This window comes from Pezoporus wallicus, unplaced genomic scaffold, assembly GCF_028554395.1.
Source record: "Pezoporus wallicus isolate ANWC-B61680 ecotype Strahan unplaced genomic scaffold, APGP_CSIRO_Pwel_v1 contig_3710, whole genome shotgun sequence".
Taxonomy (NCBI): domain Eukaryota; kingdom Metazoa; phylum Chordata; class Aves; order Psittaciformes; family Psittacidae; genus Pezoporus; species Pezoporus wallicus.
In genome coordinates this window covers 1391266-1463354 of record NW_026640315.1, presented here as the reverse complement: position 1 = coordinate 1463354, position 72089 = coordinate 1391266, and positions in this window count along the sequence as shown.

Genomic DNA, 72089 nt, shown 5'->3' with positions numbered 1-72089 from the left:
TGCAATAAAAATTCTCAATCATTAAACATCTGAAAACATGCTCATGCACTTAAGTAATGTAGAATCTTCTGTTCACTGACAACTCCTGAATGAAAGCTGAATGAAAATAATAAGTTAATATATGGACAAAAAGCATTTAAACTTGAAATATCCTCATTTTATATTATTGGAAACCTGTGCTGATCATTGGATAGATTTCTGCTCACAGGAAGGAGGCAGACTTGTTGGAATTTCTGACATGATTTATCTTCCCAGTGATAAGTGTTTTGCTCTGGTATTTTAGTCTCACTTGCAATGCTGAATTTCCTGTTTTGTAACATTTATAACCATGCCACAGCAGCTCAATAACATGATATTTTAAAGGCACAAACATCAATGCATTGCTCCAGCAATATGGAAGTTCCAGGTCCAAAGAAACAACTCAAAACCTGATAGTACACCCACACACTTTTGCTCATCACATTCTTGATGTTTGCAATGATGCTAATAATTACCCTATCTCTGTATATGATACTGATGTGGACACTGCCTTCTGCATGCAGAGCTAGTAGAGAAGGAAAAAGAAAAAATAAACTAAAGGCAGTTCTTAGTGTAACCATGTTGATATTTGCTAGCACGAGCCCACTGAACACAGCTTGCAAGCATCCACATACCTACAAAGAAAGCTCCAGTCCCACAAATGTTTGGTAGTGAGGCAGGCAGCCTGCCAGTGCTGGTGTACCAAGTCTGTGATGCTTCACACACTCATGCAAATATGGAAGCCCCCAAGGAATCTACAGACATATAGGATAGCCACCACACAGAAATAAAAATGAGTAAATTGAGAAGTTTTTGATTCTTGAAACTTCCATTTAACTTTTAAAGAGTAGATTTACTCTGATAACGTTTTGCATGAATGAACTACACAAAACCTAGCAGCTTTTCTGCTTATATTTTGCTTAAGAGAATAATGGCATTCTTAAAGAGCTATCTCTACCGAGTGCATGTGAGGTTTTCTAACAGGTGCAGCTGCTTATATGCTCTGACACGATTTGCTATTTCACACAGCTCAAAAGATTTTCCTCTGGAAATGACTTCAGCAACTGAGGAGTACCAAACAATAGAATTGAAACCTACTGTGCTGTCTTCCATTAGCAGTCCTGTGCCTTGAGCCATTAAATCTGGCAAAATAAACAGTGGTGCTAGCAAACCATTGGAAAAATAAGACAGAATGGCACAGATATGAAACCTTTTTTTCCTAAGATATTCACTGACTACTTATATACATAAGCATATACGTATCAAATCCAGCACATATTGTGAGAGGAGCTGAACTGGCTCCCCCAACGGAGGCTTAAGTTGCTTCTTACCACGTGCACCTACTGCACACTGGGGGTCCAGAATTCCTTCTAAATAAGCATCAGTGAATGAGACCAATTCTGGGAATATACAATTTTTCACCAATTACTCCTTTGTTCTGAAACCTCTTTGGAGAGCTTATTCAACGAGAAACTCCTTGTGAGCAGAGAATAAATTACATGGAATTTAAATACCAATCTGTTTTGTCATTTTGAAAGAATTCATATTAAAATAGTAACCGGATCCTCCTGGCATCCTGTAAAGCTTCCAAAAAGCTTTGAGGGTCCCAGTGTACCCAATACCTTATGAATCTATTTCTAAAGGAATAATTCATATTTCAACCAGCTTTCATGGTTGTTTCAGCCCTTGGACAAAAATCTCAGTATGCTAGGACAAGGTTATCGGCTTGCCTAACCAGCCACAGCCAACTGCACTTACATCTCACACCCTGGAAAACAAAGTGATATTAACTCCCTATCAAAGCATTACCAATGCATTATTATGGCAGACAATAGGGATTAATTTTAAAAAGAAGGAAAAGCAAAATGAGTGAAAGCTGCCTCAACTGCTCATCCTGCTGACAGTGGGATGAATTTAGAGGTAATGGCAATTCTGTCTTTCCTTCAGTAAAGCCAGGACTCCCCTCTTACTATTTTAACGGGGGAATTCAGCAGCTGCACAGCAGCAATGTCCACCTACAGACACCCACACAGACACATAACCACTGCCTGTAAGTGCCAGAACGTCAAAGAACAAGGAATATATTTATATTTCAATGTTTGTTCAGTATTAGGAAGAAAGCTCATAATAATGACTCAAGCAGGCGGTAGAGGTGGGAATGTGCTTCAGCTAACTGGCATTTTGAAGTAAAAAGAAAGCTACATCTATAAACTGATCATTTATTATGCAATAATCTATTTTTATGGATTCGTCATCATATGGAAATAACCCCACCATCTTTTTTACATGGCCATTCATTTTTAATTGCACGGACCACAAATACATTTATTCACGCACATCACAGATGCAGGTATGTACCAGTATGTGCAAGAGGTACTGCAAATATATTGTGCAGCTGCAGTGAACATTAGAAAAGCTATCCAACAAATATGTCTGAAATCCACATTTGCAGTTTGGCAGGGAATAAAAATCAGCCTGTCTTAGCAAGAGGAGCCTTGATGCTGGCTTCTTACTCTTATTGCCAGAGCAACTGTTTCTATTCTGGAAAACTGAAAGTATTTTCTTTTATAAAATACATGTGAAAAATAGAAAATGAGTTAAATATATGCAAATGGAAGGCTGATACAAATCAGTGAAGAACATGAGAAGGAACCACAGGGAGCTCAAGCACTGTCTGCAGACATGTAATGCAAACCCTGTAGGCAGCCTGCATTTCAGAGCACTCCCCAGACAGGGCTGAGGCTTAGGACAACACCTGAACTTGGAATCCACGCTGACGCTTTCTGACTTGGCTATTTATAACCAAGTGCTCTTCAGGCACTTACCTGGAGCCAACTGCCCATGAGGATGGGGAGGAGAGATGAACTGAACCTCTGGTGCTGAGTGGAGGCTTTGTGCCTCTAATGAGAATAGAGGGGGCGGCACAGGGCTGAAATGCTACCCCAAAGAGAAAGATTTATCTTCCTGACAGAGAGCAAAAAAAAGTAATGGGTTTTTCTCCCCAGCAGCCTTCTCCTTTACTGTCTTGTTTTGAGTCAGCACTAACTCCATTCTTCCGATTTGTTCTTTGTTCTCTTGGTTCCATTTAGCCTACCCTTGCCTCCTAGAGATTCAGGGTTTCTTTAGGTTCTGGAATGTTTGTACATAAATTTGAGCTCTCAGTAACATTGGTTTTGGTTATAATCAGATGTTAAGAAAGCAAAATAACCTCCAATTCAATGGTCAGACTTCTGCTGGTTTAAAGAGCCTGAGCACCAGTGAAAGTAATGATTTATTCTGCATAAGAATCTAAACCTTCCAGTTACTTTAAATTTGCCAATATCATAAATGTCACAAATTCCTCTTGTCCTTCCATTTGCCTTGGCAGCATTTTGAAATGGTATTTCTGTGGAACATTTGAACTTTGATAGCTATCTCTTCAGCTTATAAATATGCACAGTACCACAGCTAGCCCAATGCGTGCATACTATGGCTTTTCTTTTTCCAGAGGCTTAACAGTACAAGATATGCAAATGAATTTTCAAGCTCCAAACCTTCTCTATCATAAATTCCTGGTAGCCTTCCTTCCCAGAAAAATGTGTGAACTGTCATCATTTTCAAGTGTCTTGAAAATGTTTTGTGCCTCAGTCATATTTCAGCCGATGACATCCAGTGTCTCATCCAATCTCACCAGAGCCGTATCCGACAGTTTCTTGTCAGCAGTCATTGCAAAAGTCCGTCACACAAAACAAAAGGGTTAGCTCTCCAAAGGACAAATCAAATTGGCACAGCACTGCCAAGCTTTTAGCATGCTCACCTCTGTTTCCATGCAATATTTACTTACAGAGATATTTGAAAACACTACTTTCAGGCCTCAGAATGTACTTGAACTGAGTCATTTACTGACAGAGAGCAATGATGACATGCAAACACTGGACTCTCATTTTAGTTTGTTTTAAGGATGCTATCGTCTTTGGAATCAACAAAACAGGCTGAAAACACATGAGTTAGGGCTTTCTAGCTGTGCACTGCAGATAAGCACTAGAGAGACATTTGATATTCTGACACCTCAGGCAGCAATTTGGCCACACACACAGTACACTAAACCCAACCATTACAGAAAAGACAGTATGCAAAGAACAATCCTTTGCTTGCACTTAACAACATGGGACCTTCTGCAGCAAATAATCTGTCACCGCTTGCTTGGAGTACTGGGGTTCCTCTCTTTGTGGCATGCAGAAACATTGCTGGAAGTGCCAGGATTCTGCAGGATATTCATTAAAAAGACTAAGGAAAGCCATAAATTAGCAATGTATAAACCAGTATAAATCAACAGCCAGACTGAGGAAGCAAATAAGCAAATGTCACAAAGTCACATTCAAATACCTGTCTCTAGCAGCTGGGGTACATGATGGGATTTTAGTGCCATTGTGATGCCATGACATTTTGGCACCTTAAAGAGTTAGGTGAGATTATTCTTATTTGTAGGTCACGTGTAAACATGGCAGGGTGTCCTTTTTGTCTTACTTAATATCACAGAAACAAGGCACAGGGAGGTTTTCTGAAGAAATCTCTGATGATTTTGCATTTAATGGTCAAAAGAGCAAAACAAGAAAACTTTGGCAGATTTTGGCAAGATACTTGTTGAGTTTGGATAAAATTACTATTAAGAACTTGCAATGTATTTTTCTCCCACATCCTTTTGTCCACTTCATCATAACCATCTTTTACAAGACAGGAAAAAAAAGACATCCTGTAAAGGTGAGTGGCTACAATACAGCCTCTCATCCCCTGCAGCAAAAAAAAACCCAGGTCTAAAATTCTCAGTTTAAGCAATACGGCGTAGAATTCTGTATGGTTTAGTAATTTTCTGTGAAAGTGGCCACTGAGAACTATTTCTGGGCCTTACACATCTTACACATTCAACAGAATACATCGGCGTATCAGTTTATTCCAGAAAAATAAGTAGTATGACTTCTAAAGAACTTTTTAACCTTTTAGTTATAAGAACACGGGTTTTTGAAGCAAGCTAGCTCTCAGTTCACTAAGTCCCTCCCTGCTCTCCACTGATGTGTATACTTATGATTCTGCTATATTCCATAAAAGATAAAATGCAGAGAAATCCAATACGCTGCTTCTCCTTTAGGAATTCATTTGCTGATAAACAGTTATACTGTCAAGAATTATAACAGAGTAGGGAGACATCAAAAGAATGTGTCTAACTTCTTTCTTTTGCACAGTACACATCTGCAGTGGCTGTGTTATCCAAGCTGTTTAAGAAAATATATATCCTCACATTCAGGGCAAGCATTGCATGGGGTGCAGACTGTCAGACCCAGCTGTAAGGTGAATTCACTCTATCTTTAAAAGCCTAGAAAATGGTTTTAAATGTCCTACACTTCCAACAACAACAACAACAACAACAAAGTGTTATTCAAAATATATAATTCAAATTGTACAACATATTGGGATGCAAATGAGCAGTGCCTATATACATCAGCCCTGCTAACAACTTTAAACAATGGTCATCTGTATAAATCTGTAACATTCCATATTGGGTTTGGAAACAAATAATTCTGAGTTTCATGAATATTCTTTCATGTTCTTGAAAAGCACCTGCTTTCCTGACTCTTCTTATTCCCCTACATTTCTATTACAAGTGAAAAACATGGTAGAACAAGGAAGAGAGAAAGAGAACATTTCAGACAGCTGTCAAACAAAGCTTTTCTACAAAGAGCTCATTCATAAGATGTTCTTTCATAAGTTCCTTTTTCAGTGCAATAAGACACGCAAGGATGTCATATCGCATTCATGAGAAAACACACCAGAATACGGTTACTCCTAATTTTACTCTTTGTTTAACCTGTGAACAACATGTTTATTTACCTTCTTTAAATAACACAAGGCTTTTTTGCTCTGAAACACCTCACTCATTGGTAGACGTAAACCCTTATGATATAAATAATCTGTTAATGTATTCCCTATTGAAGCCAAGCTCTAATTTCTTCGTCATTTATGGCACATGCCAACTAATACTGAAATGCATTATAGAATCCAGACCTTAAACATTGCCAAGTAATCATGAGTATGAGAAAATACATTAACATATTGTTGGTTTGAAATTTAAAGATTATCCAAGTGTTTGATGTCAAATTGGTAACAGTGCAATAACACATATTTCCTTTTGAAGCTTTTATTCCACAACTGATAATGTATTGATAATATACTGTAGACTACACTCATGTGTTTCTAAAAACATAGTGATTGTAACATATAACATAGATTACAATTACTGAAATACAGCATGATCTCATGTGGAAAATACACAAAACAAATCTCAGGCAGATACAAAGACAATTCTTTGAAATGGTTTCTGTTATGGAAAATAGAATCACCAATTACTGCAGTAAAAATGAAGCAGATCTGTCCTTTCCCTGTATAGCCAGAATACAGAATGCACACTGGTATGTAGATGCCCCTCTGTTCAAAGCCAAACATCCAGGGATGCGGCTGTGCAAGACACTGCCGTGGTCACAGTGTCGGGATGCTCCATGATGGTATTTGTTTCCACCTGCCATCTGTCTTGCCTTGTGTTTGGGGAGCAATGAAACCTTGTATATTAGCCAGAAAGAGAGATCAAACTGGCTGTGAGGGGACATTTAGCTCATTTCTGACTGCAAGATGAATTACCTTTTATTCCTCATGTCAGTTCATATGTTCCAAACTCCTAAGATTATATGTATTAAAACTATGATGGAAGTCTTCAGGCTAAAAGCCAAAGATATGATAATTGAACCAAAACTGCGAGAAGTCTTGCAGCAATGGTACTACTTTGTGAGACTGCCAAAACAGAGGGAACACAGTATAACTGCTTTGCAGAGCAATAGTATATTTTCACTGTGTGCTGTGGTTTTGAGGCAGTTGTGACAGATTGGAGGAAGCACCAAAGCAGTCACTATAACGACACCTGGGTCTGCTTCCAGCCCACCTATTTCACTAAAGTTCAGTATAAGTCAAGCACAGGAAAGTGGTAGGGAGGATTCTCTCATTGTTGAACACCTCATTTGTAATATAAACCACTGCATGCGCTTACAAGAGTAATTTATCCATGACTGCTAAAAGCCAATCTGCCAGCACACAGGGACTTGTTAACACATCACTCAACAATGCAGCCAGAAGCTGTAGGTTGTTGTCCAGATGAGTGAAGCAGACACACATTCCAGCTTGTGATACCGGGCATTAGCCTGCCTGCAACCTATGTTCAAAGAGCAAATCCCAGCTGATCAGCATCCGTAAGGCCCTTTACAGCACCACCAGTACCTTCTGCTGCTTCTAGCTCATTTCTCCTCCAGGTTTCCCCCATTTCTCCTAGGTTGATAACACCAACATAAATCAACCTCCATTAATATAAAGAGATTTTCAAATACAAGCTAGGTGTAAATGACATCAAATTAATTCACAAGGATCTCTGAGCCTCTCCATGGCCATTGTATAGCTCATGGGCCATCAGCATCACAGTGACTAGGGTGACACTGAGCCCCTGGGTTCAGCCTGCACTGCCTGCAGCTGCCTGCATAGACTCATGTCAAAAAGCCAATTTCCTTCCCTATCTCTCTTTCCTTGTAGGATTGTGTAGCACTGTTGCTTGTTTCATGCTAGTAACTCAAAGATGACACTACATACGACTAAAAAGCAACTACTTGTGACACCACTTGCGTTAGCCATTGCTTTCCCTGTCATGCCCATATTCTGGTGGCTGCCCTTAGGACCCCAAATCATACTGCGCTGTTTGTTTTCTCTCACCCTTCTTGTATTCATCCACAAGCCCCCAGTGATTCACACATCAGTTCCTAGCAACACACACTACTTTTTCTCTGTCGAACAAACTGTCAGCAGGTAACTGCCCTTGCTTCTGATGCCATTCTGAAACTTAACAGTGCTAAATATAGGCTGATTTAAATACAGTCCTTCTAGCCCATATTTCATTAATTTGATTTTCTGTTAACAGACCTTTTGTAATAAGACAAATGGGCCAGCAGCAAGATGCCCAAGAATATATTTTGCCGAAAGTAGCTTAAAATCCTACCTCCATTGTTGCAAATTACTGACTAAAGTATATACGCTGTGTGCAACAAAAATGGATTTGACGCACACAGTGTGTCAGCTGTAGTGTCGCATGATAAGGCTATTTCAGAAGTAAGGATAATATTTAGATAAGCTCTTAAAAAACAAATCACAGCAATGACATAAACCCCACTTGATTAAACACGTATCTCCTGATTTCTCTCAATATCTTAAGAAAACTTCATGGCTTTCTCTTATTTAAAGAGGCAGCTATCTCCAGAACACATGGGTTCCAACCTGTACACCTTGCTGAGCTAACATAACTGGGAGACATTATTCTTGACACACAGATTTACATTTCTTATTGGGAGCTCAGCAGCACTCTCTCTTTCTAGCTGAACCTCTTCAGTCTTAGGTACACACCTGCATTCTTTCATCAGCGCCTAGAACCCTACTCAAAAACCTTATCTGAACATCGTGTGTTTACGTGGGCTGAAGCGCTCCTGTTTTGAACACAGGTCCATCATTAGTTTCCTCTACATCAAAACGCAAAGGTGGACATTTCAGGTGAAAATCAATAGCTTTAGTTTTCTTTTTGCCTCTCAATATAATACTTTATTTTTTTTTCTCGGAATAAGTAAATCATCAGATAATGCATTACCTCACCCAGAAGTCATTTTCAGTGAAAGTACCACTACTTACAGCTTTAATTCTCAATAGCCAATGCTAGTGTTAAGTCAGAAATTAGGGAAAAGCAATCATCACGTCTGTGACTGGTTCCAATGTTTTATTCTCTTTAGATGCAACTGAAATGGGAATATTTTTGCTGAATGTATATCAGTGTTACACTTATGCATAAAAATAAAGTATTTTCAGATTGGAGTGCACTTCAAATTCAGCCTCTCAATATACAAGCTTTTATGCTCCTCTTGAGCACAAGTGAATTAATCCAAAGCTTCAACATGCTGGTCCTGTACACGTAGCCACACGTAAAACAAGCAAGGCAAAAATAAATCTGTTCTAAAACAATGGAACAAGCATGCAAATAGCTTCCATTGTTTCTGTATGTGTTAAATCCAAGGTCCTGTAACCAACCATGGTCTCTACCACTCTAAAATCACCTTGTGCCACAGCACAATCACAGAAAAAGGGAGTTTTGTGTTTTAAGTTGTCATTGCCCGGTCTTTGGGTGAATAGTTGCTGGCAGTACATACTGCTGAGCAGTGCTGACATACATAAATGCAGTATCATCATCTAAAAAAGCTGCAGGCACTCTGGTACCTACAGATGAAATGACCCAAACCAGCCCATGACATTTTGAATACCATAGTGCTACAAGTGCCATACATTTCCCAGAATGCAATCCATGTCATACCCAGCTTGTGACCACATACAGATCTGCATAGGGTTCCCAGAAGTCATCTTGGCAACCGTTGCTACCACAAAACAAGGCCAACTATACCCTTTTCCCAAATATTTGTCTAACCTCTTTTTACAAACTCCAGTAGAAGAGATATAACAAGCTCTGACATTATTTATTCAAGTCTCTTGTATCCTTAGAGATGGAGCTCTTTCCTACTATCTAAGCTGAATCTCCCACTGTTATTATCTCAATAACAATTCTAATGGCAATTTGGATCAAAGGAATATGCTTCTTGCTGTGGTGTGAAGAACAGTAAGATGACATTAGTCACTTTGCTTTCCAGTGACTGCCAACTTTTTATGATGAGTAGGGCAGTAAATGGAAATAAGACTCCTGCGGAATCACAAGGAGTTCCATAAAGCTTCTGTCCATGATTCAAAGAAGCCATTTACCACAGTTAAGTGCAGTTTTCTGTGCAAACAAATATTTGTTTTCCTAGAGGACAAAAATAAAGGCATATTTAAGCCAGCAGAATTTCCATCAGATTAAATTCAGAGGTTGAAGAAACAATTCAGGTGAATTAATAAATTACCTAAGCTTCTCAAATGAGCTTTGAGATTTATATGTGACTGAATATAGCTTTTCCGGATGCAATTAGAGGAACATCTGGAGATTCAGCTAGATCATTCGACAAGCATTTGCAATTTCAATGGATTATTCGACTGAAGAATGGACAAGTTGTGATTTTTCCTGTAAACACAGATACAACTTCTGAAGTCTTTCAGACTTCTGTGTACAAAGAATAACATCACCACAAAAAAAAAAGAACAGTAAAATGTTGGCTAGAATGAGATATTGAAGAGCTAGATAAATGCAGTTAAACATGGTAAATGCATTTACAAATAAAACTCGTTGCCAGCAATACTCAATTGAATTTCATTACTGAGGAGCATATTGCATAGAGATCTTCTCGCTTAACTATGTATTGCCCCTTGAATTGTTTATGTCCTTAAAATGTAATTAGACAAAGGCTTTCGACGCAGTACTGGAATCCAGAATCAGACCCAGGGAAATTCAACACAGGTTTAGATAGGTTTGAAGTAAGAGATTCATTACTTTTATTTTAGAAGCTATTTAAATCTCACAATTCAAGCAAGTGACATTTTAGTGTAAGTAAGGGCAAATCTCAATTGATCTGAAAAGATCTGCTCTCCTGAGTCTAAATCAAAAAGACAAAACAAAATCACAAAGCAAACTCTCTTTCCAGACTGAAGATTAACCAAACCCCCAAACTAGGAAAAGTAAACCATCAAAATTTGCCAGCCTCTTACAAACAGAATTGTACTCTTACATATGGATACGAAATGGGAAAGAATGAGAGCTCTAGTTTTGGAGCTGGACCATAATTTGGAATATCCACTCTATACCAGAGCAGTCATGACCCATTGTCCTAAAAAGCCCAATGACTTCGTAATATGTAATTTTTAAATACAGGCTTTGTTTGGTGGAGTTTGACTATAACAGGAATGGAAAAAGCAACAGACTTCAGAAATTCTGATTTCCCTAAATAAAACCTATCCTGCCAGCTACCATGACTGACATCTCTATTAGTTCTCTAAGTGGCAGTGGCAGCAAGATGCAATTGGTGAACATCTGGGCTCCTTTGTAGTCACTTCTATTGTCAATCTACCTATTCAAAAATTTCTCATGTGGTTTCTGACTGATCACAGATAACCTGCATTAGAAGACACACACACCTAGCAATTGGAGGAAGGTCACAGCAGTTTCATATATTTGCATACAATAAACTAACCTTGAGCTTCATGACTTTACTGCCTGCGTGCTTGACTCGCCACTAGAGCTCTTCTTGGTGCTGTGCACCTGAAGCAGCCTTTCTGGTTCTCAACTGCGAGGCAGTCATTTAGGGAGAAAAAGGAAAACAAATCAATCAGGAAGGAAGCAAAAACGTGTCGCTAAAGTTAAAGCTTTGCAAATGATATTGCTGTTTGTCGGGAGCTACAAAGAAAAAGAAATGCACACTCTCCTCTGCCTGCACGCTTTGTGATTCTGGCAGAATTATCTGCTGGTACATAGCTACATCTCTTTCATTAAATCCCATCCTAAGCATGTGTTACCCTTAATGTCCTACTTTTCCAAACTCTAAGCGCATACATCAACACAGTAAATCATGGGAGTATTTCTATTTAAGTACCTGCAGAGCATGTGAAGTTAAGCCTTTTTAAGATCAAGGCCTACAAAGATGAAAACAGACCCAGGGGAACATGTACCTTCATTCAGAATTTCTGCACTGGATCAAATCACTCAGACAAAATATTTGCAAAATGTAACTACTTTCATAGATCTAAAATATATATATACATAAAATGAAGGTATTCTGGAGAACATGTAAGGAAAAAAAAATCCACACCAAGCAAACAAACCAAAGCCATTTAACATTTACTGGAGGTGATCAAGATTTTTCCCCCAGCTCTGGTGGAATTTTTTGCTCTAGATGTCTCTATGCATTGGACGCTGAATGTGCAGCACACAAATAAGAGGCATGAGCAAGAGAAAAGGGGAAAACATACTAGCATGGATTCATTGAGCTTTAATTTTCTGTCTCATTCTCTGGCTATGCCTACTTTCCTTTGCCTAGAACCCCTGTTCTAGTATTGGAGTGGTAAAAGATCATTTAAAAGTATGGCATGACTTGTTTTACACAAGGACACTTCCATGCTGGGGCAAGCCCATTGCAAATAAACTGCTACCGATCTATTTATATCCAGCAGCCCAAGTATCATGTGAAACAATAATTTATAGCTATTGTAATTTAGAACAGAATAACTCATTAGCTTTTGCATTACACTTATATTACGTTTTACATCAGGAAAAAAAAATTATTTACACAACCTTAAAAAAAATATCCCCAATAAACCACATCTTTCCTAAAGGAGATAGATTGAAGTCTGAAAAGATATCTCAGCTATTTCTGTTTATTAAACATCCTAAGGCATGCTTTGCTAGAACAAGAATTTCACCCAGAAAGTCTTCATTAAATGTAAAAATGAGTTATCAACATATAGCTGTCTCAAGCAAGCTCATATTTATTTCCCTAAAGGACCAATATGTGATGGTGTTATTCAGAGCTGTCTTCAGGTTCTGGAAAAGACAAATAAGGGGATTGTACACACATACAGGAGATACTTCAGCACTTACCTAATTGTTTAGGCAGTACTCTCAGAATCTTAGAAACCACCATATTGTGGCACATATTAAATACCAACATCTTAATCAACAACACTAAATGTTTGGTAATAGAAACAAATATTGGGACTGGTCTTATTTCTCATCCCTATTCTCCAGGGGGAAATATGGCTCAGTAGAATTTTAGAAGTACATACTGAAATTATACGGTAAGTTCTCTGAAATTTTGTTTTATTTCTAACTCCTACTTAAAGCATGCACTTCATAAAAACACAAGAAAAGCACTACAATTTATCCTGTTGGAAATCAGCTTGCCGAAAAAAGGCTATTCTGTCAAGAATTATAATCGTATAAAGAGATATCAAAAGGAGTTATTTCCTTCTTCTTCTACAGAGAGGGATTTCAGCTTTAAGCTTTGCTTTGAGGTGGGTTTTCCAATACCACAGTGCCCGCACAGCAGATAGAACCAGGACAGCTTATAAACATACATAATGTTTCATTTTGCAGTACGTTGATACTTAGCAATGTACAACCATTGTGGAGCTGCTCACCATAAGAAATTTAAATTAGACATTAAAGGCAACCTAATCTGCTTTATGATTAACAGAACATTAAACATGCAGACATCTCAGGCCTGCTGGAACTTGAGCTATTTCTGAGCAGTACAGAGTTATCCAGTGCTAGCAAAACCCTTTTAGAGAATGCAGACATGAGGGAAGATAGGTCTAAAATGTTTACTGAAATAAAATAGGGCATTTGTGTAACATCTTTGTTGGGACTTCATTGTATATGAGTACATACACATCAAGATGCACCATAACCTAACCCTTGTGGCTACTATGGGTTTTACTAAGATTTATACCAATTAAATTTTTCTAGCACAATGAGAATTACTTTATGTCAGCTAATTGGACAGATTTAAGACGTTATCAAAGCCATTCTAAAGAGCAAATGACAGCTACTGATTGCTGAATATGCATCCTGTACATAATGATGAAACCTCTCTGAGAAGAAGTCTTCTGAACTGTTATACTGCAAAAACTAGTGGGTTTCTAGTGCTGGCACATGCAATGATGAGGAGGAAGGGGATGAAGGAAGCTTTGAAAAAGGTTTTGATTACAAATGTCAAACTCACTGGCACATTAAATTATAAAAACAAGCCGATTTTCCAATACTTCCCAGTACTTTCTCATTACTTGACAGATGGAATTTTTTTAAGCAGTAGAAGTTGAAATCAATAGTTTTTTAAATGAACAGTGGGTTGCAGTACCCAGCTTCCAGAGATTAGGGAGTCTGGGCAGATACAACTAATATATCATAAACTACTCATTCAGGTATATAAGCAAAATATATGGTCTGCAAAGCTCCTAATTGCCCACTGATAGAATCTATGATCTTTTTCCTGCACATTTTTATTCTTGGCAATGTTCTGTTTCCCTCAGGAGATAGTCCAAGATCAGCTATATTATACCACATAAATATCCATTAAAATTAAGGACAGTGTTTCCACCTGTCCCCACGAGTATTGTTTTGCATTTTAACTGCACTTGCACTAGAGAAATGGGATTTATCCTGTGTCTAAAGTGCTTGAGTGGATCTCAGGAGACTTGGGCTTGAGGGTTCTTTGTGTCACAGACTGTAGATAACACTGGGGAGAAAATACTTTAGCGGTTCCCATGCAAACAGCAAAATACCATTTGCCTACTGGCCCTGGCCCTACAGATAGGTATAGCAGAGACAAAGTAAATATGTGAGTAATTTCATCCACATCAAAGTTATAGCAGCTCAACTCCTATCACTGCAGGGAGACCAGCAAAAAGTGGGGAAAGTGGGGGAGCTACTTCACAGACCGACACTGTCTTTATGTCTCCAAGGCTACTCTAATATTGAGTTCATTCTGAAAACAGGGTTAAGAAACTGATTCCAAAACCAAAACAAACCCCAGACAACCCCAAAAGCTCCATGTAGGGCCACTCAACCAGGATCCTGGTTGCTGGTTTTTGATGTTCCCACCACAAGCTGAAGGACCATGATGGCCTCCTCCAGAAGCCAGGTCTTATCTGGAGAAGCTCTGCCAAATACCTACAACTGCTCCCATTGTCGTAACCTTCTCCCATAACTTGACCACTTCTCTCCTCAGCACTCACAGCAGCTCAGGGCAGGCCAGTGCTACAGCACTTGCACTTTTTTGGTCACTCTGCAAGTTATAAAACACTTTCACATCATGTTTAATTCCCTCCTGTTACACTTTCATGTCTTCTGTAACTGCAGCTCATGGAAAGTTTTCAGTGGGATTTTTTAGCTCGTGGGACTGGCATCTACAGAGTTAATTTAAAAGCTTAAAGAAGTAAAATCACCTCCAGGCAAACCCCCTATGAGCAGTAAGCACTGCCAGTCATTTCTAATCCCTGCTTCTCTACACTCACAGGAAATAAGCGTGAGAAATATGGGTACTATGAATCATTTATGGTGTTTCCCCTGCATGAAAAATTGCTTTCCTTACCTATATGATCAGGGTGTCCATTTCAGTTTGTCATGCCTTTCAGACAGCAGCAGTAGGTCAAAACAGAGGCACTTTTCTACCCGTACCCTCACAAGGGCAGATAGCTGGAGTAGCTTTACTTGAAATACAGCTGTTGCCCTTCTGCTAATTGCCACACTGCCCACTTCTGAGCTGTATCCTGAGGCAGCTTCCTCCAGCTCATCACTTCGAGGAAGCATCACCTCAGGAAACATAGTTCCTGATATAATGCTATAGAATAATGAAGTTGCTCAGGCAATAATGAACTGAAAATTTGTGCAGAAAGTTAAAAAAAAGTCATTTTAATATAATTCTGGAAGCATCATTTTTACATTCATTCAATTTCCATTCAGTTCAGTACTGCCAGTGTCTGCGCCTGTTAACTGGTTTTCCTGTTACAGTGTTCACAGCAATAATCACTTGAAACACTAACACAGCCATCCTCCCTTTCTGCTCAGAAACCATTCTGAGAAGCTATGAGAAGCAGTGGTGGGAGCAGGGAGAGGACGGCAGCGCATGGCACACTGCTACTTCCCTCCACGGTTTCACATACAGCCCACCTTTACTCTGCAACAGGTCTGCAAGCAGAGAATTTGGAAGGTGAAAAATGCTTGCTGCACCTCTTCATATTCCTAAGATTATTGGCTATCATTGTAATACAAAAACCAACCACCCTTTGCCTGATAGGATCCCATGGGGTATATATATGAGGGCAAGATGCTCAACTGGAGCAAGCTGCAGCTCTTCACTGCAGATTTTGCTCTCATACTATCAGTATAAAAATCTACATTAAGGCTTCACTAGTGTGTCCCTCTTAACCCACATGCTGCGGAATCATGCCAACCTGGAGAAAAAATAAAAAACCCCATGTGATGCAATACTCTTCTCAATTCTAGAACTAGTGCGGGTGGTTAGCCCAGTCTGATGTTAACGGATAAATCTGGACATGCTATACGCACAACCCAGCTGGAATTCTTTAATGCCACTGCTTGCTTTAGTCTTATTCCAGCATTCCAATAAACTGTGGAGTTGAAAGTTTTCAGGTTCATATTTTGTCACAAAACTCTTTCCCAATTTTTTATATGTAGATGATAATATTGGATGAAGTTGTATCCATGATTTTTACTATTTGTCCTTTTTTTCTTATTGCTGATTTTACACTTCAGCAAATAACTCCCATTTGAGGTAGAAACATCAGTGTATTATGTGCACTACTGCCATGTTGATGGTTTTTCATACTTTCTATTTTCCCTTGAAATAGGTAGGCTAACAGATGCTGCTCTTATTGCAGGGAGTTACTGGTTTTTTTTGTGTGGAAACACATAGAATCAAGTTCCCATGGAACCTAAATCTAAAGCTGAAGTAACTTTGGGCACTCTTCATCCACTGCAGTTGAGCTTTTCAGGTGGTGGAGACTGCTCTGCTCTCCCTTTGGCACCTCTATCAAATTAAATGGAAAGACACAAGGACATCTGAATACAGCAACTATTCATAGCCATCAGGTCTTGTACACAGAGTCAATCTGTCTTGTATTTCCAGGCATTATTTATCCAATTTTGTGATATTTTGGGGTTCTTTGTCTGAAAATCATGGGTTTTAACCAAAGAATCTTCCTTAGGCCAATCAAAATCAAATTAAGATCTCCAGCTGGTTTCAACTTTAGTGTCATCTCAATTTTTTGTAAAATAAAACCCTTGCTGTTTGTTATTACAATAAATGTCAGCCTGAGAAAGACAGTGCATTAGCACTAGGATGACTGTGATAATCTGCTTATTTTAAGTAATTTCTACTACAGCAAAGATTGCCAAAGGACTTTAGGTTTCTGCTAGTAAGTTACTGACAGCTTCTAAACTCAGCATCATTCATAACCAGGATGTCTCTAAAATTGCTAAGCTTAAATAGTGTTTCATAGCAACTCACCACAATTGAAAGGGAAGAATGGTAAAAAAAAAAAAGGAAAAATAAAAGCCATCTAGATAAAACAATGCCTGAGAACAGAACATATATGTACTTAGAAACTAATATTTTCAAAGGCAGTCAGGGAAATTACACTGCATCTCCTAATTGCAGTGGGAATGTCAACTCCACAGTGGCCACTGAAGTTCAGCTGTAATTTTGCTGTTAAATCTCTCCAGTTGATGCCTCAAAATTATGCCACCTATCAGCACTTTAAAACCTTCTTCTCCAGTACATGGTGACTCACACATCTCTCTGCAGGCATCAGTGGACTTATTAGCCTCCTCCAGAACTTTTATTTTCTGACTCACTTAATGAAATGTGGATTTCTTTATTCTAATATCTACAGCAATTCTGTACTTAACTCTGAGTTACCTGCTTTTTTTTAGTGCTTATAAATAGCAAACTGCATTTACAATTCACACATTTGCAGATCTCAAAGCACTTTGCAAAAGGTATTTTCCCCACTTGCTTCTCAAAAGAGAAAGTACGAACAATCCCAATTACTCATTTGCTAAAATGCATCAAGTTTTAGCCCTTCACAATGGTATGATGTACTCTCATCAGATGATACTGTTATCCTAACAATACTAATGGTGGTAATAAAACAGGCAATAACAACACCCATTTTACATGTTGAAGCAGCAAGAAAAAGAACTCCAACTTGCACTCTAAAGATGCTGCAAAATCAACAGGCAGGGAAGAAGCTCTAGAGCCACTTCAAAGTGAAGCAATAAAGCATGCGAAGAGATTACAAGCTCTGAAGCTAATCTACTGCTTTACATTGTAATCTTTTACAGCAGAATGCATTAATACCATGCTCCAATAAGCATCACAATAGATGGAAAGATGTAATAGCATCTGGATCCTAAATAATACATAGGAGGCTTCGTAAGGGGGGGAACTGTTTTCTACTGCTGTGGACCTGATACTTTTCGCAAGTGCTAAACATGATTGCGTTCCATCAGAATTAAAGGAAATATAAACCAGACTAAAACAGAGCATGTTTACATTGAGTATCCTGGTTTCAGTAACATTTGGAGTCTTTCAGAAGATATGGAGTGAATTTCATTTCGGCATCATTTGACTAAAACTTACCCTAGGTTTGCTTAATTATAGAGACACCGGAAGAGAGATGAGATCATAAACCCCACACAGTGCTGGGAAGCTACGCTAGGTAAAATTCAGCTAATAGAAAAGAGGTGCCTCCTGGGAGATTCAGCATGGATACACCATAGAAACAATGATAAAAGAGCACAACTGTATTAATTATGTCAATACTTACTAGCTTGTCTTTTCCAATGTATTTACTCTGAACATCTGTAAGTGCTTTATTATTCATTTCTCAAAACCCCAGCACACAGAGCCTCCCAGTTTCTCTTTTGACCAAATTCCTAGTCGCTTCAAAAGACAGAGAGAGCAGAAAAGAGCACTCTTGCCCTTACAGAGAGCCACAGCCCAGCAGAACCTAGTAATTCTCCAGCACTTTACTGGAAACCTGTGATGAACACAAGGCAAACCAGATGCCCCCTTCTGTCCTCCCACCTCACTACCAGTGTTTTCTTATAAATGACTCAGATAACAACTTTTTAGTTAAGTAGGCTTGAGTTTCAAATAAAGATGATGATGTTCACAGGTTTTCTTTAAGCGTGTATCTATTCACATCGACATAGATGAGACCTTCAAGTCATTCAATAGACCAATCACAAAGCAGAGAAAGCACAAAGGCAATCAAATTAAGACCCACTGGATCTTAAAACTTCCCCTGCAATTCTGACTATCCATTTAGCTTTTTGCTTTGTGCATTTTTAAGACCATGACAAGGAGAAAAGGTACAAAATATTCTCAACAGATGGCTTAGAAAAATTGTAAATGGAACCCCAGAAGGAAGCTTTTATGTCTGGGCTACTCTGATAAATCAGACTACTGTCAGTCCCAGGTAACGTAAATCACGTAGCGCAGTTCTGATGTGACAAACACATTGATCCTTGATGATAGTTGTTTTGCATCATTTATTTGAAACACACATCAAGCCAGGCTTGCAGGAAAATTCTCTTACCCAGAGATAAACTTCTCAATTGACTTGAGCCAAGTTCTGTTGCAAAATACAACTCCTGAAATTTTCTTCCAGATTGTTTTTTAATTAACACCTTCCTCAGAGCTAATTTGCAGTCTTTAAAATAAGCCAGTGAGACACTTTGATCTCTCTTCTTCTACACCATTATTCTTGGTTGACAGGGAAGGCTTCCTCTGGTCTTCCTGTGGTACATGTTACACACTAGCCAGGTTATATCTTTCCCTCATTATCTGTGGTGTAACACAGCATCTCACCTTTTTGCATACAGTGTATAATTTGCTCCAAATAGCACCTACTCTGACTACATTGCAGTCCTATTCAAGTGACATGACTGCGTTGTTCAAGTGAGTTCAGCCCTGCATCATTCTGACATATCTGTTAACAAGAACTTGGAGCATTTATTCATGTAATCATGCATTTATTGTTATGCTCCAGTCTTTTTCAGTGCTCACACTTAGTCCTGAGGTACTCCCACTGATCAAAAAGCCAACATGGCAATCTAACTAAAAGCAACCAGCTTTGCAGGCCCTTTCTGAGTGGCATGAATACAGTAATTGTCTGCCTCTGGACCATGGGAAGAAGCCATGCAAAAACCTATCTTGGAACAGACTTCTGAAGGCCCAGGAATTGCTTTGTAGGACTTCATGTGCAACATGGCATACAGTTAGAGGAAACGGTTCTGTGTTTCCAGTATAACTCAACAGACTGTAATGAACAGTAGAAACCAAGTCCTGAGATCAGCCCGATCCTTGAGGCAGTGACTGCTTTAAGTTGAAACTTACTGCCTTCTCAGTGAACTAGACTGGAGTTAGAGCTTGCTCACATTATTCAAAGGCTACAAACAGACCTTGAGCCTTTCAGAAATACACCAGATTATCCAAAATCAAAACTTCACAATCTATTCAAAACAGCACCTTTATCTGGCAGTTTGATTTTTGCTTTTGTTCTTTGGGGTACCATACACCTGATATTTTGTATAAATGGAAAAATATCTTTCAGATAAACCAAACTAAGGAAAAATATTTCCAATATTTTTTCTTTGCTTAATATAGATACGATATGTTGAAAGTACAGGTAAGTAGCCTAAAATCTTGATTCTGTTCTTTGAGACACAAGATAGCAAAACAATTGACATTTTCTACTGATTATACACCAGGTTCTCCACAGAGAGAAAAATAAGAGTAATGAGACGGAAAACTGAACTGTTTCTCTAGTGCTGCTGTTGTCTGAATGTTGATCAATAAAGCAATAAATAAGATGCCAAGTTAGGCATATCTTAGCTGTGGATTTTGGATATAATTCTCTAGAGCACTTTTAGGGAGAGAAAGAGGTTGATTTCTATTGAATCTGTGTTCAAGTTTAAGCTTTAGAAACAAAATACAAATCTTCAGTTAACACTGAAGGAATCCCTTCCTTCCACTTCAAGAGAATAGAAACGTCTTTCTGCTACAATGTTCAGAAATCTAAATTTCTTTAAGAGCTTATATTGAAGTCCTTCAGACTTTTCTGTCAATGACCCTGGACAAGACGTGTGTAAAAAAAGCAAGGCATCAACAATTACAAATTATATACCTCAAAATGAACTGAGCTGGACTCTTAAATATAGCAAATAAGATAGGTACATAGCCCTAAGATGTCTACCAAGGACGTCTTCCATCCTTGCAGGTTTTCAAGACTTCGTTAGGCAAAATCATGGTTGACCTGGTAGTCCTGATTTGAGTAGGAGGTTGGATTAGAGACCTTCAGAGCTCCCTTACAACCAACACTTCCCCGATTCTGTACATGTTTCAAAATAAAAGAAAACAAATATTTATTTCTCTCATTACTTTCTTATTCTCTTTCATCTGTATGGTTAAAAAAAAAATAAGAAAAAAGCACATCTTTTTCCAGAAGGAGCATTATTGAAAGCAGTCAAGTGAGGAGGAATGGACAGCCAGAAGACTGCAGTAGAAAACAATAATAAAAATTAAAAATAAAAAGTGCATATGTTTCCAATCAAAACCAAACAAAAAAGCTGAAAATGAGAAAGGCATTAAAGATGCTGTAATAAATATGCCAAAAATTACATAATGGAAGCAAAAGTAAGGCCAGTCTGTGCTATATGAAGAGAACAGCACAGCCTCTGCAGAAATACAGCTCTGCATTGGAGCGGAAAACAAACTGTGATAATCTGAGAGCCAATTAATTAATTGGAAATAAAATTAAAGGAAGATTTTTTAGGAATCAGAGCAACTGCTTCAGCTCTTTTGCCTGAGCTGATTTATTAATGATTGCTATTTGTTTGTATTGTTAAAACATGGACGCCCTTTAACCATACCTTGAGATCATCTGAACTTCTTCAATGATTTTACAACATTAATCTTTAAGCCTAATATTACTTCAGAGAACAAACCTTGCCAAATGCTTTCATTTCTTTTCTGAAACATGACCTCTAAATGGGTAGTTGCTCTCCAAGCTACATCCACATCTCTGTAAACAGCCGATTTTGTAAGAGAAGTCATAGACATTACACTATGGGGTTTTTCTCTCCTGGAAGCAGAAGAGGTGGTATATGACCTGAAGTATCTGAGTTTTCCCAAGGAAAACCTGCAATGACCAGCCTGATTTATTTAACTTTAGAAGAAGAATTACAGAGCCACACCACAATTCATTCAAAACCATGTTGTCTGAATTGGCTCATTTTCCCCAGGGGAGGGAACTTCAGGTGACAAAGCAAAAGGAGCTCACCTGTTTTAAGTGGAAGCTGGCTGCCCCTCAGTTTAAGAAATGCCATTGGTCACTGACAACAACTCCTGAAGGCTGCAGTTACTGGTGTGCTTTATTTCTCATTCTTGATGATATTTATGACCTTTGCAAAAATAGCTTTCAATGTGTAAGCTCTAACCCAACTTTCTGCGTTTTACACACATCTCGCATGGACTGTCTTCAAGAGACACATCAGTCACAATCTGAGCAAGGCAGGGCAGCAGTTCTCAGGCTCAATATCCGACCATCGACAGCTTTCCTGATGTTCAGCCGAAGTATTGCTCCTCCTAGCACAATATGCGGTTAAAGACCATTTTAGGCTGCTGCCAGAACACAAACATGCTACAAGTCAGCTAGTTTCTATGGAAACCACACTCGGTAAGACAGACACCATAGGTCACTGCTTCAACAAAAGATAAACAAACCGGGAATAGCTAATGTGTGAAACCTCAAATTATTTTCCCCTCTAAACGAGAGGGCTGTTTGCCCTCAGTGATAACTGTGGTTAAGAAGCAGCACATGCAGAAAGTGTAGACTCAACACACCAATAGTTTTTATTAATTGGGGAAACACATTTTTGGCATTTATAGAAATGCTTCATTTTGTAAGGTGATGAGCAAACGCACCATTCGTTCAAAGGTCCCAAGTCTGATTCCTTAAAAACAGTGACATATTCCAAATTACCAGTTATCTCTAAAGCTGATATCTTCATTTGAAGACTGTCCGTATTCATCCATCACAGTTTAGGCTCTATCCATTTTAATGTGTCACAAGGAAGATGTGACAATCAGGGGCATCAAAAATAAAAGCTTAGAAGACACTTGGATGGCCAAGTCTCTTTGGAGCATGTGTACATTTCAGCTTTTAAAAAGAGATAAAGTGCTGAAATCATTGCATTGCTCTGTTTAGTCATACCAATTCAAAATAAAAACCAAAACAAACCCCACCAAATATTTCTACCTCCTGATCTGAAACAACTAGAAAATTAAATCCAAACTAAAACTGATAACAACAGCAGTTTCTTTGCAGTCTATCCTCACCAGCAAATACTCCTGTATATTAATATGTACCCCAGTAAAAGAGAAACATGCCAATAAATGGGCCCAATAACTGAAAATGGGCCCAAAAGGGTTACTAAAGGCAATACCTAAGATTATGTGCACATTCAAATAGTCACGCTTTTCTACTATTTCTGAAGTTTTATAAATAACATACGAGCTAGCTGGTGTAGCATAAAACCTAATTATAAACAAGTTATAATTAAGAACTGTCTCTAAATTATATAACATAGTATCAATAAGTGTATTCATTATGTAAATGGTTATTTTATTGCTCATTTAAAACAGATAATGAAAATGCAGATAGTAGGTGGACAGCATGCTAAATAAGGGCACAGATGAAGGAAACATATCTTGGCAGAGACAGAAGATGTAGGTGTGAAAGAACAAGAGAAACACTTAGTTGTCGCTTCAGTAACAGGCACGAATATCGCTCATGAGCTAGTCTCATGCATCATATCTAAGTCTGAAGGTTTCAGTCATCAGAGACATGCACCATATTTCCTTTGAGTTTTAGGAGCCTTTCTCCTTTCCCTCTCAAGAGGGCATGGCAAGAATGAGGAAGGCGTAGCCACATCCAAACTCCTGCTATTTTCTCTACCAGAATCTCAGTCCAAAATAAATCCAAGAACTCCTTCTATATGTGAAGCTGACCAGCGCTAAGGTTTGAGACAGATACCCAAGAAGCTTAAAACACAATTTTCAACTACTTGAGCTCTTAAGGAGGCAGCCAGAGACTAAAGAACTCAAGTTTTCTGTGGACCAAATCAGGGGAACACTTACAGGCACATTCTACCCAAGTAAATTTCTGAACTCTGTGAGATGAAATAATAACAATTCATCACCCCAGACCATAGCTGATTTACCTGATTCACTCTGGGTGAACTATATTTGTAATTATTTCAAACAAGACAGCATATATCATTATTAAGCCTATTTACAGGTCCTAAGTGCAGAGCTCAGCTGGAGCAGTTAACAAACACCATTCTAGTTCAGATAAACCCCCATCAAAAGCAGTAACTACACTGCGGCACCTACTGAGAGTCCTACAAAAAGCTTTTAGCCAATTCCCAGCTCACTCCCTTTCTTCAGCTTTTCTCCAAGATGCTTTTTTCCTCCTAAGAGGTTCAGCATGTCCTTTGCTTCCTCTTACCTTAGACATTTCCTGTTTAATGTCTTAATCATTTAGCCAGATTAATACATCATAATTAATCCCATTAAAGCACTGGTATATGCCCACTGCTATCTTACCCGCCTCATGATTTAAAGCTTGCTACTTGTTCGGCATATTTGCTTCTGTAGTAAAGAGAAAAATCCCTTACCATATCTTTCAGTTCACCATCCTCCTACCTGTTACCTCCACACCCCCTTATATACTAAGCAATTGTTTGAAAAGAGCCTCACCAGGGGAAATCCCAGTTTAAGCAACAGGTGGGGAATGTTCATTCCTTCATTAATTCAGCTGCCTTAGAGCTGGTTTGGCACATCCTCCTATTGTAATCACTAACAGTTAATTAAGCTAGAACCCCAGAAACTTCACAGCTTTCTTGGTGTTCACAGTAAAAACCTAACCAAAACACCACCACCCCCAAAGCACCACTATCAACAACAACAAAATATCTTAGTCTAAATATTTAGACTAAAATTATGTGTTTCTGCATCGATTTTCAGAATAATTAGAGGAATTTCCAGGCCTCCGTCTTTTAAGCTGTGCTGGGAATTGCTAATACTTAATGCTTGCACAGCTTTATTTCCCTCATTAAAACCTTTGGACTGAATGTCCACCTTGAAATTTAGAAAAACTTAGATTTCGTTAGTGAATCATTTGTTTCAATAAATAAAAGCTTTAGATGGGGAAAGACACATGCCCAGCTTGCCAGCATTTAAGCAATGCAGAGCTATTCCCTCATTTATGTCCTGCTTTCACAAACACTTCACTATGCACTTGAATATGCAGTATGAGTAGTCCCATTACCTTAAATGGGATTGATTCCAGCATATAAAACTGGGCCAGAATGTAAGGCTGTGCTGCAGTTGGATATTAAGTAGTCTTATTTACTTTAATGAATAAGACGTACATATCCTTAGGGGTTTTTTTCCTCTTTCTATACAGGAATGAGGTTATTCTCTTCAGGCAACACATTTGCAAGACTGCAAAGCTTGATCTTATTTTCAAGGCAATTTTTTCTTCAGTAACAGGCTGAACTCAGTAGAGTTTTTATGCTCAGACTTGGAATTTTACATAAAGCCAACTCAATTTTGTCATTTTGAGATGCTAACGTGTTCTTGTTTAAATGACTGCCACTTTCTGCTCCAAGTCTGGATGGGAGCAAGTTAATCCTCTTGATCCTTTCACCTCTCTAACCCAGGACCAAGGGACTTCAAAGATGCCTTCCTAAGAAATACTAGAATAAGCACACCAGCACTACAGAGGCAGTGTAGAAATCAAAGGTATTATTTTTCTGGAGCATTGTGACTCAGCATCACAAATGATGCTCTAATACATTCATCGGGGCTTTAGCCTGTTCAGTCACACAGCAGAGGAGAAGCCAGGATGCTAACTCTGTCTCTGCCCTAGCAAGTGGCCTTATTAGTGGTCAGGTCAATTGGCTCCATCCCACATGGATGGAGCAAGCCCAGTCCTGGAAGTGCTATAAGTTGCTGCATGGCATCCATCAAGTCTGTGCTACATAAAGAAGGTAATTAATCTTTTGTTGAAAGCTATTTAGTTTCACTGCCTTGGTGCATACAAAATATGATGTCTATTCACAAAAATTTGAGCTATCGTTCCCAAGGCAGAATAGGGAACCTATTATGAAATGAATAAAATTACTGAGTGTCCTTTATAAGCGTGAGCTGCTGTTGCAGTGCTATGGTTTGCTCAAAGAATACTCAATAAATACTTAAGAATATGGCTTCTGGACTCTAATTAGCCATGCTGAGTAGGCTAAATCTCTGGGACCACATTTGTCCAGTGGTTAAAATTCCATTATAATTGGCCTTTTATTTACACAAATGCAAACTGTTTTCATCAAGCCTTCACCTCCACCATAACACTGAAAAATGACCCATTCATTAGCAATTACTAAGTGTTGGTACATGGTCGTTTCACAGGTACTTGTGCTGCAGAAGTCATGGCCTAAAGGATTAGAGCCATTCACCAAAACAAGGGGAAAAAACTGCAGTGACCTGCATCACGCATTATACATGGCATGAGAAATCCCAGTGGCACCCAGACACTGGAAGCATGAATTTGTTCTTCAGGTCCTCATGGTAATAGCCGAGTTGGGTATTCCATGCACAGAGAGAAAGCAGATTCCCCCAAAGTCAGGCTGACATCAAGGTACAGTAACTGAATATCACCATGCAGTATAATCCCACGAGGGGGAATTTGCACTGAATTTCTAACACTTTAATGCATGTGTGAATTTAAAGGGGAGGTGATGGAAAAGCAAGAGTAACGTGGTTCTAGAATTCCCAGGGTAGAAATAAACCCACGTGAGGGTCTGGAGGTGACATTTCAGGCAACAAAAGAAAATTTAGCCCCCAGGTATTACGTTTAAGGTGCCAGTTTCAAGACTGCGGAGTCAGGTTATTTTATACCTCCATATAAAACAACTGTCATACAAAGTACAAGCAGCATTATGTTATCTCTAACCCCCATCATCTAAAGTCATACTAACAGCCTAAAGTGGGCTGCGAATAGGGAGGGAAGAACTTAATATATCACAGAACCAAAGTGAGATTTTGATCAGTGAATATAAAAAACATCTCCACAATCGTACAGCACAGAAACATTGCAAACAAAACTTTGACTGGTCTAATTGTTTTTTTTTTTTTACATCATTTGCCATGCTGACTTTATTTAATGTGAACTGGGAAATCCTCCCAACTCACACAGAAGGACATTTCCTGATTTATCGGGTGAATTCTAAACTGATGATGTTTCAGGGAAGAACCAGAAATCCAAAAATTCAACAAGCTCACAGAATGAACAGGCTAAATATTCAGCCCCCTTCAGTCACTTGAAGCTTCAAGTGATTACTTCAAGCAGCATCATCTGAAGATTTGGTCCTGTATTTATCCAGAAAGTTCAGATTTATTTTAATTTCTGTTTCTGTGGAATCAATCCTGAGGCACTTTCATTTTCTTGCCAGTTGTTCAAGATGCAACATAATTACTTGTTTGATAGTTATTTGAGCAAAGTCTAGAGCCTAATTCATAGTGATGTTATCTAGCAAAATACAGCTAGTTTCTCTTCCCACTCTCCTCCCTCCGTTACTTTTTACTCTGGATTCTTTTCTGCTTACATTTCACATGAAGGACTTTGGTGTGACTGTCAGCTAGAAAGTTATCAATTAACTAAGGAAACTCCTCCCTTCTTTGCAGCTCTTACCATTAGTGAGAAGAAAAGGAGGAAAACAAAGAAATCTTAACTGATTTATAAGGGCATTTCTCCATATGGTCAAGATCCAGCCAGAAGAAAATACAGCGGAATCAGTCATGTCATTCACTCTTCAGTAAAATTACACTATTTACAGAACTCACATGAGGCCTCCATTGCTCTCAATTTTAAATGAAGTTGCAGAAACATTATTAAACACAATGATTTAAGTGGTTAAAATTGGTACTTGCCAGGCAGAATCCATTTGTATCCCACTCTTGACACCCCCCTCGGAACAAGTAGGGATGCTGGCTCTGGCAAGACCTTAGGAGCTGCCAAGGGCATTTGCTGGGGATAATTTTGTGCCTAGGCATTCAGATCTGATTTTCTATAGGGCTGATAAAGAAAGAATGAAAAGGAGAAGTGAAGGAATTTCCCCAGAGACTTTTCCACCTTCTAGGAATGATAAATTGTTGCTTTTACTTTTAGCACTAAATGGTTACCTATGACTATGCTTAAGGAGACCTGCAGGAAGGCAGTTCACAAAAGACAAGGAAAAGCAGGATGTCTTCTTACTGTTACATTAAGTGACGATGCTTTTTAAAGAGCGAAGGCAGAGGGAGGAGGATAGCTCAGTGAAGGAAGGATGGGAACTCCACATCGTGCTGTGAAAAGAGTGAGGGAACACTTTAGACTGGGAATTTCACGAGAATTGCAGGGATCCAAGCATCACATGCAAACACAGACTAGACTGTACAATGCTGGGATTTCACATCAGTTGTATGTGCTTCAGTGGAGAAACTGGGCCCTAAATTGATAGTATCCCAAAACAACATATGAACAAAAAATATCTTAACAATGGTTAAATTTCATATTTCCACAGATATACTTGAGTAAAAAGCTGGAAGATGGGAATCCACACTGGGGATAAGGGATTCTGTGTAACCTTGGCCATGCTCAACTTTTCATTCTCAGAACTTCAAAAAATGTCCCTTTATTTCTCTTTAGGTGGCTGTCTATCCTAGCCTCACCAGTTACTAGTAAGGTTCTAAAAATCGTTCACCTCTTGAGGCTAACTATACAGAACATTGCAGGTGTACTTCAATAATTCATTACACTTAATCAGCCTAGTAGTAGCACAATTAGCAAGGTAACACACACATAAACAAAAAGGTAATCAACATTAAATATTTAGAAAAAATATTAAGACAAATTCCAATAGGTCCTAGGCTTTAACGCACTAAACACATTTATATTGTGATTACTAAGAAAACCTCTGAATCCGTTAAGCAAGTGGAAGATGAGAAAGCCCCCATGCCAAACTAACTCAAGTTTACCCAACTTGCAGTCTATTGTAGAATTATGGCCTAAATATCTTTGTAAAAATATTGTTTCCTAAAAATAATTCAAACTGAAGATGCGATTATAATTGGGTGGATTCAAATTCTGCTACCACCTATCTGATTTTCTTCAGCATGCTCAATTTGGTTTCAGTGCATAGAGATGCTCTGCGGTGCAAGCACAACACATCCAGAGCACGTCAGCCTCAAAAGACATCCGTGTGCAACTTCCCTCTGCCTTATTTTATGTGGGATTTCTGAATTGCAAATATACTTGTTAGTTTGAGCAGGAATCTGCACAGTGGAGTGTGCATATCTGTTTCTACAGACTTTTAATATTACAGCAAGTTCTGGTAGCACACTGAAAAAAACCCCAAGCTTTAGAGATTTTATGAAGTGAAGGCTGCCTGGTATCTACAGACCTAGTGTCACTAGTGGAGCAATATTAATTAATGCTGTCTTGAAAGTCAATTTAGTTACCTCCGTTCTGAGAATTTGCTTAAATATTTGTAGTGTTAGCAACTCTTATGCCAAAACCAAACACCGAAAGCACCTTCTCAACATATAATTTAGGAACTCAAGAACAGTTCCTTGCTCAGCTTTTTCCTGGGCTGGATATATTATTTGATTTTTTATTAAATAATAAATTTTCTCTTTTATAGTTCTGAATCTATAAAACGAGACGACGCTCTCTTCACAAGTCACAACACTGATAGAAGACTACATTATCACATTCACCCCATTAGCTGTAAACAAGTGAGAGAACTATTTTCGAGGTTTTTCAGTTTTGTTTTCCTCGTGTTCATTTTGAGCTGCTTCAATACCAGAAAGCTGTTTCCATAGATCCATTATTTAGCTCATTCACATAATAAATGTTAACAGTCCTTTTTCACCCTGTTTGGTTATCTTGGTATTTTTGCATAAGGTACTTCTAACGCCTGGTAAATTCAAAGGAAGGAGGACTGGATTGTACTGTTTTGAGTTTTACAAGCACTGATGGTAAACTGCATTCTGGCATTACAGTTTTGCAAGACTAGCTATGTCATGCCCGGTTTAACATCAGACAGATATGTGTTATTAAATGAGCCCCTAAATGTAATAGAATTATAGTAGGGAAATGTAGTAGTAAAGTAAATTATCTCTATATGGTCACATAATGTGGAAGTGGGCTTTCTCCACTTTGCAGTACCTTCAGACAGTTTATCTCTGGAATTTCAAAGAGGGCTTAGTAAATGATGCTGCACACTTTGCAACCAAATGCATTTTAATTGTTTTAATTATTTTAAACTAATTAACATGGGGAAAGTAACACAGTTTACTTAGCAAAAACTGGTCAACAATTTCTGCTAATTCATTTTACATATATTTTTTCTATTGGAAACAGCAGTGGGCTACACCTAATTACCTTTGGACAGACAAAAAACTAAAGAAATCGAGTAAAATCAATCTTAAACTAAACACCAGTAAACCACATTTATGGCTGAACAATCTTCTCAAGTCAAACTTTCATCATGAAATAGGCACTTCTTATCAGTACTTAAAAAAAATATATGACTATAATCTAGAAGATGATGCAATATCACAGCTATTTCAGGGATGGCTTTAAGGCCTTTGGTGAGGAGCATGGTATTGTGTCACAGCCAGATTTATTTCTGCTCAGGGAAGGTTCAGAAATTACAGCTATGCCTCCAAACACAACCTACTGACTTCATTAATAAAAATATACTGTTAAACTTCAGAAAAATAAAAACAGGACACTAAATTCTATTTTGTCCTTTCTTCCCAGATTGGATCTAACATCTATTGAGAAATGTAATATATCCTCTACATAATATCTCTGATTTCTTCTTACTTAAGAAAGTGCAGAGTAAAGACAACTCAACAACCTCAAACATTCACCTAGCTGACAACATGTCTAGGGGAAAATCAACAATGGCTTAAAACAGTTACATTAACACACAGCCTTAAACGTCGCCTGAACTTTAAAATTTTCTCTAAAGAAAAACCTTAATCTCTACAGAGAAAAACCAGGGAAAGTCTTTATTTTTAAAAAGACGAACACTTGGGAAGCAATGACATTTTAGTGAGATATGTTCCATCGAATGATGCTTTTGTATTGCTTAAGTATTTAGAAAAACAACAGGCTTTATCTTCTCTAGCCTTACTACCTCAGAAGAACTTGCTATCAAAAAGCACGTTACTAAATGTTGTTTATGGTTCTCCTTTTTCCTAGACTGCAATACCAGCAGCCTCCTTTCTTTCAAAAAGTAAAAAACAAAACCCTGCCCAAAGAATATATAACTAATACTCTGGATAAGCAGTGACAGCATTACTTAACTCATCCCATAAGTTCAAAAGAAGAAAAAGACTTATAAAAGCATTTATAGTGCTTCCTCAATTGGAGATTGCTTCGTTAGTAAATGTAGTAAAACAAAAAGTACTTTTCTTCTATAAGTCTGTATCAGGCAAAAATCAGTTTATCACACAAAACATTTTGAGGAGGAAAGGCCATCACAAAACACTAAATCACAATTTTCCCCTCTAAATTAAACAGTTACTATATTTATCGCACACACTTATCACCTGTAATAACTGGTGAGGACTGAAAAACCGAGTCAGTTAATACTGCAGATAGTCTTTGGAAAAGAAATGCAGTCACATAAAAATACTAATGTGTATTTCTGTAGATATGTTTAGGTCAACACGGGTCTTTACGTTTATATGTAACCAAAGCCAGGCCACCATAATATGTAGCAGAAGAGCAGGAAGAATATGACCTTCAGTTTATCTTTTACCTACTGCTCAGAGAAAACTAACAGTCTTACTGCTTGCCAAAATGTTAACAATTGCAGTGTATCACTGCCTTGCTAATGGCTAGTGAATTTTTTAGGTGGTTAGGCATGAACTATGGTAGCATAGTTTTGTTGTAAATCCAGAATGTTAATCCTGGCTCCAACATGGGCTTGGCACATGGATAAAGATAAGACATTTTATTCTCTACCCATTTTTATTTGTATAATTCTAATGCTTACACTAGGTCAGTTCTTCCTTGCCTCCTGCTGCATACCATCCTGCCTGTTTTCCCGTTCCCCCTGGAAGAAGTAGAATGAATTGCATTTAACCCAAAAAGAAACATCTTTGAGCATATGTCAGCTACTTCCTTTTCAAAGCTGATCTACTCTTCATTTTTCTCTATTCTCTGTCTCATCTCCACTACAACAGATTGTCACTTAATCAGGATGACTTTTGTTTGAATTTAGCAATTCCCTAAATGGGGTACAGTTACTAGCTGAGACTAGATCTACACAAATACCAAGGTATTTGAACTGTTCTGTCATTTACATCTTCAGTCCCTCATGTCCTGCTAGGATATTCCAACTTCAGTTTGAAAGTACAAGTCATACTAAATCCCACTCCTACAGCTTACACATACATCCTTCCAATCTCACTAAGCACACCATCATTTTAGGCTTTAATTCCTTATTAGTAGTCCAGAATCTTCTAATTTAGTGCAAAGCAATTCATGCGATTGTTTCCTTTGTTCACTTAGTTTTCTTTGTATTCATTTTTTATTATTCTATTATTATTTTCAGATATTACCTATTACCTATACAGTCTTTATTGCATCACCAATAACACCCACATGACAACATCTACTTCTCTTTGAAAGATTATAAAATATAATCCTTATTTTTTCAATTCCCTCTCCTTTAACACAGGTCTCCATTCTGACCTTGTTGCAAAACATGATTTTTTGGCATTTGATAAGACTAAAATCAAGTGAGAGGCTAACAAAATATTGCAGGATTAAATCCCCAATGGAAGTACTGGCTCTCTCGTTGCTGAATTACTCTTCAATGGAGCCTCATCAGCAGATCAGGCCAGCAAGACATTTGAAGAGATGCTGCTATTTCCTACTTTAACAAGACATAACCAAGTCCTCCAAGATGCACAACTCATGTTCAGCCTAGAGAATTTGAGCATAGAGCCTAGACAATGTGCCTCTGGCCACCTTGATGTACGAGGACAGTGAGGATTATAGGCATTTTTTTTCCAGGTAACTCAGTGAGCATGGTTCTGCTTCTAGCCTAATTATGTTCATATAAACTACAATCAGGTTTTCCTGTTTACCAATTAGCCTGGAGGATTTGCTGAACACATTTTGATGCTCAGCCACCAGGTACTTGCAGAAAATGCAAATTAGAACAATGAATTTATTTGTAATACAAAGGAATCAAAATAAAGAACGAATACTTCGCTATTTATTCATGCGGTTAACATCAACTAGACAAAGTAATTCTTGTAAAAATCAATAGAGTCTTATTTCCTGGCAGTGACATGGATAAAAAGAAACCAAACCAACCCAAACTACAAAGTATGTTTATAAATAATCTCTTTTTTGATCTTTTAAATTCAGAAAACTCATTTCAATTGTTTTATTTGATACTTCTTGTTGCAAATTTTATTAGTGCTATGAATAGTTACTGAAGTATTTTTTTAACTGGTTCTGTTGTTTGTTATCTATATGTAAAGAACACGAGTATAATGAAAAATCAACATCTTTGATTTTAACTAGTAGTGACATGATAATAATTCACACACAAATGTTAAGCAAAAGAGAATATATGTAGTTCTAAAAATTACTGCACAGAATTATAATGGGCAGTCAACACTGCCCATCTTCTTTTTCCTTAGTTAATGGGAAAGAAGATACAAAGATATCTGATACTGTACCTGGTTTATGAATGATTTGGTTTATTGCATCACATTTAAGGAATAATCATGATTTTGTAGTATACAGCAATTGACAGCTGGTGAGTTTGATCAAATATTGAAGATGAAGCATTTAATCAATCCTGATAGCCACTTATGGGAGGCACACTGAAGCTCAGGCATTTAATCAATCCTGATAGCCATTTATGGCAAGCACTACATACCACAAAGCAATAAAGATTACGGCTATTATACAAAAACTATACCACAAAAAAGAGAAAAGGAAATAATGTCTCCCACTATCTCAGAAGATGGGCCTTGTTAATGTTCTTTGGATTCTCCAAAGAGATGTAGCACTGTAGCACTGAGAATGAAAGTCTGTCCTTGACATCAGTACAGCTGATGCAGGTAATGATGATGGGAATCATCTCCACAATAGCCAGTTTAGTCACTTTGTAAGTAAAACAATACAGAGAGGTAGGAGCTACCAGCAGAAAGATGAGAGAGGATGGAAAGTTATCTCCCTTCAAAGAACTAACAAGATCCTTAGAGATCCTGTAGCCAGCAGAGCCATCCATCCAGGTGTTCCTGCATCTCTGTCTGACCACTCAGTCAGCAACTGCATTCCCAAGGGGCCTGACTCTTCACTGTCTTCCAGCCTGGCAGAGATTTACATCTGACAGTATGTGACTGGAAAGAAAGTTTAAAGTTCTGTGTGTCTGCTGCAAAGCTTTTTTGTGTCACACACACACACACCAAAAACCCAACAACCCCAATGAAACTGACTCCTCTTCCTCATGCAATTCACTCCTTCGGAGAACAAATACTGACAAAGTTTTGGAATTCTAATCCTAGTGAGAGCATATATGAGCTTTTAGCAAGTGTTTCATTACACGTAAAAGCTTTCCAGCTGTTTCTGCAGAGCAAACGACGCAGTCAGTAAGTTACAGATAAATTTTGGCGCATAAAGCAAAATCAAAAAGCCATTTAAATTAAATCAACTTATAATCAAACCTTGATATTGTGGGCAGAAGCTCTGACTTCCAGAATATTGAGCTCTTCTATTTTCCCTATAGTCTGTATTATGAAAGAAATCCTCCATATGATGAAGACACCACTGGTACTTATGCATATATAGCATTTGAGTCAAGGATGGACAGATTTTCAGGGCAGAATTATTATTGCTTAAGCACTAAGAGCACTGATTCTATGCTTTGGGGACACATGGTCCTATTTAGGAAGGAGATACCCAAATATTTTCTCCAAGAAACAGGCTGGGTCATATCCTAATTAAATCAGGTTTAGGAGATTGTCCTTACATAATTATTCATTACAAGGATTCCTGCCCTTGCTAAAGGATTAGTCCTGCTTGTTGTTAGGTTAACTATCTGCTTACCTGCCTTGGTTGTTAAATTAGAAGCCCATGAATATGTCATGCCTCCATGTAAGTGCACTTGCACTAATGAGAAATGCATTTAATCAATGCCTAGTACATCTTCCCTTCCCCTGCCCCAGCACCCTTTCCCAGACAACCTCACTGCTGATGACACCTTTCATGGAAAGGTGTTCAGACAAAATGCAAAGCAGGGACAGCAACTGATTCACAGCTTTCTAAGAGCATGATTACCACAATGACATTGTTTAACCACTATTACCCTACCTGTAAAGCACACACAATAATTCACTTCTCCACTATGAATGTTCTTCACATGTGTAATTCCAGCACTGTATGTGTTACAGGAATGTAATAAAATTAAGCCATGCGTGAGTGAATTTTACAAGGTAAAGTTCCAAGAGCTGTTAATTTAAAGCCATTTGCAGTATATTTAAATTTAAAGGCAGTGTTATCAGCGGTGTCCCTGTAACACATTTATATTGCTTTTCTATTACTTTTGAATTTTCCATTCTCTTACACAAGGCAGGGCGGACTCCATTAATACACCAGAAGACACTGTCAAGTGCTTCACCCTCTCAGAGTGTGGTAGCTACCATAGTCATCTCCTCCTTCCCACAGTTCTGTTAGGCTAGTTCAGTGACCCCAATATATGATGCTAGTAATTAGGTCCTTGAATTTAATGTTAGAGAATATGCGTACACTTCCCTTTAATCTTCCCTCTCCCTGGAAAGCAGAAATCATTAAGAAATGGTAAGAACTAGAAGACAAGTAGTTATGTACAACTGGGTTTGGGGTGTGTTTGGGGGATTCTAGTTATTTTTGTTTTGTTTGGGGGGGAGGGTCAGTTGTATTTTGGTTTGGGTTTTTTCTTTTACTGATGGGTAAACCTGAAGCCTAACTATTATAAATTTATATATGTGTATATATAAGAATATAAATGTATATATAAAGTTATAAATATATAAAAAATTATATAAATATATATATAGAGAGAGATATAGATATATACATGAATATATATAGCAATGACTACCAAAAGCAGGACTACAACCCAGCAATTGTAACCTACTGCATCCATCAGTCATCAAAACTTACAGAAATCCTCAAAACCAGCTTTTGTTCGGAGAGCTGCTGACAATGCAGTGGATTTTGTCCAGTCAGTAAGACTTTTCAACTGCCTGAGGTTTTCCAGGTATCATGGACATTAATGCAAGTTGTGGGGGAGCAGCATTTCTCTTTCAGCACAGAGCATCATGAAGACAACCTGGATATTCTGTCTTTTCTATAGGTCTGTTGACACACATTTTGAAAACCACCACTCAAAAATAAAGCCATTAAACTATTAGAGGACAAAGTTGCCAACCTGAATAGCTGGGTCTTGTTTGCATTGTCTGAAACCAACATCCTTGCAATTTATTTTCTATTAAAAGTCATTTTTCTGTTCACTGAAGTATACTTGTTTTGCATTACAGTCCTGCTGTATGGTGTCTGGGATGTGTATAACTCCTGAATTTTGCTTGTTTCCAGTGCAGTGAAATCTCAGGATTACTCAGCCTCAAGGTACATAAAATTGTGACAAAATTCAGCTTCATAAAGGAGGAAGTAAATTATGTTTGAACAGAAATTGAGAGTAGGAAAATTTGGATTATTTACATTACAGATGAAATACTGTCCTACATACAATGCCATGTATGGCATGCAACATTCATCCTTCAGCAGTCTGATCCAGAATTCAATTTATCCAGCACTCAGCCTGACAACAGCTGATTGCTCAGGCAGCACGAATCCAGAGCCTACAGCTGAAAAGGGACAACCTTCCTCACTTGAAGACTTACCCAGGAATGGAGCCCAATATGTCACTCTGTTATGATTAACACTTGCATTATAATCTGTGGGTTTAAATAATAGCTTAATAATTTATTTCTGCTTGCATTGGTAGATTTAGCATCTCTACAGATTAATGTGTTTCCTCTGATTGATTTAGAGTATTTAATAGCACTTCTGCTGTGTTCTCAGTTGTATTATTTTCACTCAATGCACCTTAACTTGCACCTTAAGTTAATTGGGAAGATGTAGGACTACTATGATGAGGCTAAAGATAAAAATATGAAGATTTTTATCTTCAAATTAGTTGAATTACAACATTTTCACCACTGTTCTTAGCTTCAGAGCTGTAGGGGTTTATCAATGAACTCTTAGCGTGCAAGTAAGATGTTCCTATATGCATAGCTGATGTTTAGGTTCAGCTAGTTGCCATTTTACACAGAGGAAACTGCGATATGGTAAGCAGAACCACTGCTTTTCTGGGGCTTCAGTTTGTTTTTTCCATCCTGGCTCAAAGCTAAATTTCTGTTTCCAGAAGTAGTCCTTAGTACATTTTATTCATATGTCGTAAGTAGAATTACCAGTTAAGTAAAAAGATAACAGTTATGCAAGAAGCAGGGCTTTTTCCTGGAACATGGGAATACTCAGGACTTTCACCAAGAGAAATGGATAGGAAATGCCATAGAACTGAATTACTCAATGTGCCAGAGATCTTCTAACCCACATAAACACATAGTCTTACAAACACAGAGGTTAATTTGAAAGCTCTGTGTTTCAGATGAATGGTCTAAAATAGGGTACTGGATATTCTAGCATGCAGTATGGTGTTCTGAACAACGACATTTTCCTTCTCAAATGGAATAAAAATGTCAAGGACCCCACATATGAAGGGGAAAAAAGTTCACTGTAAAACACTCAGAAAATCTCTGTCATATCAACTACCTTGAAAGAAAACTTCTATGGAATACACGGAAATGGGAACAGACACGAATATGGAAACCAGCTGAGTTTCATAGCAGCATTACACGGATTCAAAGATCTTTAATGAGAAAGGAAAGTTTGGTAGATGAAGATGTAATTATTGAAGAGAGCAAGAAACTTCAAACCTGAAAGTGAATAGATAGGGCTGCAGGAAAGAAAAGGAAAAAAGAATCAAAACCAATTGAGCTATTTCAGGGAATACTCCAACACAGCTTTAGTGAGGCAACAAAGGGTCCTTTGAAAGTAGAGTGTTAGGCACTTATTTAAAGAAGTCTCAGTAGAAAAACTATGAATTCTAGGAGAGGCTTGTAATTATTTTAATTAAAAAATAATAGAATACAGGGACAGAATTTTAAGAAGAAAAAGTCTGTTTCAAATGATTTGCCTGCATAGAAGACAAAGGAAATGCTGATGTGTGTCTGCTCTGGGTATGTAAAAAAGGATCAGTGTTCTGAAAGGGTGGGAGATCGGAAAACCCACAAGACATTTAGATATATCAGAGGTTACATAAACAATCTTGTAATTAAGGCCCTAAGGAGAAGAAAGGCAGAAAATGAACAAGAAATACTTAAGCAAAAGATTTCCTATATATTAGTTCTTTCTTAAATAAATTTTATCCAATTTCCTGGTGAGAATCATGAATTATGGCTGTGAGAAATACAAGCATAGAATGAAGGTGAAAGATTTAATTTCTTGTCTCAGATCAATGTCATTTGATGCAGCCTTAATTGTTAAACTGCAAGGGGAATCCAATTTTTACTTAAGTCAATTGAAATATTGGAATCCTATTAGATATGATTCTGTAGAGAAAAATACTTCATGCTCATCAGCTTTGTGTGCCTTGTTGAACTATGCATTGACCATCTAGGCTAATATCAACCATTATTTTATCTTTCCACCTCCTTTGCAGGAGAAAAGAGTCCAGATCATTACTGCAAAGACTCCAAAACCTGTAGGAACTAAAATGTTTAAATGCCATCAGGTTGCCCTTCACCCTCCACTAAATCCACTTCTGGAAAAAGACTTAGTGTACTCAGTATACTCATTATACTTCAGTATTAGTGTATTTCTAGTATTTGAACCGAGGGTATTGCCTAAAGTACTACAGTGCAGGATGTGCTTTGCTGGAGGGATGACGTGCACTTAAAGAGCTTATTTTACATTTTACTAACAAGTACCTCTGTTACATGTTAAGAATAAACTATAGATCAACTGCACTTAAAACGTGAAACAGTAAAACCTTGTCAGTTTTCTTTATACAATTAAAGAACAATTAAAGATTTCCTACCTATGGATTTAAGTATTTTTTTGCTCTAAATTTCCTTTTGGAAACTGTATCAGCTGCCAAATTCCAGAAAACTGAACACGCTTTCCTTATATCATCCTCTTACAATGGTGGCATTTTTTAAACTGACAGAAATAAAGTCACTGCAGCTAGAAAAGATCCTGAAGCTTTGACAATTTATTCACATAATACTGTGTAATTAAAGGAAAGAAGTAGTAAGAAGAAATTAATTAGCACTGTTCTCTTAAATCATGATCTGTACCTTACACAATAGCTGGCAAGCCCTTATGACTTACTTGAGGGGGATTCTAATGACACATTCATTTCAGCAAAAGAAATATAATGACACTGAGACAGAAAAACAATAATTCTCATTTAACAAAAAGGTGGTTGCATTCATTTCAATGGGAAGCCAAAAAGGCATGTCCTGGCTGGATGCTCCATTTGTCAGCAGCAGGATGTTGTCTGCAAGCCAGCAGCATCCTCTTCAGAAGGGAAACCCCAAGAACCCTTTCCCAGGTTGCACAGCCCTTATTCCCTGGCCTTGCCTGAGGCAGACAGAACGTCCAAGCAGCCAGGTTGCCTCAGCAGTGTGTATTAATCATGATGCTACAAACCCATGGCAGGGAGTGTGGCAGCTGAGCCCGTGAACCCACTGTACCCCACGACCAGCAAGTCAGAGATGCCAAACTCCACGTGGCATCCTTGCAGAGGTCTCTGCCACCTTGCAAGACTCTTGCAAGTCTTCAAAGGCTCTGCCACCTTCTGTGGATAGAGAAGAATACAGCTCTTTTGTTTGTTTGATGGGGTTTTGGTTTTGATTTGTTTTTTGTTTGGCTGTTGTTCTGTACTGGATATAAGATACGAATATATTTTGGAGCAGGATTCTGGGTTTTCCTTGTCAATAGCTGCCTAACAATACCAATAGCTATTTTCATTAACTTATTTGCTCTATAAACACTTTGCCATTGCATTACTGGTTCCCAGACTCCATTTATCTGTTGGAAATGCACACTCTTTTCACTGAACAAGTGAAAAAAAGACACATCAAGTGTTACTGATAATGATGCTACAAGAGATGCAAGCTTTTTACTTTACTTTCTCACAGATTCAAACCTTCTACATGCCAAATACCCCCATGTCTCTTTGGAATCAGTCGTAGAAAACTCAGTGTAACATGCACAAAGGAGACACAAAGTCACAGATGGTGTGCCCCAATTGGGGGATTTATTTGTTTGCTTTAACAAATGATGCTGTTTTTTCTAGAAATGGATTTATTTCCTACTTCTCCTGTATTACTCCCTAGGTTTGAATTTTCCAAAAACCTCCAGAATTCCAGAGCAATCATGACTTTAGCAATTATTTCATAAGTACTTTTAAAATTGTAATATCCAGCCAACTATCCTCATAATGTGCTACGTTTGCCTATAATTTATGAATTATAGAACTAAAATATCCAAATCAATATCCAGAAAGTATCACATCTTTAAACCAAATTAACTTACGTAGGAGCAGTTAATCCTCAGTGTCAAACCATGCCGCCTTTATATTTTTTGCCCCTTAAGTAATTTGAAAAATAATTTCCCTGAGGATTTAAAAGCACTGAGATACACTGCATGGAACAGCATCAGCTCCGCCTCGAAAGAAGGACACACTTCATATGTCTCTAAAATAAATTGCCAGAGAATATAATGTAGCCTTCCTGGGTACTTTCATCAGAGCACCACCTATTTATTATCAAGAAAATGTCAAATACAGATGCTAATTCAGGAAGCAAAATCTTAAAGATTGAACCATGAAAATGATACTCATAATTCACAAAGAGTGGCAAAACATCTTGAAGAAAACTAAGATGATGAATCTAAGCTTGAGATATTTGTAATTAAAATAGCGCACACATAAGCATGTTCTATACATGCATATTAGATGTAATGCTGATGCACTGAGGGAGCCCAAAGCAGCAGGAATGGATTCCCACAGATCTACAAAATCCAGAAAGTGCTACTAAATATGTGCAATGCAGGAATGCGGGGAGCAGAAGATGCAGTGGGTTCAAATGCTGCCATGATGCAGGTGATGCTCAGCTCTGGCAGATCCAGCTGCTCTGAGTTTAGATGTCACTGCTTCTGACTGTTAGCCAGTCTGTGGCCACACATGATTCTGCTAATTCCAAATCTCTAGAATTTTCTGCTGAAAGCATTTTTATCAAATAACACAATTATGGTTGCTGAAGAAAATGGATATATATTTTCAAACATTAACCTCCCCCTATTTTTATGCTTAATACTTTGATTTCCCTGCACCCTGCTGAGCAGCTACGCTATTCAACATAAGTTCTCCAGACTACGTCTTGCACGTATGTTTTAAAGCTACTGCTCCCCAGACAGACTTGAGCCAAAATCAAGTGACTGACTTTGAATTTAAATCCCTGCATGAGCTTGTCTGATTTTGCAGACACACTGGACTAGGTGTATCTGCATGCTCCACCTTACCAGACAGCTAGTTTCTACTAAAGGAAGGAAGGTATCTGCTCCAGATGTGTGAAAATCGTATCCAGCAACCCAGCTTTCCTCACCATGAACAAAGTTATGGAAAACAGTACTAGAAACTACAGATCCCATTGCTTTCAGATCAAATGGGGTCACATCTCTTCAGTTGTTTCAGCTCAAAAAAACCCCCAATAACTTAAATCCAATAAAACAGGTGAAAATAATGACATTAACCATATAAAGTTTATGCCCAAAATAAATCTCCAGAACTTGTAATGATCTGAATTTTATAGTGCTGGAGAGGGCAGTATTTTGGCAGAGTACTTAAGTATTTAGTATAACCCTGCATTGCTGGAAAATAAAAGTCATCTTTCTGGACTTACAGTGGAAAGACATGTATTTGTAAAGAGGAATTATCTCATTTTAAACTTAACAATTCAGCACAGTATGTTGTTTAACAGAACCTTAAGTTCCCAAAGAAAAAGACCAATGTCTAATCAAAGTTGCCCACCTGGAAAATTGTGGTACTTGTTCAATGTTATCAGAATAGGCTCATTTGCTGTAGTGGCATTAGTTAAAAATAGTCTGGTGTATAAAACATTATCCTGATTATAGGATTACTCCTGTTAGCAGCCGTTCATTTTAAAGCATCACTACCCTTCTTAAAGCAAGACAGAGTACTGTGTTATTTTACAGTAATGGTAGTAAATAGTGCACCCTAATCATGGAACTCCGTAGGATAATCACTGCTCAGATACCAGCGTAGTTGACTAAGCTCCATCTCTTAACACTTGGAATGCAAATTGTGTTACATATGAGGTAAATCTCAAGACTAAGTTTCCAGCTGTTTACCAGCTTCCTAGTGCACTGTCCTTGCAGGTCTCCATTGCACCTTCATAGTTACACAGGCCCCTTCACTGGGAAACTCATGTTCTGCCTTTGCCTTAAGGGAAGGGCAAAAGTATTAAGGCAGACTGTGATAATGAGAAACAAAGGGCTTTAATAACTGCAGGATCCCTGTTGAGTCATTAGCCAGCAATAACCACCAAACAAGACAGTGGCCTTTGCCTACTTAGCCCTGCCTGAATAAACAAGGAAACAATCACCCAGAGTCTGACACTGTACTAATTAAACAACCTGCTTGTGCCTGCACAGGAATGCAAACCCCACCTTTCTCACTGCTAGCAGCCCTGACAAGCCATCACCTACATGGCTTATACTCCTTCCCCCAGAGAGGGAGTGAGACAGGAATCCTTAGGGCATCAGGGAAGCTCCTACTCACAGATGCTCATCTTTCTATTTAGCAAATATGGAATAACTGAAGAAACAAAGGATTAATTTAGGGAGTAAGCACTGTTAGGCAATCAGACAAAACTACTGAAACCTGGTATCGTACATACCAAGCCAAACACAGTAAAAAGACAATTCATGTCATCTGTTTGCTGGACAGAAGTAGTGGGATAGGACAAGTAAAATGCAGTTTTGTAATAGAAGGAATTCATTTTACCAATAGTATGAAAAGTAAACAGAAAATGAAAATTAATAACAGCACAGTTTGCTCTCCCATATGTTTTTCCATTTCACTCACTATTTTACATGGCACTGTAAATGATATCAGACTGCTTGCTTACAAGTAATGAGCCATTAAGCATCTTAGCAGCTACCTTAGAAGATGCACTTCTCTAACTGACTTCATTGTTGGAGTAATTAATGAGATCCTGCTTTCCTTCTTTATATGACATGTGCCTAAGTTGTTCCAAGCATTGACTAAACACTTTCTCCATGAATGCTTGTGTGCAGTGAGAACAAATCTGGAAGATGGAATGCATAGTCTGTTTTAGAAGAGGGACTGTGTGCATAAACGTCCTTGTGAATCTCAAGGTGAAGTAAGTTTTCAGCTCTTTTTACGACACATTTTTGTCACTGTAACCATCAGCGATGGCTGGAGCTGACATTCTTATTAATGCAACTTTCAAAATAATCCTCAAGAAACGTGGTGAGGAGAGAGCGAGTGTAAGAGGCCGGTATCCAAGGAGGGTCACAGGTCAAATCCCTTGGAATTGCAAAATTCAGGTGCCAAAACAAAACCGCTTCGTGTCTGTCCACATCTTCCACAGTTTTAGTCTAACATAGACCGACTCTAACAACGATCCCTCACATAGCAAAATCAAGAGAAACAGCTCAAGTCTGCAGCATGCAAACAGAGATCAGAATAAGCAGGACTCTCAGGAGACAGCGGCATGTACAGAACTGAAGTACCAGGCACAAAAACAGAGCACAGCCAGATTTCAGCAAAAGCTGCAGACCACAGCTGCCCAACTGCCCAGTACCCACTGAAGATCGAGTCACAGCATACACATTGGTTATCGGCTTTTCTGAGAGCATTTTCTGCTCCCAAAGGTGGGGAAGTCTAGAAGCAGGATTCTGGTTATGGTGGAGGAGACCCAAGAGCAGTTGCTAACCAACTGGATCCACACATGAGACTGAACTGCTGCTGACGCTGGTAGTTTAGCCAGGGCAAACCTTTCCAGGCTATTATGGTACAAGACCAGAAAGTTGTCCACTAGGAACAAGCAATGAAAATTCCTCAGTCAACACAAAAATATTATACAATGATAACACCTACTTGGCAACAGACAATCAGAATCTATAAAAGAGAGTATCTAGGTTACAAGAGCTTTATATTAACTATAGTTACAAATGCCATAATGATATGATGCAGCAGTTTGTAACTACAGGTGCTAGTATCAGGGATCAAAAAGACCTGTTCTGCATTGTGAGACTTGATACAAATAAAGACCTTGTTTCACAGACTTCATAATTCATGACAAGATGCAGTAGCTTGATACCAGACAGACAGGGTCAGGGGGTGGACAGATATGAATGTGCTTTTCTCAGTTCATGGTTTTGATAATTACTGCAATTTCAACTGCCCACTACAACAGTGGGGGGAGGAAGGAGGTGGGCATGGAGAGATTGCTCCACGCTTTCTGTTCTGGAGTTTACCAATGTTTGCTGCTCTTTAGTTTTGCATTTTAAACTGGATTTCACTTCCCTTTCACATCCAATTTGGAGCATTATTTTTCATTGTCATTCTGAGATGTGGCAGCAATCAAGTGGAAATAACGGCCAGTAGCCACAGTAAATCATGACTGGGGAGTAATTAACTTGTCTGTAATTAACCGTGGCATCTGGCAAGAAACTGGAGCGTCTTATAACTAAAGAATGGAAAATTCACATCTAGCATAATTACTGATGATCACTTCAAATGGAATTTATTAGATATATACAGATTTTGGCAAGAAAGCAGATCATCCAATATCCTGAACACCCTCACTCTAAATAAACAATTGCTTCACCCAGACCATTACTGGCTCTATATAAACTCCTCAAAATTTCCCAACCATTGGACGATTGCCTTATCAAAGATCCATTTCACCCCAAACCTGCAGATTTCTTGGCATTGCTATTAAAATTAGTATTACCTGTGATCTCTGAGGTAAATTCTAAACTGCTTGGGGATACTATTGCACTTTAACACAAGGAACAGAATCAATACTACATTTTAGATACCTATGGGTCAGAAGGGAGAGGCCTTAGTCTTACCCTAGCCTAGTTCATACTGTGGATACTTTCAGAGATGAAAAACAAAGAGGTAACAGACATTATTGTGTCAAAATTTGCAAATCAGAGCTTCATTAATAGTCCACCACTGGTTGATTTCTATCAGCTATTAACACCAACCAATATAATTTAAGATGCACATTACATTCTTTGCACATAACAAAACAGCCTTTCCACTGATGCAAAGCAAGAACAACATTACCTAATTTAAATGCCACTACATGCATCCTAAGCTTATTTCATAGAATCATGAATAGTTAGGGTTGGAAAGGACCTTAAGATCATCAAGTTCCAACCCCCCCCCTGCCATGGGCAGGGACACCTTACACTAAATCATCTCACCCAAGGCCTCGTCCAACCTGGTCTTGAACACTGCCAGGGATGGAGCATTCACAACCTCCCTGGGAAACCCATTCCAGTGCCTCATCATCTTAACAGGAAAGAATTTCCTCCTTATATCCAATCTAAACTTCCCCTGTTTAAGTTTTAACCCGTTACCCCTTGTCCTATCACTACAGTCCCTAATGAAGAGTCCCTCCCCACCATCCCTATAGGCCCCCTTCAGATACTGGAAGGCTGCTATGAGGTCTCCACGCAGCCTTCTCTTCTCCAGGCTGAACAGCCCCAACTTTCTCAGCCTGTCTCCATATGGGAGGTGCTCCAGTCCCCTGATCATCCTCGTGGCCTCCTCTGGACTTGTTCCAACAGTTCCATGTCCTTTTTATGTTGAGGACACCAGAACTGCACACAATGCTCCAGGTGAGGTCTCACAAGAGCAGAGTAGAGGGGCAGGATTACTTCCTTGGACCTGCTGGTCACACTCCTTTTGATGCAGCCCAGGATACGGTTGCTTTCTGGGCTGCAAGCGCACACTGAAGCCGGCTCATGTTCATTTTCTCATCACCCAACACCCCCAAGTCCTTCTCCGCAGGGCTGCTCTGAATCTCTTCTCTGCCCAACCTGAAGCTGTGCCTGGGATTGCTCCGACCCAGGTGTAGGACCTTGCACCTGGCATGGTTTTGCACTAATTCAAGTAACTGTGTTTTTACCCACACAGGTTCCCATGAGTGTCAAATCTAGGCCAACAAAGCACAGGCAGAGAAATGACACAGGTGGTTTAATATTTGTGGATGCTGACAGGAGCTGTCAGCATAAATACAATGCACAGTAACTGTCAAAAGGCAAATAGTGGAAAAAGTCCCTAAGAACAACTGCTGTGCCATGAGCTTCTAACAGGCTGAAATGCAGGGATGTAATTGGTTCTATAGGAGATGAGCTTAGGGCTGCAACAAGGAAAAAAAATGTTGTTTAGATGCTAATTATTCCTATAAAAGTGCAAGTAGTGAATTATGTCATGAAATTGCAAATTCTTGAGCTCCATGTTCAATTTAAATCATAAGAGTTGAGTATACATTAGATTATTAGAAACACTTTCTCCTTTTATAATGAAAAAATAAATCTTACTGCCCTGACATTCCAGGCCACTGTGGCTTTGTGATGACTCCTCTTCTGCTTGCACTGCAAACACCCAGTAGAGCCAGTAAACTATAACAGAAGGTGAAAGTAACCTCACATGAAAACTTACTAGGGAGCTTAATAGGGTGCACTGTTGGTTCTAATTCTAGATTTGAACATAGATGCATTCAGATTGCTGCATTTAGACACCTTGCAAATATATGCAATACCAGTACCTGGAAAATACATTCCTCTATGCTGTTCTGGGAATATTCTGACTTTCACTCCTTGGGCACAGAGATCATAACACACCTCCTGCTCACAGGGAAGCTAAGAATGGACTGAATGACTGATACAAGAAATGAATCACTGTTGTGCATTTCTGTGATTTCAGATCTGTTAGTTCTGCAAAGTCCTTTGTTCTAATATGCTTAAGGTGTCACAGTAAAATACATTCTACAGGGAAACATTTAAAAGATGTCAGTCTTTGGTGAATAAACAGCCATTGGAGAAATGACTCTCGCATACATACAATCTGGTCATTTTATGCTCCCAGTAATTTCTTCAGCTAATTACACAGACTGCTTAAAAAGAGACAAAACCAAAAGCCATCTTAAGTGGCTTCTATTTCTTCTCCCCCTCTTTCTTTTCCCACGCTATGAAATTTGGTAAAATATATCTGGAAGCACTGTTTAATGTGTTCATTTTCATTTGGGTAAGAACTGTGGCAAGGAATAAAACAGGAACATCAACCCTAACATCAACACTGTTCCTAATTAGACTGGAACAGGCAAAATTCTTAATCCTATAACCTGCACAACTAAATCTTTCCCAGACTGAGACAGACATTGCAAACCTCCGAGAGCAAAGGGGCAAGGAGCTGCTTAGGATGATTCATAGCCCAGCATCTACAAGGACATTCCAAGGAGTCCCAGCATCAGGCGGGTCGACCTGCAGCACGGGTAACTTGCAGGCAGAATTACCAGTTAAAATTTACTGGGTGCTCACAGCTACAACTCTGGGTACAGCAGTTCCTGCTATACCATCAGCTACACACAAACTGTTTACAGTCTGCTTGTGGCTCCAAACACATGTGGGGTGGTGTAAGCCAAGACACCAAGAAGTACAAGAGCTTTGCTAGCTTTATTCAATGGCAGAATCACAAATTGGAGGTCTCATTTACTTTTGAGTTTTCATTAATCATTTGCCCTGGATAAAATTGATGGCAGGATTTCCAGAAAGTGAATTTTATTATGCAACTTGACCTCCCTTCTGTCTTTTCTCCTACACTTCCTTATCCTCTAAATGCTAGCAGAGCTCAGAGGAGATATAAGATGTCAGATTAATTTATTCGAAAAGAAGAAATAAGCAGAAGTAAGGAGGACAGAACAGCAAGTCCAAAAGTGGCAGGAAAAAGAGTAGTTTAGTGGGCAGCTTATCCTTCCATGGAGTTATTCACCTTTACACTGAAGTATTTCTCATAACATTTCTCAATGCGAAAACCTGCCTAGGATCAGGATTTATTGACAGCACAAAAGAACCAGACTTTTAAATACTCCTGAAAACAGGTTCCAAACCGAGACCAATAAACAATGACTGGAAGAAAGGGTACCTCATGGAAATCAAAGATGACTGAATATCATCATGTACCAAACACTGAGAAATCTTGTGTCCAGCTGTCACTGTGGAAGGGATCCTTCTGATTTGTATCATCACAGCTATTAAATCCCGTAGGAAATTGATTATGATGGGCATTTAATCCTATATGACCTAGTGCATGTCATTTACCTAGTACCTAGGCAATGGACGTTAAGTTTAGACCTAATCAGACTATCTTTCTCTTGCCACAACCAAATATCTGGCTATACTTAGATTTTTTCATGAAAAAAAACATACCTTCCCATCTGTACTACAGCTCATTCAATCGCAAATATTTATATATGGCAGTGTGTTTTGGCAAGGAAGTACATGAGCACTGTGATTAAAAAAGATGGAATTTTCTGCATGTTGAGCAAACAGCTTAATGCCTTGATTCAGAAATATGCATCTAGTTAAATCCAGGCTTATGGGTCTTCCTTGTACTGATGGATTTAAGTATGTGCTTAAGTGTTTTCCGGAAGCACAGCTTAACAGATGAAAAACCTTTGGAAACAAGACAACTGAAAATCAAAAAGCCCAGAAAGATGGTGATTTCAATCTTCACTTAATCCTATTCACTCAAATATTTACAAATATTTATCCCTTTTTTGTCAGTAACAAATACATAGAAAGAAAAAAAGAAAAAAAAAAGTATTTTAAGAACTACAGAGAATAGGTTAAACAGATAATAAGAGCACCAAAGAAAATTAATTGCATAAATTCAATGTGCTTGCAAATCCTCCCCCCCCCCCCCCATTACCTGATCCTAGATGCTACCATTAAGTAGTCTCAAAGTGGCGCCTGTTGTACATGGCTCGATATGAAGAAATACCTATCCATATCATGACAACTAGTTGAAGTTGATGTATTAGAAGAAGCTGCAGAGCACCAGAGAAAAAGAAGCTGCTATTTAAAAATCAGAAATCTATTGCCAAAGGGTATGGAAAGACCAAATCCTTAGCAAAGCTTCTATGACAACTGTATCAACTGTAAATGATACAGTACTTTAGACTAAAGCTGGAAAGAATGTGACGTGGGGAATTAATGAAGTGTATCACAGTGAAGGAATTGGAAGTAAAACCCACAATTACTAATGCATTTACAAAGTCAGAAATACACAAAACAAATCTTTCATTAACCCAGGTATCATTAGGAGAGAAAAAAATAGGGCTTTTGCAGACAGGTTTACAATAACTATCTGTCTTTTTGGAAATCAAGTATCTTCATTTGGGTAAGTAACAAATCCCACACAAGAATGGGAGCATAACCTGAGTGTGACCTACAAGGCTAAGGAAGAAAATGCATCAGATACGTTATTACTGATACAACTAATCAGTCTGCTCAAGAAAAGCACAGGTCTGGGAGGAAAACTCAAGCACTGAGGGGAGAAGAATGAAGGGTTTTGGCAGAGCTCAACAGCAAAGATTGCCATAGTAAATACTCATTACGGACAAAGAACATTTCAGCAGGAATAAAGATGGAGATATATTTTAATAACAATATCCCAGCTCTCTATTCTCTGTAACTCCCAAACATCTGCTGATGTCTATTATGTTATTTACCTTTATCAGTCTTGGCCTTGTTACGAGTCCTTCCAGAATGCAACACTGGAAATGACTGTACTGCAGCTAATAATTTGCTCTTGTCTCCAGGGCTGGTAAGTACACACTTACATCCCATCAAAGTCAACAGGACTAATGACATGCTTGAAGTCCAGCATACGCTAAACTGTTTTGCTAGAGCAAAATCAGAAATCTGTGACTTTTCAGGATTAAAAAAAGAGGGCAAAGCAGCTAAAGGGGAAATCATAAGAAAAATAATTCTTACAGAAGACTGCAACTGTGTTATTGAAGCTAAGACTAAGTCATTATGACTCCTGTCAATAGATTACATGATTGAGTTTTAATCAAGGCCCACTCTAAGGGCACAGCCATGCTATGTTCACTGCTAGACAAATCCTATCTACCTAACACCAAGGGCATTCCCAAAACCCAGACACACGATTTCCTTTATTTGAAGGTTTTTCTCATTTTCATATATTTGCAGAAGACAATACCATTAATTCTAGAAAGACTATTCTGCTAATGGCATCCACAGCACACATCCTTTCATTTTAAAATTAATGGTGCCCTTCATGTCTATTTTCATAGGACTAGTACTTGACACTGGGAAAATTTGGCCCAAGAAGGGTGCAAGACTTTATCTATGTTTCTTTTGATATTTTCAAGTCTTGAAGATTCGTATAACAGTTAAATGATTAATGTATTCATTCAGCAAAGTTCTGCATTCATTAACAGCTTATTATCAGCTAGAAAGAAAGAAGACCAAGACTGCAGAACTGAGCACCTATACATCAGTATGGAACTTTAAGCACTCTCAACCTTTACAAAATGAAGCCCTTGATGTTTAAACACTGACATTCTCTTTGTGATGTCAAATGGGTATCTTTGCCTTTTGTGAAGACTAAGATTCACAAACAGAATGCAAAAATGGTATTTATCACAATGAGTGGGAGACAAGAAAAAGGGGACAGCAAGAAAAAAATGCAACACAATTGAATGAAATGAAAGAATATACATACGTGCGGCATTAATAAAAGACTTTAGAAAGACAGAGAGCCATCATAAAAAGACTAGGCAACGGGCACAGTAAAGCCAGTGAATAGGATTAGATAAAAAGTTTAAGAAGATAGTAAAAATAGTTTAATCAAGAAATAAAAAAAAAAGTGAAAAAGAGGACAAAGTGAATGCTATTCACATTTTTAGCAGCATGGACAATGGAAAAACCATTCTGAGTTCAGCTATATTTAATTACATTTTGTTACCTTCTCTATGCCGGACAAATATTCCGGGTCATTGTGTATGAATTTACAGAAATACTAGAATTTCAGAAGTTTGGAGATTTAAATATTTGAAAATATTACTATATGTAAACCATGCCAACTTTGTTTTCAATATACAAGAATAGAAAAAATTCCTGACTCCAGCTGAAACCAAAGCTATTCATTTAAAATGTGTCACGTAAGACTGAAAAAGAAATGATCCCTCATCTTAAATTCACAGACGGGTTTGTATCAAAGGGTGCAAAATTAGATCTGAGGATATTTCTTGTGCAGAAAAAACACTCTGGGCTTTTGAATAACCAGAAGATCCAAACGATTTCTGCAGCATGAAAACAAAGAAAATGCACATTAAAAAAGCCTCATTAGAGTCACCTAATTCTGAAGTGGACTGAAACACATCCTCCAGACAAAATGATGACCCAAGCTCCTTCAAAGTAATAAAACATATTTTTGTACCTTATGTTCTTATGGCAACTAACCACAATACAAGAGAGCATATTACGGTAGACACCAAGTAACTGTATGTCCTCAACAGAACGGGTAAGGCTGGAATCTGCCACCCAATATGTTATGTAGTATAACCATTACTCTAACTAAGGTAGCAGGGGCCATGTTAGAGTTAGATTCAGTATGTGAGCTCAACCCAAGGCAGTACAAGGTACTTTAACTCTGAACTCATGGAATAACCGTAGTTAAGGCTTCCCCATCGAAGAGACATGTGTCTTGTGATGTAATATTCAGAATTGCCACATCAAAATGTAGGGAAGCAAGAACTCCGAAGCTTTTTGTCTACTTGCTCAGAACTTCAAGTTCTTTTAAGACAGTACTATTTTGCTGTACCATACAGTGCTCCAAGAGCGACGAACAAGGAACACTATGGCAGGAGAGCTGAGCAAAACAAGCAGCAAAACACATCCCTACCCCTGAGTGCTTGTAATCGGAGGATGCAAGCTGTTTCAATATACTGAAGCAGATTACAAAGGAGAAAGCACACAGCGTGGGATGGTCTTTGGAGCCAGCATGCTCAGTTCAGTGAGTGGGTTTTCACAATTACTATGAAAGGTGAGAGGAAGGAAGTTTGACATAACAGACCCAATCCAGCAAGTTCTCTGTGTGCAACTGCCTCATACAGAGTGCCCATAGGCCAGAGTTCACTGATTGCAAACCTCTTGCAGGGAAGGACTTCAAAAGCGAATTATGCAGTCTCACTAAAAGAAAAACACTTTGTGGAGAATCAGTCTTCAAACAGCAACTTAAGACTTCATACTTATTTTGAAATAGCTATCCAAGAACAATTTCAAGTACTGACAAGGCCCTAGAGTCATGTTTCGATAGAAGAAACCATTCTTGGTGTGATGCTGCGTAACTTCATGCTGAAACAGTCAGTCCTTCATGCTAATACCTCATAGGTAATCACCACAGAGATCAGAGAATCCAATGCTTCTTTTAATGTATGGAGAATTATTTTGATCTATCACCAAGACTTCAATTTCAGGAAAAGAGTGTGCTTAAAGACACTCTAAATATAATTACGATATTATTTCATATGTGACAAGCAGTCATCTAACTCAGGCCGTTCATTCAGTATTTACATTCAGGTCAAACACTGGGGCATCCTTTCCCACAGATACTATATTTGGTCAAGGATAGGAACAACCAAACACCACTGTCTCTTCCCATTTTGGGTAAGAGCTAAGAGTTTTGTTAGAGTGGAAATACCAAGCATTTGAGATGTGATTGTATCTAGGTTTATTTCACTGAAGAGACATCCACTTCAGATATTTTAAAGTAATTTTCATTTTCTGCAATGACCTGTAAGCTTCCCTTCATTGGAAATGAAGAAGGTATCAGTGTAACTACATAGGGAAAAGAATCCTGAACTAATGTCATGTTCAGAGCCAGTCTTTGGAGAAGTACGATGCAGCGATTAAGACTTCGGTCTGCATCTAGAAAACCTGCTTTCAATATACTACTGCTACCAATATCTATAATGGGTTAGTAAATAAATCATCATCTCTGTACCTTTTTTACAAGTAAAAAAGTGCAGAAAGGAAGGACACCCAGGTGTTTCATTCAGAAGCTTTTTGAGAGGTATTAAGTGACTACAAGGTACTCTGACATGGTACATAAATGTCACAACCTGGCATAGGCAAGGAGAATGAAATACCACACCATATGGGAAGAGACAGAGGAATATGTCCAAATGTTCAGCACCAGCTGACCAGCTTCTTCCAAAATTAACAGTGATGCTTCCATGTCCTACAAGAGAAGGACTACAGAAAACCTTCATCACTTCCAACAGCACAACTGGGAAAGAACCACAGAGCTGCCAGCAGATCAAATTCTTTTCACCAGTCCACATGATATTACTCTGAAACAGCAACTAGGATAACTTTTTCAGCAAGCAGAATTCAGACTGAAATACTGAGACCCCAGGGGGTACTTCATACAGTTCATGAGTTCATACTATTATTAAGGATTGTTATTCATAAACAGCAAAAAAGAATAGCGTGCATGAGAGAGATTCCATAATTCTTTATGAGAGTAGAGCACTTTGTCTTTACCAACTCAAAACTTGGAAAGGTCTACATGAATTTTGTTCCCAAGAGGCAACAGAAAGGGGTCTCTCCTATGGATCCTGGGGATATTGCTGCCAACACATTTCATTATGGTTGGTACAAGGAATTAAAAATCATAAGTTTGGGCTTGCCAGATTATAACACAGCACTTCTGCATTCAACTAGCAATGCAACAGTTGCAAATAAGATCAAGGGTATCTTAAAGCCAGCAGGAGAAGAATCTGCAAAGAAAGTTACATTGAGAAATTATTTTTCCCTACTTTATCTTTCTTCATTCCAGCATGTCACACAAGCTATTTGTACTGGGAATTCATTCCTCAACGCATTTGATTTGGAGGAACTTTAGATTTTTGTTTGCTTGCTTATAAAACCAAGCTTTGAATTGAGGAAAGTGCGCTATTATCCTTAGAAGTAGCAATTGTAAAGCTCCTGACCACTGGGTCTAACAGAAGAAAACCTATAAACCAAAGCATTTAGATAAGGTTGCATTAAAAAAAAAAAAGGAAAAAAAAAAAAAAAAAGACCTTTCTAAATTCTTCTCTGGATGGAACGAGGGCACTTAATGTTCTGACTAAAGAATGCCTGAAATAACTTCCCGGTGACGTGACCGCCTGTGAAGCCTCTGTTAGGATGGTATGAAAGAGATTGATAGTGAAGACTGACTGGGTATTGCTCCATTGGATACAGTTGTGAAAGACTACTCTAAAAGATACAGCTTTGTAGAAGCTATCTTTACTGTAGACATTTTAAAGCTTCCTGTCCAACATGACCATATACAACTCCTTCCAAAGAGCAAAGATTTAGTTTTATGCCATGAACACCTATGCCCATTACAGTGAGCATCAGAATAGACTTCCCCCTGCCAGAACTTTGCTATTGATCTGACATGCGGCTTTGATGAAGCATTTCATCATGTCTCTGCTTACAAGCTTCATTGGTTTATGTCGAAGTTGTAAACTCTATGTAATTTGGGCTGCTCCCTGTAAAGCGTTTGTACAGCATGCACCAAATGGGGTCCTGATATTAATCAACAAGTGGTACTAGTGGAATATACACCATTTAGTTTTACATAATGGCACTGTATAAGTATAGATGACAGGATAAATTGTAAAGCAGTGGAGAATCAGCCCCAGTGTACAAATAAGCAGTTCTCTGCTATCTTTCACTTTTGTTTATTTTATTAAGCACACAACACTAATTTGGGGTAGCTGCTATTAATCCTGCTTATTATCAAGGGGATTTTAGTAGTGTTTATTCAGAATTTATGATGAAAATTTACAGGACAGAAGTGTCAGGGGAAAGAGAAAATTTAGGCCTAACTGCAAGCAATTGGTAAATGGCTTCATCAGCAAAACTTGGAGAATAACTGATTCCCAATACACATATCTCAGCATTTCTCCCTTTAAAGAGAAGCAATGCTGCCAGCTTGTCATGCTTACAGGAAAAAGTGGATTAAACCAGAAAAGCCTGGTTTAAGTCTATTGAAGACTTCAGAGCCTTAAAAAAATGGGAGTGACTTGCTAGATTTTCCAGGATAATGCTGAGTGAGGCAAAGGAATCTCAAATAGTGATGACTAAACACTTAAAAGATAACTACTTACAGAGGGCAAACACTTTATTTATGGCAAATGGGGTACTGTGTTAAGATTTCATTAAAATTCTCCAGATTTACAAATACCATTATCTTTCCAAAGCTACAGTTACACAGATAATTGAATTAGTAACCTGAATTTTGTTCACTGCCCCCCTCCAAATGGAGACGTTTAATTTTTCACTCTTTAGTAAGCTAACTCAACAATTTAACCAGGACAGCAGGGTAAATGGATTGGTTATTTCCTTTAATAAATTTAACAAAAAACTTGTTAGGGAGATAAGGTTGGCAACGTTAAGGACCACAAGAACAAACTCCAGCATATGCAAGTAGGTACTAACAAAGGTACACAGCCAGTCACTGTAAAGAGGCAGGTTGCTGAAAGCCCCTCTCACTACATAGAGGTCCAGGAGAGGAAGAGTCTGTGCGATAGATATTGCAGGGGGTCAGGACTGAATTTAAATATTGTCAAGTGTGGGTGAATTATTAGCATAATAATTCACCTTCCTTTCACCGCTATATTCAGCTGCAAGCAGGCTTCAGGCAATCTTGTTTTCCCTATGACAATTTGCAGGAAATGCAGGAAATAGGTGAGATCAGAGGTAATCTGCTATATATTCTATTCACCCAGCTGAAGTCGGTGGAAGTATTTGCATACAGCTGGCAAATGATATTAAAGTCTTTCTTGATGCCATCAGCCTGACATGAATATACAATCTCAGTTTATTAACGTTAAAGAGTTATAACCACCGAGTCTTGAAAAATAATCAAGACATCATTTGCGTTGATGTCTGCATACCTAAAAGCTGTTCTGCAGTCATCTCTTTCTCCATCCTAGCAATCACAGAATAGCTAGAGTTGGAAAGGACCTTAAGGCAATGGCCTGACCAAACCCTGTTCAATTGTCTCTAGGAGTTCAACAGCACTAGAAACAGCTGGCTTCTCTGAGGGAAATCAAAGAAGGAAGACCCAGAGCACCTCAGACTTCTCTTTTGTAACTTCCCAAGGCTTTATCCAATACTTCATAGAATTTTAAAATTCTTTTTATTTTCTGATATCTTCCCTTCCTCTGTTTAGGGAGGGTGATTTTCAAGTGCAATGTGCTTCAATATCTTGTGCTGTGGTACATGCCCAAGAACACACAAACCAGCCCTCAAAACATCAAAAAAGCTCCAACCAAGGCTGGCACAAAAGAGAGTAACTCAGAGGCTATGGATTAACTTCTCAGTTGAAATCACTTCTATAGTGAAATCAGAGTTTGATCATTGGCTACTATCAGGTCAATCTCTGTCGCTTACCATATGTAACCAGACAGCCAGCACTGTAACAAAAACAAAGATCAAAAATAAGGGGAGAGATCTGCACACCTGTGGTTTTCTGCATTATTCCAGGGCCATGTGAAAAAAAACCACCTTTTGACAGCTTTGTTCACAGCAGGTTCCTTACTTCTAGAAAAGAAAAGTCTTCCCCAGACTTAACATCAGTGAAGATCAGAACGATTGCTCACAAAATAACACACACGTTTTTAGAAAGCAGTAAGAATCAGCCTTGTGGATTAAAACAGCATTTAAAACAATTTTCCATATTTTCCACTTTCTTCCAATGTATTTATACCCCTCATCACTACACCACTCATCTGTAACACATCTATTTTCTAAGCAGGACAGAACAGTCCCCTTACAGTGGAAAAGACTGTTCCATTTATTTCTCTATAGTCTTTCTCATCCAGAGTGTGAAAGTGTCAGGGATATAATAATGACACCATTTATTCAATTCTTTCAAGTGTTATGTTCATCTTCAGAACTCTTATGTTCAGCAGTCTTATGTTCCAATAGGACAAATCATATTCCTTATTAAAATGCAGCACTGAGAAGTTACATGTCTTCCTTTTTTTGTTATGCCACTTTTCCATAGAACAATGGCTTCAACTTTCAGAGATGCTGAGCATCTCTGTTTCATGAGAATCCTTTAAGTCTCCTTTAAGCAAAAAACAGGCTAAAAATGATATATCTTATACAAGGTGACTGGTTATGAGGTAGCTTATTATATACAAATCAACAGCATAAGGGTGTCAGGTCGAGCAAAACAATGGAAGGCCTGGTTTGCACCGTTCTGCTGCCACTGTACCATTCCTACCATCTAGAATATTCCACTGAAGTCAGTTGTTAAACAAAAACCTTGGAGCTGTCCTAATGACATGCAGGATAATCTAGTTCCAGAATGTGTTAATAGGACAAAAACCAAACCCCTAATAGCACTAATTTAGCCTCTTTTTTTCTTCAGTTGGGCTAAGCAGAGATTTAGAGAAAGAGCTGGCATTATTAACATGACCGACATGCAGGTCTTCAGGGTACCTGTTGAATCACTGTGGATAATTGTGAAGCAATAAAGTCCATGGATCTGCTGCAATCTCTAATCTTCAGTGCCTGATTCACAATTACAACAGCAGGCTGTGACCTCAGGAGCAATAGATACAGCACAGCCAACATCTCTGACAGTAAGCCATTAAGAACTCCTGTTCATCAGCCCTCAAGCTGGACTGGCAAATGCCAACACCTTCATTCAGTATATCAGATTCAGAATAGATTTTCTCTAAATATCTAACAAAAAGACAAAGTATCTTATGGAAACGCACATTAATCTTTTATTCACTTGGCAGCATCCTGGGGGAACAACAACTGCCTCCTGCAATGCTTTCTCCTCTCCTCTCCTCAGCTATAATGAAAAGCCTCTCATAATTTTTGTTATAGAAAGCACAAAGAGACCAAGTAAAGGAAAAGTTGCAGCAACATTTTTATTTGAATGACTGTGACAGCATGATCCCCTAGAACTGATAAAAGGAGGCTTGTGGTAGGGAAAAGCCATTTAGAAGAATCACTCTCTACACCAAGTCCACACTGTATAAAATGATGCCATTGTGACCTCTTAGAAGAATTAAAAGCAATTGAAAAATTATAAATATAGTAGCATGTACATACAGAGAATTTCTGATGTATGCTTCATACAACAGTAGAAAGTGCAGAGAGCAGTTAGGTGCCAAGTGATGAACACAGAGTGTTAAAACTGAAGTTCTTCTGCATGCAAAAGGGAGGAGTAAAGCTTATTTATCACTGTTAACCTACATGACAGCCTATACCAGTCTGAGAATAAAAATAAGAGCATGAAGGGAAGAAAGAATGCCATGCTGAACAAAAGGAGAACATATATTTAAGGAGAGAAACCCCATTAGTCAATCCTAAACTGGCAGGTGGCATGTCACCAGACTCTTAAATAAGCCAAGAACACCCAAAACCAAGGACTTGATTAGAATCATAGAATAGTTAGGGTTGGAAAGGACCTTAAGATTCTCTAGTTCCAACCCCTGCCATGGGCAGGGACACCTCACACTAAACCATATCACCCAAGGCTTCGTCCAGCCTGGTCTTGAACACTGCCAGGGATGGAGCATTCACAACCTCCCTGGGCAACCCATTCCAGTGCCTCACCACTCTAACAGGAAAGAATTTCCTCCTTATATCCAATCTAAACTTCCCCTGTTTAAGTTTTAACCCGTTACCCCTTGTCCTGTCACTACAGTCCCTAATGAAGAGTCCCTCCCCAGCATCCCTATAGGCCCCCTTCAGATACTGGAAGGCTGCTCTGAGGTCTCCACGCAGCCTTCTCTTCTCCAGGCTGAACAGCCCTAACTTTCTCAGCCTGTCTTCATACAGGAGGTGCTCCAGTCCCTGATCATCCTCGTGGCCCTTCTCTGGACTTGTTCTTGACTGTTTAGCTTGTTCTCCTGGTTTGCCACTGTTCTCTCGCCTTGATCACCTAACTCTTCACTCTTATTTTGAATAACACTGTTGTTTTCCCTGAGTTTGTCCCAGAACAGAAGAGTTACTGGACAACTACAAGGACACAAATTTCAGATAAAAATGGCAGCATTTGTGTTACACCATTTGCTTTGGGTAATATCACTGAGTGTCATCCAATTGTCTGGAGGGGTTTTTCTTCAAGAAAATAAAACCCAATTCCCACCAGTCTTTTATTAGCAGGTGGCAGAGTCTTGTCTATTGACAAGAGCTGGTCTTTAGGTTGAAAACCATGCCTTTTAGACTTCAGTTGTCAAAGTTCTGAGGGGTTTAAAATTTATTTCACAGATTGGAATCTGCAATATGATCTTAGCCTGCCAGAATTCTCTTGGATCTCAACATAACCATGCAGCTCAGAAAACTCTATGGGGAATGCCATACCTTTTCTTTTGCTGTGTGTAAAAGTCTCGAGTCAACCCAGAGAAATTCTCAGAGCATCAACCCGGCTGAGAAGAAAACAAGACTATACTGAGCTATCTTTCCTCCTGCTCTGCACACTAAAACACACAAGAAACTCTATAGAATTATGAATCAGAAGACTAGAAGTTCTTCTTCCAATCTATTCACCAAATGGCCAGAGGAAGGCCATTTTATAAGCTGGAGTTGACAATATTTCCCACTCATGCCACAGGCTAAAAATCACTACCATACTTCTTTATTTTAGAGATGAAGCAACAGCCACTTAGAAATTTCTAGAGATTACAGAGGAATACAGCTTCAGAATCCCTCTTTTATCCACAGTATTTGTCAGAAAGAGTACACCAGGTCCTCACTGCCAATATAATATGAGTAAATTCATGCTGTTCCTACATGCTCACTTTGCCAAACAGCACTAAATCCACAGATGAAAGTACAGTATGAAAGAGCACAGCAATTCTGTGCTCGCAAGATGAATGGTAGGTGCAAATCAGAGTAGTTCAGCCTGGAGTTGCCAGTATTAATACACAACTACAAACTCTGCTGGTGGATGGAGAAGCAACTTTTCAGAAAGCATGCTGTTACCCACAAACATAGCAAAGGCTGAGTTTATATTAAAAAGAAAAGGTTGAAAAGTATGACTGGAAGACTATGCCAAGATTACAATCTGCCTCAGAATCATAAGCTTGCCAATGCATTAAGACTTTAAATTGCAAGAAGGTTAAGAAGGTTTCTCAGTTGTTAATTCGTGTAACGCTAGGTATTGCAAAGCTCTATCCATTCTTTCTTTAAGAGCAGAAGGAAACTCAGATGTGCAGTATAACAGACTTTTATAAAATGATCACTGTGAAACACCAGCCATTCTTTCCTCCTTCTCCGGTTATAGCAGATACACACTACAGATAAGTCAAATGAGTGGTCAAGAATTTATACATAATCTGTGACACCAAAGTCCCGCAAATGTAAAACGGAAAAGGTAGAAAGAGATCCTGTGTGGCTGGCAGTCTCTAAAACACCATCTTACCTTGAAAACAAAAGGGTAGGCACTTTCTACAGCTGCTATTAGTTCAGCTGGCCCACCCATGGCTGTTACTAGAAGCAGGACACTTGAGCTAGATGGCCTCAGATTTCAGGTTTTCCTAACACTGACATTATGACCATATGGCTAAAACCACTGTCTTGAAATAGAGACCTCTAAAGCAAAACATGGACTACGAAAACACCTTTTCTCCCCTATGGTCTTGGCCAAAACACCCTGTGCCAAAACTGAGGACTCTAAGAGACCAAAGTTTTAGGTAACACGTTACATGTTACGCATGTATCACAGCGGCAGCTGGATATCATAGAGCTGGGTGCAAATAGAAACCCCAGCTGAACACAAATTGGTTGAACAGACTCACAGACTGAGAATTCTTAAACAAGGATTGAAAGACATAGCATTATCTACCCTCAGAAGAGAGAGACAAAATGTTTTCTTTTTCCATCAAGTATTCAGACATTTATGTTCTGTAACAAGTCACTTTAATAGATTTAATTATGGTTTTCTCTACCATGTGTACTAATATCTGCTGCTGAAAACAAAGAAAGATCTTTTTCTAGGGAGTAAATTGTGCTGATAGTAACGTTCAGTGGGATTTGCTGCAATATCCCAGACATCTTTAATATTAATATTGTGTAGTCAAGGTCCTTCATTTTTCTAAAAGCACAAAAAAACTGCCCATGTAGAAGGATACACAGTAGTTTCAGCCACGATTGCTCTGCCACTTACAGTCTCATTATCTGTTACATGGAACTCAGAGAATGTTCTTAGTTTTAAAACACAGGCTGAATTATTATTTTTTTACTTATCTTTGTCCAAGTAAAATTTACATAATAATACTCGTTTGCCCTGTACTGTTTGTCATTTCTAATTAAGCTGTGGCCTGCCATGAGGTGGCAGCATGCTCATAGCTAGCTCCTCAGGAAAGGAGAACATGCCACAGAAAAAAGTGCATCCTGCAGTCTAAGGAGAAGGCTGTTTATGTCTAATACACAAGTGAAAGACAAACCCACTTTGCATCAGAGTAGTTTAAAATGTAAGCTACTGATAACATGATGATACAGTATTTACAGATCAGGACAGTTTTGCTTCTTGGACCAGCAAGACATTTCAATCAATATTGTTATTGTAGAGCTTAATCCAAATGTTGTATGAGGCTCCCGAGGCCCAGAGGCAGCTGCTAGGAAATAACTGAGTTCATAAAAGGAAGGGAAGGTATGTAGATGCAAACCTCAAGACTTTATTTATGGCTATCATGAATGGTCTGGTTGAATTTTTCTCATATTTCTCAATCTCATAGATAAAAATGATCATAAATTAACAACAAGGCTCAGAGAGATTCATTTGCAAGAATTTTCACCATCCAAATTGCTAGAAACAAAGAACATGAAAATTGGCCAAATTTGCTACCAAACTATAAAGGAGACAGCAGCAGAAAGGGTACCAGTGAGAAGATGAAGATATTGGTGAGCTGGCACTGGTCATTACCAAGTAGGTGGAGGTACCAGAGCAAAAAGAAGGCTCAGCCAGATATCTGAGGGAGCATAGTGAGGTAACTGAACACTTCCCAATACCAGGTAATAGAGGGAATATCATTCTTGTATGCACAAGTAGGTGCAAAGCTATACCTCATTTTATCTGCTGTACAAGCATATACTGTCTTGAAGTTACACAGTCTACAGCAGCAGCTTAGGGAGCATACAGGTAAACAGAATTAACAGCCACTGAAAACACAGGTATGCTAAGGAATTTTTGCAGTGGTAACACATTACTCGTTATTATAGTGAGAGAACCTCATCCAGAGAGTCTTTGCAATAGATGCAAGAGATACTTCATTATCCTTAGCATGTAAAACTAAACTAGAAAAGACACACACTTTTTACCTGCATTCTTTGTCTACAGTTTAATTTCACATGTTAGAACTGCTTTGAATTTTCTCTGGTTGGTTTATAAAGAGCTATCCAAAAACTACCTTTTGACTACACCCCCAAAGAGTTGGAATGGCTGGCATTTTGAAACCCATTTCTTCAGTGAAATGTCCCCTCTCTGCTTCCTAGTAATTTTGGGAGACAACATGCTGCCTTTTCTAGCTACAGAAAGTATGAGCATCACCCATTACATCATCTCATCATTCCCCATTTGGCAATATTTGCTCCCCCTCCTCATGCACACATATAAACATGCCTGTCCCTCAGGGTAGCACTACTCTTGACCATTTAAAGATGGAAAAAACTTGAAAGATAAAAGATACTGACGTGTGGCTTTCAAAACATGATGAATATATATATGTACGTGTGTATTCATATATTACATATTTTTCATCTTGGACATTCCAACTTACTGAATTTGAAAAACTGCCTTTGTAAAATGAATATTAAAGCACTAACCTTCTGGGTGGGCAAAGAAAACATTGGTTCACTGTTTTATGCCATAGTGGAGTGCAAAGCTCAACAATCAATAAGAAGCATTTAAGCATAATTATGGTAGTTTATATTACAATCCCATAATTGTCTTAGTAATTTTCCCCAATGTAATTTAAACATGCCTTTTAGATATTCAGGCAAGTGAGACTCTAGATATCATCATCCAAGATAATAGCCTTGAATCGATAACCAAGCAAGCAAAAAAGTCCCCCACAAAACCCACAGGCCAGAAGAGCCCCCTGCTTTCTCAGTGTTTATGGGTGAGAGCCAGCCAACCACTCGCAGTCCTACTCTATAGTTACAAACTATTTAATACTATTTAAATTTTCTTAGCAGAGACTTTTTATTTAAATAAGTGATGCATTTTTAAGCCAAAAAGATCTCCCAGTCAAAAATCCTTTGACACACTATTGCAGTCATTTTTCACACCAATAATTTGGGTTTCATTGAAAGAAAATAGGCATATCTGATTGATTTTTCTTCCCTATGATAGGGAACTTGAACAAGATTTTTATGCACTGGAGAACATCATGTACACAATTCACTGTCGCACTAGAGAACACCCAATTTTGTTTAGCAGAATCAATATTTCCTGCAAAAAAAAGCCAAAACACAACCAACAAAAAACCCCCGATACACAAGTGTGTGTGAACGCATAGCAAGAATGACGCAGCTCACAAGGACAGGCTGACATGCTTGCTGCTTTCCATTTTGCCATCATCCGTATATAGAGCAACATGAATTTGAACTTGGATATTGCAGTCTCCAAAAGCTGTTCCAACAACGATAGCAGACTTTAGATCATATTCTCTTTCCCTTCTATTCTTTTTGGCTAATAACATGTGCGTTCTCACATAAGTAGCACAAACAACTCTGTGATTGTTTTAATAGATATTTTTCTCTAGACACTTTCCCTGTGCCATGTCACTGTGCTACTGAAGCTTCACTAATACAAAATCCATCAGGACATAACATGATAATTAGACCAGATTGCTGATACACAGTGATATTTTGTACTATTATACTGTCACATCACTTGCTCTTTTTGAGACAAACTGAAGATAATTTGAGCCATTTCTTTATCAACTTCTGCTGTAAGGACACAATTTTTTTTTTTTCTAAACATCCATAAAATAATAATTTTCAGGCAACAAAGAAGCAAGTGAACTACGTGTTTGAATAGAGTACCTCATTTAATTTTGAGGGTAAGGTTGGGGCTAAGTGTAGGAAAAGCTATAAAAATCTTCAGAATGACTAAAATTTAACGATTTTAATGTTGGGACCTAGTCTTAAAAACATCATACAGCTTTTCCCATCTATTCAGAGCAGCCAAATAGATTTTTATCCTGTGTAATTTCTGTTTCTTTGCTTACTGAACACTACAGATTTCTCTGTTCAAAAGTATCACAGGAGTCCTGTAGCACCTCCTCTTCATTCTACTAAGAGCCCAACTCGGAGCATGACTTCTGACTGTTGGCATTCTTACCGAGAATCTGCCCACCTCATTCCAGTTTCACCTACTCCTGTTTTTACTAAGGTCTACTAGTAACTAAAACTACCAGCTATTTTTCATTTATATTTTTTTCTGCCTACAAGTTACAATCATGTAAAGTATAAGAGTTTCTGTTGCAAGTGAAGTAGGGGGACAGACAAAGAGATCTTCACTAATAAATTCAATCACCAAAAAGTAAAATGCACCATTACATAGAGCTGAAAATGATTAATGTCTAATGAGTAGCAACTTTGCCCCCCAAACAAAATACTTCCATGATCAAAAAAACCCTGTAATTTGGTAAATTTCAGAAAGTATGAGCCCTTCACAGAAATGTCAATCTTTTTGTCTCAAAGAAGCAACTTAACTGAAGAGTGATTCACAATTTAAAAATCATACATCAAATAAAGGAATAGATTTATTAATTCACTGTTTCATTATTCTTTGAAAATATTCAATTTGCTTGAAAACCGAAATCAAATATCCTGGTTTTTCAATTTGGCAACCGGAGCAATCAGTAACTGCTAAAGCCTACACAGAAATTTTACAGAAGGCAATATACACATTGGAGGACTGCAGCAGAACTGAACAGGACACAGAATCATAGAATCACAGAATCAACTACATTGGGAAAGACCTTCAAGATCATCAAGCCCAACCCCAGTACTGCCAAGTCCACCACTAAACCATATCACTGAGGGCCTCATCTACTTGGGTTTGAATACTCAGGGATGGTGACTTTATCACTTCCCTGGGCAGCCTGTTCCAATGCCTGACCACCCTCTTGATGCAGAAATTTCTCCTAATATCCAACCTAAACCTCCCCTGGGGCAGCTTGAGGCTGTTTCCTCTTGTCCCATCACATGGGCACTTATGTCTCTGTAAACTGGGAATTCTGAACAGGAATCACCTTTCATTTTTAAGGGAAGCCATGAAAAGCCTAGATACCTTTAGTCATGGTTGCCTGTGGATTTTGGCTTTGACTTGTAGGACACTATAACATCTCTTCATTGACTTCCAAATCATCAATTCTTAGAAGTAGGTTATGCTTCTGTACCCATTCAGCCCGCATCAGTTTATTAACCGTACCTTTCTAGTACTAGGAAAAATACGAGTCTGTAAAAGTCTATTTTTATTTTTATCATTGCAATAGTTGAAACAATGATATTTTATTCTATATGTTTAGAAGATGAAATTGTGCTTTAACAGTTCAGAGATTTTAAGGCAAGAAAGTATTTGACTATTTTATTTTTTTTCAGTCTTTTAATGCTTTTGTATCCCCAGGAAGCATACCCAGTATTAGCAAAAGCAAAGGCAGCAGCAGCTCATTTTTCTACAGTTAGAAGGAAAAGATGGCAGCACATGTTTACACTAGACAGCAACCAATAAGTACCCTTCCACAGCAATCTCTTTCCTGTGAGGCAAGACTGACTATTTGCATTGTGGGACTGACTATTTGCATTCTCAGGAGCCTCAGACTCTTCTCACTCCTGGGACCTAACAGACCCGTTTGGCTACTTCAAGTAGTCACACCAAACTGGTAAAACAAAAGGCAAGCAGAACGTACATAGTTTCAAAAAACATCAAGAAATGATTTCAAGTTCACTTCTTACATTGAAAACTAGAATCTCAAATAGTTCCTCCTGGTACTAACCTCTATTGTTCAGCTAAATGTTTATTCCAGAAGGTTCTCTGTGCCAACATCTAGACTGGGAGGAAAACCATAACAGCTATTATTTTTTTTGTTCTTACTCATGTAAATGTTCTTCATTCAGCCAGCTAAGGGGATTACTCACATTATTAACAGATTTCAACCCAAAATATTTTGAGAAGTAGACAGTCATACTGAACTAAATAAAAGAAACCCTGTGTTTCTGCAGACTGCAGAATGAGAGATGCACACAGCCTGCAGCCAAGTCGGTTAGACTACTGTCGAAGGAATTAAACCAAAATGAGCAATTTAATCCTCACCGTGCACACCAACCATTTAAGGAACTGAGTTTATGATAACACCATATTACTCCACTTTATACATCACTTCCATGCCTATTTCCAGCATTCAAATGTAGATTCAGTTCCTTTCTGTGACTGATGGCCTTCAGGAAAACTGGTGCGTATATCATGCTGTGAGGTGACAAGCACTGCTGATGACCTAAGGTTTGGACGCTGGCATTCAAATGATATTGCAAATATACCTCCATACACAAAACACCTCACACATTGCTCCTTCATACTGTGGTTGTCTGGCAGAACACGCTAAGCAGCCAAGTCTGTTTTGTTTAACCTTCTGCCATCTTTCTCATCAGATAAAATGACACATCAAAAGACCTTCCTCAATAAATCTTCAGTCACTAGTAGCTAGTATTAACGTTAGAAAAAGGGGGGAGAAAGGGGAATAAGAGATGAAAATCAGTGTGATCTTTCTCCTGTAGGAGGAAGTCAGGGAAGTCAGCACACTAGAAAGTGTTCATTTAAAAGGCTGATTGTTCTGGAATCTAATTTAAAAACTCTACACTAAAGCATTTCCTAAAGTCAGTATTTAATATCCTCTAAGCAGGCAGGATGGAAGGTAAAACAGATTAGGTCAGAGGTGGGATGTTAATAAGCAAACACTGTGATAGATGAATCAAGGTCATTTAGCCTAAACATTGGCACGTGCTATAAACAAGCAGCAAGCTCTAAGGAGGCTTCACCTGCCTTCCTATGCTGGTTTTTTGTGTTTATTAGTTTGGGGTTTTTTTAAAGACCGTTAATTCTGCACTGGTAATGGGGTTTGCAGATGCAAGCTACAACTGCACTCCAGGGATAGTACGTGCACTGTTATTCCGCACTTCATGGACAACGCTCGGACAGCAGCAGAACTCTTCCAGGTAGAAGAGAACAGCTCAAGTCAAATAAATAAATCAGAGTCCATCATCATAAATAATGTACTCATACAAGGGCCTACAAGGGTTCAATTATCCTGAACATTAGAGAGGGCTATTTCAGCATTCTCGGAAACTAACATAAAAGGATGCGTTCATAAGGTATAGCTCAGTATTTTTGGTGAAATCATTATTTTTTATACTTTTGCATGGCAGCCAAAGTTGATTCAACACAATATTAATGACTGAAGTACAAGGTGAACCAAAACATGTATAAGACACTGCCACAAGCTTCTTGTGAGCAGCTGACAAATGTTCTTGTTTCCTCCCATGGCATATGGTACAATGATTGACAATTACCCTGAAGTTAAAGCAGCCTTACATGTTGACATGCTAGAATAACTTTAGAAGAAAACTGTGATAAAAGAACCAAGGTGAACTTTTTACCCCAGGAGCAAGAGTTACTTACACTTGCATGAATGGGCAATAGGTGCTAGTGCACTGAGTGGCAATGTGGCAAAAACTCACAATTCACTACTTCAGTGTACACTCGTCTGAAAGCAATAAAACATTGTGCATCCATGAGGACTATCATCTAGAGGATTTTTTTTCCTCCCTCTTAGACGGAAAGCAAATGCAAAACCTTACCATCATATTCATAGCATTCATGAGAACAAAAAATACAGAAATTAAAAAAGAACTAAATGAAGGCTACACCAGAGGCAGAGATTCTATAAGGAAATATGGTTTTGTCCTTTAAAATTAATTTAGAAAGTTAAACTTACTGATATAGTCTGACAAAGAGTATAAAGGTAACAGCTGTCAAACTCAAGAGATGCGGTTCTATTATGACCTTCCTTCACTAGTTGAATGCTTGTGAAAAAGCAATTCCATGTTGGTTTCTACACATTTGTTGCTTAATGCATCATAAAATTACTCATCTGCTGTCCATAATCCCACCAAAGTACACGCTCAGGATTTTCATTCTGATTTATTCTTTACATCAGATACAGCTGTATTTCCTACCAGCCTGTAGACAACACTTACGACAAGTACTTTTTGCAACATTTATTTACTGCTGTAACATCCTGGCTGTTCCTCAGAGAGCTGAAGTTTTCTTCATTGACCAGTAGACAGAAGAAGAAAAACTTTTCTCATTTACCTGAGGGGGTTCCAAGAACAACAGGCAAAATTTCCCATCAGTTCTGCAGTTAATTACACCAGCTACAACTACACTCTTAGATTGAAGGTTGGTGACCTCGCAATGGAAAAAGTATTTTCAGTTGTGGACAATTAACAAACTCAGCAGACCAGGAAAAAAGTGCAGACCTAGTCTATTAAAATACAACACAAAACAAGAGCCCACCAAACCCAGAAACCGATTCAACTGCATCCGTTGCTTTGACAGCTATATAATTACATGGGCCATAAATTACATTCAGTAATCACCTTGTTTATAATTTCACTCCCTGTAAATTAGTAGCTTAATGGAATGAGATTTTTTAATTGCTAGACACACAGTAAGTACTCTCTAGTGAGAGCAGAGCATAGAAAATCTCCCATCAAATTTGCTGTTGACCACCCATTAAGCTTATGATCAATAGATCATATAGGGACACAGAAGAGTGAGTCAATGGAGATGCTGGACTCCTGTGTATATCAATCTCCATGAAAAACAAGGACCACAAGAAGTGCCAGAACTACAAAGCCATGTGCAGAATGGAATAGCTGTTACTGCTGTCATTACTACAGTTCCTAGCACACTTGACTTTTTCTGCTTATTATTAGGAAATCATTTCTAAAGCTTGGGCAAGCTGTGTGGACGAAGACTTGGTAAGAAGGTTTCTATTGCCTCCATCTATCAGGGAGTGCAGGGGAGACACCTTGCAGACCGAGGTTATGAATTTTCACAACTGCAATTTCCCAGTCCCCAGTTTATAGCTGAGATACAGACACTTTGGTGTTTTGTTAAGCTCCCAGAATATTGGCAGGCTCCACTTGTGTAGTATCAGACTGCTCCCTAGGAGGTTTACAGTGCTCTCCCATCCCTAATAAACCATCTTCAAACATAATGGCTGATAATTACAGGGTTTTTACATCAATAATGCTTAGCTACATTTCCCACACACCACAAAGGAAAACAAAAAACAAAGTAAGAGAAGCATAAACAGTTGATACCTTCCACCCCAGTAAGGCAGAGCAGTTTAAAAAATACATTCCATGTCTCTCTGCTCTTTAACAAGGCTGTACTGCTGCAAAATCCAAATGAACTGCAGCTGTTCCTAACTTGGAGCTAGTAGCTAGAGGTCCTAATTACCTATCCAAATTCGGGCTGGTTATGCAGCACCCTCTCTATATTAATCACTGTCCAACTAAAGCTAATCCTGGCAGCAGAGATGATAAAGCAGCAAAAAAAAGGGGGGGTTCTGAAGGTTAATGTGCACAGCTGTCACAGGCTGACAAGGAGGAAAAAAAGGCTGGATGTGGGATTGTGCAAGTTTCTATATTCCACAGCCAGCAAGATGATGTGCTTTTAGAGCTCTTTTCTTCTAGAGATACTGGCATCGGTCCAGAGAACTACATTATTCCAAATAGAGAGGACTAAGTTGCCATAAAATTTTCTGTTTGTGGAGGGGCTGGTTGTGTTAAATATCCTGACACGCTGTTTTCTTTTGGATGTCTCAGCTTCCATTTCTCCACATCAAGTTTACAGGGCTAAATTCAGATCAATAGCAGCAATGAATGGGAAATGTCTGCAGCTCTGAGCTGCAGGATGCTAATCCTGGGAAGAAAAACAAGGGCTCTGTACTAATGGGTACTATCTAAATACACAGACAACCAATTAAGACAATCTATACACTTAACCATCTCAGAAAGTCTTTGCTTCATAAGCCATGGTATTGTTTCCCAGACTACAGCTATCTAAAGACATAAAAAAATACTCCTTAAAACTCTATTTAATATGTAGGGAGAAAACAGATAATCATTCTGAGAAACATGTTCTCCAAACCCATATTCAAATGGGTTTCATATTTCTCATGCTTGTTACCTTCATTTGCATCCCAGAGCCTTACTCCTCTTCTTCTGCATGCCCAGAAGAAAGATAAGAGGGCACATTATGAACATCAGTAGGGAGGGCTGAAATCAGGCATTCCCTGGTACACCAAGGAGGTTTCAGTGTTCAGTAATGAAGCGATAATCATCAAGGTAGATTAATGATTGTCTGAGAAGTTCATTGCCTTGGGCCATTAACCCTCATGTGGTTATTAATTTTGCAAAAGACATCCTGTGCTGCTGAGGTCATTACTGCTGTTATTAGCTAATGAAAGATAAAACATCTGAAGTTCCCTCTCTCATATATTTAGATATTCACACACCCATTTCTGTATTTCACATGTGCCTGATTAAATTGGTCATTTAAAAAGTAAACGGGGTAAGTGTGTGGGGAGGTCAGAGTACCCATAAGCAGGGTAAATTACCATACACTGAGCTCTGTTCCACCAGTAAGGCTGTTTCTACTGTCCCAGGCTAGATGATTTAGTGGACCAGAAGCACAGAGAAATTGCAGTAATAAGCTTTTTTCCCCCTCCTACAATAGACAAAGCTTCTGTATATCATGCCACGGAGTTCAGCTTCAAAGCCAGCTAGAAGTAACTCCTGTGATGCTGCTTTGTGACAACTACAACCTGACATTTCTATTCCTACACTAATGTTGGCAACAGGTCACACAGAAGCAGAGCTGCAGGGAAGGCCAGTGAAAGTGGTGATCTTCTGAGACATCATTAACCAGTTAATGAATAATCCGAGTCCTTCCATCTCCATGCCTACTGTATCATGATGTTCAAAATTGGCTTAAGTCAATGGAGGTTCAATTCTACCTTCCCTCTGTTTCCAACCACTGGCTAGAGGACGGTCAGGGGTTGATTTAGCTAAACACTGATCTCTCCTCTTTGGGGGGAACAGGAACAGCTGTAATTTAATCGACCTTAAGCTGTCAGAGAACTTAACTCATAGCTTATAGTCGGCAAGACACCAGCTGAATTCACAGGAAAACTTGTAGATAGCTAGTGAAAATTTGGTCAAACATTTCTGCTGGGGGAAGACACAACCCAAACGGATGAAAACACAGTTTGGTTCATTATTTCAGCTCAGGACTTCTTTCATCCAACTTATTTTCAGTGAAACTAAATGCAAAGACCCACACCGATGGCTGGCATACTAACCTTGCAACAAGGGAATGGTTCTTGTCTCTGAAAGCTCACAGTCCAAGCTAATAATACATTAAAAAAGGTAGGGACAAATAGGAAGAATGAAAAAAGTACAGATTTGTTTCCCACTGTGGGCTGCACCCAAGGAGGCAATATCAGAGAGCTAATCTGAAAGAAAAACAAGGCCCACAGCCTTCCTCATGAAGCCGTCTTGTGGCTTCACTGTTCCTAGTTTTCCATTTGCTTTCATTTCTGCTTCAGCCTTCAGCGTATAGGTCACCTTTACGCTTCCTCAGCACAAGGAAATTGTCTGCTGTGACTGGCACATTTCTGCACAGAAATGGTTCTGAAAAAACTGTGTGAAAAACCCCAAGAGGCTCCTACAGAAACTGAATCACTGGAATGAAGGTGATTTCTGGGTGCCTAGCTAAAAAATGAAGACTGAAATGTTCAAAAGAATGAAATGCAATACTGAAGTTTCATGTCCCTTTTTTACTGAAAGATCATCAAATGGATAATAAAGATGTCCAGACCACTCGCACATTTATTTCTAAAATCAGAGAGGAAAAGAAGATTTAGAGGCTTCCTTCTTTTGCAAATACTGATCTTTCCACTTGCTACTTTGTTAGCAAACTAAAACTTACTACAGTTTGTAAAGCAATAATA